The sequence below is a fragment of the Pinus tabuliformis genome, chromosome 5_1 (assembly GCF_031772625.1).
Source record: "Pinus tabuliformis cultivar Carrire ecotype Pingquan chromosome 5_1, CPIR1, whole genome shotgun sequence".
Classification (NCBI taxonomy): domain Eukaryota; kingdom Viridiplantae; phylum Streptophyta; class Pinopsida; order Pinales; family Pinaceae; genus Pinus; species Pinus tabuliformis.
Window position 1 is genome coordinate 599949515 of NC_142305.1, and position 72089 is coordinate 600021603.

Sequence of the window (72089 nt, forward strand, 5' to 3'; positions counted from 1 at the left end):
TATTCTCAATCGAATTAATAAAAATAAGGTATTTATATTACAGAAAAAACTCTTGGATGATTACAAATTGGGTAATTTTGAAATCAAAATACATTTAAAATATTTATGGTATTTTTAAGTTGGTTCTTGAAATTTCTATAATTATGGAAACATTTTTATAAAAACAAGTTTATTATTTGAGTTGAACCAATGGTAAGTCTTTTTTAACAGTAAAATTTCTTGTGTTTAGTTATTTATAATTTTTTATTTTTGGATTTAAGGAGATAGGTTAACTATTCAAGATCTAGAGGTATATGGAAGGAGTAAAATATTTCCTCTTACAGACCATCAACATGTAATTACAGGTGGCATGGTTTTCCTTGAATGACAATGATGAGTCAACTTGCATTTTCCACTAAGACCATGATGGTTATCCTCACTATTAATTTAACATGGTTTTTCTTGAATAAAAATGATGAGTCAACCTGCATTTGCCATTAACACAATGATGGTTATCCCCACTATTAATTTAACAACTAAGTTATAATAAGTTAATTATTAAGTTAACTATTATTAAAATATCATCAAAAGATAATTACTAATTTCTTAAACGTAGGCTTACCATCTCCATTTAATATTCACCTTTAGATGTGTACCTCAACATCTTCATCCAATATTCCCTTTTGAATTCGATGAATTGGACAAATGGTTTTTTTCTTGTTTCCAAATGTTGTGCTGCATGCTTGGTATTCTAATCTGAGATTGACAATATTCATTTGTGAATTTAATTTTTATCATTAAAGTTTATAATCCATTGAATTTTTAATATTAATTCAATGGGTTTAATAATCCCTTAGGTTTATAATATTGTTCAGAGGGTTTCTAATATGAATGATAGGGTTTATATTCCAAGGGTTTAATATGAAACCCATAGTTTATAACATTAATCTTAGAGTTTAATATTAATTCCCTTAATTTATAATCCCTTTGGTTTATAATATTAATCTCCTGGGCTTAGTAATCTTAGGTTTTATCTTCCTAGGATTTAATATCTATCCTAACGATTAATGTTATTCCCTTGGGTTTAAAATCCCTTGGGTTTTTAACATTAATCCCTTGGTTTTATTAATCATATAGGTTTATAATATTAATCTTAGGTTTTAATGTTTATTTTAGTGTTTACAATATTTACCTTAGGGTTTATATCCGTGGGGTTTATAATGTTGATTCCTTATGTTTAAGATTATTCCCATGGGTTTATAATCCCTTGGTTTCATTAGTCCCTTGCATTTATTATATAAATTCCTTGGGTTTATTAGTCTAAGGGTTGATATTCCTAGGGTATAATATTATTCATAAGGTTTATAATATTAATTCTAGGGTTTAATTTAAATCTCTTGGGTTTATAATACAAATTCTTTGGGTTTATTAATCCTTGGTTTAGAATATTAATATCTTGGGTTTAATATTAATATTAATCTCTTGGATTTACAATTTGTAATATTAGGACTTATAATATTAATCCTCAAGGTTTATAATACTAGTCCCTTGGATTTATCAATCCCTTTGGTTTATAATATTAATTTATTGGGTTTATTAATCCCTTTGGTTTATAATACTAATAATTAGTTGGGTTCATTAATCCCTCGAGTTTTTAATATCTTAGGTTTAGAATATTAATAATTAGTTGTGTTCATTAATCCTTTGGGTTTATAATATTAATCCCTTGGGTTTTTAATACGTAGGTTTTTTATTATTAGAGTTTATAATACTAATCTTAGGGTTTATAATATTAACCTTAGGGCTTATAATATTGGGTTTGATGATGTTAGGGTTTATAATATTTGGTTTAATATTAAAGTTTAATATCATGATGTATCACATTGTTCTTATTAATAATGTAACATTTTAATCATATGGTTTAGTGTTTTTGCATTTAACTTATTTTCCCTTGGGTTTATAATATTAATCCGTGGGGTTTATTTTTATTAATCTTCACATTTAATATTTTTCCATTAGGTTTATTTTCACTTGGGTTTATAATATTAATTCCTATGATTTATTTTCCCTTGGGTTTATTATTCTTATTAATCTTTGGGTTTAATATTTTTCCCTTGTGTTTATTTTCCCTTGGGTTATAATATTAAACCTTTGAGTTTATTTCCCTTGGATTTATTTTCCCTTGGATTTATAATATTAATCGTGCTATTTATAATATTAATCCTATTGTTTAAAATATATATAGCAAGGTTTATAATATTAATCTTAGGGATATAATATGAATCTTAGGGTTTATAATGTTGGATTTTATAAAATTAGGGCTTATAATAGTTGATTTAATATTAGAGTTTAATATTGTTATGTTGAAATGATCCATAAATCTATCATTATGTATAAAATATATTGATAGTTATATTAATATGTTAATAAATGTATATTAATCATTAAGATAAAAGTGAGATAAATAAATATTATTAGCAATAACTTTATACTATTAATATATTACGTTAAATTTGTTATTGTTAAATATATAAATGTTAATATATATAGAAAGAAAGAAGTAATTGTTATTATTTGTATAGTTATTAAGTTACACAGAATGGCACCTGCAAATTCTGCTTTGGGCAGGCTGATGTATTTCAAGTTTTTCAAAAGACCCATCTCTACAGGAATAGGTTGCCCAGTAAAATTATTGGAACTTATATCGAAACGCTCCAAAGCCGTCAGGTCAGTCAGCACTGCAGGACGGAAGGCACTAGTCAAACTGCAATTATGCAAATCTAACACAACGACATGGCCGGTGTGTTTGTCGCAAGAAACATGTTCCCACTGGCAACAGCTGAATGAAGCATTCCAAGAAGCCAAACGTCCCGCAGGGTCATCCAAATTGCTTTTAAAGGCTAACATAGATTTCATTTCTTTATCCAAACAACCTGTCCCGGAAGACACAAACATGAATGTACCACAAAATACTATGCAACATATGAATATCCGTATACCAAAACTCAATAAACTCTTTTGCATGGTATTACCAGTCACCAACACTTTGTTTCAAGGATTGCATTTCGCCTGTTTCGGTGATTGAAATCTTAGTCATATTATTAGGATGGATGCTCTGAGAGGGGACCAAAAGAATCATGTTGGATGGCAGAGGCGTTCGATCTGGGATTGAGTTTTATTATATTGTGATTGGTTCCGACTCAAACTCGAGCTCGAACGGTTCGCACAAATTTGTAGTAAAGGTAGTCAATCTGCCCTAAGGGTTAGCAATTTTCAAATAAGCACGATACTTGTGGGTTATTTAATTGTCAATATAGTCAAAATTACCAGTTACAGTCAATCTGCCCTAAGGGTTAGCAGTTTTCAAATCAGCACGATACTTGTGGGTTATTTAATCTTGAATATAGTCAAAATATTACTAGTTACAGTAAGTTCGCACATATTTGTGGTAAAGTTAGTCAATCTGTGAGTTCGCACAAATTTGTAGTAAAATTAATCAATCTGCCCTAACGGCTGAGCAGCTTCTAAATCAGCCCGATACTTGTGGGTTATTTAATTTTGAGTAGAGTAAAAATATTTCTCATAGAACAATTATATATATAAAATCACGAGTAAACAATCAATCGATAAACATCCTAGTATTTATTTTGTTAAAATTTAAAAAAATTATATTAAAGAATTAATATATTAAAAAAATATGAAATAATATTTTTAATTATGAAGATTTAATTCTATTTTATTATAGAGAATTTTATTTTCAAAATAGATTTTGTTATAATAACATGCATGAATATTATGGCTTATCAATACGTTATGTCTAAAAAATCATAACTTATTTCATATGGCATGATAAATTTTTTTAATTAGTCAATTTAATTAAAAAGACAAAAAAAACATAACTACTTTGAAAGAATTCTCAATCTTTAATTTATGTATACTATTATGAATATTCAAAATTATTCTATGAAGGTTAAATCCTTACCATCCATCTAATAATTATGAATATTTAAATTAGAGATTTTAGAAGCTTCATTCCAAAATAAACACAATGTACCAGTATATTTTGGAATAATTGTAATTTAGGATAACTTGTGTTGCAAAGTTTACTAACCTAAAACCACTAATTTAGAAATTGCATAAAATTGTTGATTTAAATAACAGGGTGGCATAAGTGCTTTATGTTTTAATTGTGTTTAGTAATTACTACTTAAATTTGTTAATGTAATGCAAAAATTGGATTTTATATTATTTAAATTCAAAATTGTGAAGGGAAACTAAAAAATCTTAAAACGTTTTAATAATATAATTTTGGTCTAAAATTTAAAATTATAAAATTTCCAACTAAATTAGGACAAAACTAGTTAAAAAACCCTAATTCCTATATTTTGTGTTATCCAAAGTATATTTTATCTATCTATATCTATATATTGATGCAATTATATAAATTTAATGATTTTTAAAAAATGATAGTCCCTTACCTCATAATATATTTTACAGTATTATGATTAACAAAAATATAAAATTTAACTAAATTATATTTTTATTTTAAATTATTATATTGTCAATTATATTAATAAGTATATCTATTTTAAATAGAATTTCTAAAATTTTAAAAATTATTTTAAAATAGGTTGTAAAAATTAAATTCTTACCTTCTAATTGATAATTAAATAATTTTAATTTAACTTGTTTCTCATTATTAATCTGCTATTCTCAATAAAATGCTCCATTTCTTATTCTCGATATCATCAATCGATTGGTCTATTTCTTATTTTCATTAATTTTAAAAGAGATTAAATTTTTTTTATGTAATATCTTAATTTTATTAGCCATGAATCTACAATGCGCGTATTATTAGGATTTTTTTCCTTTTTTAGAGCTTCCTTTTTTATTTGAGACTTTCAAAAGGAAGTTGGAGTACACACCAAACGAAGGATTGGGGATAATGCAAAATATTTTTTCGAAATTCATTAAATTTGTTTTTAAATTTTTACTTTATACTCAATAGTAACTTGAAATGCAGTGTTTTCTTAATATTTATCTCAAGTAATAATAGTTACTTTGAAGCTTGACTATTTTAATTTTTAGTTATTTGATAAATTAATAAATTGGAATATGATTTTTTTTTAAATAAATATTTAAACCATGTACTAAATATTAAGAAATTAATATGTAAATTAACATGTAAATCGCTCAAATTATGTAATAGATTTTGAAGGCTGTAAATATATATAAATTTATCAGTTATGTAATTAAGGGGAAAGAGTTCCTTCGATTTCTTGGATTAACTTCTCACTAAAATATCGTTTACTAAACCTATTTTACCATGTCTCATTTTGTTTAAAGGAAAATCAATTATCAAATACATATTTTATTAATGTATTGAACTTAAATTTCAATATATTAAGTTTTGGGTATTCAATGCAATTTAATGAACTTATTCTTTGGTATATAAAACTACAAATGGTCAAACACGTTTGTTTAACGTATTCAACCTGAATTTCAAGTAATATCCAAACGCTCCATAGCGGTTAGGTCAGACAGCGATGCAGGACGGAAGGCAGCACAAAAACTGCAATTACGCAAATCCAACGCAACGACATCACCGGTCCGTTTGTCACATGAGACATATTAACACCAGTAACAGTTGAATGAAACATTCCAAGCCAAACGTTCGGCAGTATCATGCAAACCGCTTTTCAAAGGTTAATAGAGATTTAATTTCTTCATCCAAACAACCCGTCTCAGAAGATACCGACGTGAATGTATCAGAAAAAACTATGGAACATACAAATATCCATATAGCAAAACACAATAAGCTCTTTTGCATTGTACTAAATATCAGCAATCCTTCTTGTTTCAAGGATTTCATTCCAGACCTAGGGTTGAGGAGTATTTATTGATATGAAATGCCCTACAGCCAGACCTAGGGTTGAGGAGTATTTATTGATATGAAATGCCCTACACCTAAGGCTCCTAATGGAATAGGGTTTTCTAAGCAAGCACTGTGAAATTGCGGGACTACAAAGAAACCCTAGTGTACCCACATGAGGTCAAGGGTTTGAGGTGAAACTTCAAACAAGAGATCTTGACCAAGTGAGGGAGAAGAAAAAGGGTCACAAAGATAATATTTGACTTGAATTTTTAATGCAATGATCCTTGATGAAGCTCCTAACCAAAGGAAACCTAGGGAGAAATGGCCTTCAATCTAGGGCTTGCCAAAATTTGAGATTCAAATGTCATGATGGCTTCAAACTTGGAGGACCTCTCAAGGACACACTAGCGCAATTGTACACCAATTTTCATAATTTTTTTATGGCTACAATTAATTTCATGTCATGCCCTATGAGACCCGAGGGTAGGGTTTAGAAAAGAGAGAAAGTCCAGTGAAAAATATTTTCATTTTGGTGATCACCAAGGACTAGACCAGTGTCGAGCCTATTGAGAGAAATGGTGTCACGAATGAGATTGATTTAGGGTTTTTTTCTCTATCAAGGATCCTAATTGCGTCTTCACATGCCCTAGTGAAGCAGCTACCCAGGTACAACAAGGATTTATACTTTGATTTGACAAATTAATGGAGTTTCAAGGTTGAACCTTGAATGATTACCCCTAGGAACATTTTCTTTTCATGCCCAATGAATAACACATGTAATAGTTCGATACTACTAGGTGATTTAATATTTTGCATAAATTTGGAGCACAAGCAGCGTCATGATGCAGTATTCCATTCATTAAACATACATTGAAAATTTTGCATGAAAGAGAAACTTTCATGGCAAAAAAAGTATATCTATCCATTATAATTGCAAGAGAGAAGCTCAAGAATAGAATAACATCAATTCAAACATCAAAATGCATCCAAGAATCTCCAATTCATCCTAAATAGCTAATGCAAAATTCTCAAGAAGAGATACCAATCCAAATCCAAGTGATGATCAAATGAAATAATCATCACATCAATATATATCCTTTCTAAGGGGTTCAATTTGCCTAATAAGGCCTAATAATTCCCCAACTAATAAAATAATGTGTCAAAATAACATACCTTGATGACAAGTCCACCAAGATAGCTCCATAATATAAAAATAATCCTTTCAAGAGGGGAAAATAATAGATACAATAGGTCAAAGGGGCATTGAGGAGGCCTAGTGGAGTCCATTGTGTGTCAAGGTGAATGAATGAGCTTCAAACATGGTGATAAATGGGTTGGCCCCTTGATATCCAAGAAAATGACGTGTGGTGCCCTCAAGTAGCTATGCGGGCACAAAACATCCTCATGGGTCTCCTGATGGATCGAATGTAGGAATTTACAGGAATTTACAATGTATATCCATCTTCTTCCATTTATTATGCTTCTTCATGGTTGCTTCCAAGGCTTCCATCTCCTTAAATAATTTGGATTCTAAGTGGCCGTCACGATTACAAAAGTTACAATGTCTATTAAACCAGATTTAAGTCACTTTGGTGTTTTCGGAAATGAAGCATGGATCCATATTCCAGATGAGAAACATAAATCCTTAGAACCTAAGAGTAAAAAATGTATTTTTGTTGGATATTGCGAAGACGTCAAAGGATATAGACTTCTTCAACTTAAATCCAAAAATGTTATCATTAGAAGAGATATAAAGTTTGTTGAAAATATATTGGCCTACGAGCCTGGCTCGACAGATGTGCCACCTCTCTCTATCCCTTCTAATTATGAAAATATCCCTTCTTCAGGTGATGACAGCGAGGATAAAAAACCTCCCCATCCTTCCCGGAATCCTCCTTCAGCTCCTCAGCTTCCGAAATGGGTCTGCGCTACTCGGGATGCAGCAAGTGTTCTTATAGGCGATCCTATAGATCAACATCATACACGTTCTCAATTCGATAGAGCCTCTTCTTTACTAGCTCAAGATTCAGCGAATTATGATCTTGACACCTTTGTAGAAGCTTCAGGCCATCCAGATTGCGACGTAGCTATGAATGAAGAATATTGTTCATTATTGGAAAATGATACATGGGACCTTGTTCCTCTTCAAAAGGGATGAAAGCTTGTTAGATGCAAATGGGCTTACGAAACCAAGTTTGGACCAGATGGAGAAGTTGATAAACATAAATCTTATCTTGTTATTAAGGGTTTTTCACAAGTTGAAGCCATTGACTATACTAAAACCTTCTCCCTTATTTCCAAATTTAACTCTATGTGCCTTCTTCTTCCCCTTGCTACCTATTTTAAATGGGAAGTCCATGAGATCGATGTTAAATCCTCCTTCTTACATGGGGACTTGCATGAAGAAATCCATATGGAACAACCTCCTAGCTTTATACAAACAGACTCCAACCTTGTATGTTAGCTTAAGAAATCCCTTTATGGTCTCAAGTAAGCCCCTCGGGATTGGTATGCCAAAATGGATAGCTTTCTTTTAGGTACTGGCTTTTCTAGGTGTCATTCTAACAATTTTCTACACCAAGAAAGTGGGTAAGTCTCTTATCATTCTTGTTCTTGATGTTGATGATCTTATCCTTACTGGTAGTGATCCCAACCTTATAAACCATGTGAAGTATAGCATTAAGAAATAGTTTGAAATGACAAACTTAGGACACTTGCATTATTTTCTCGGTATTCAAGTCTTGCAATCCAAAGAAGGTATTTCCCTTTCCGAGTTGAAGTATGCATGTGACCTTCTACACCACTTTCACATTGAAGATTGTAAGCCAGCCCATTCTCCCTTTCAGTCTGGAGTCGAACTTTCAGTCACTTGTACTTCCCCTGAAGTTGATGCTACCTTATACCGTCAGCTTGTTGGAAGACTTTTGTATCTGACCCATACCCGTCTTAACCTTTCCTTTTACTGGCCTTGTTTCTAAGTTTATGCAAAAACCACATGAAAGTCATCAGAAATCAACTAAAATAATACTTCATTATGATCGAGGTACAATTCAGTTTGGGATTCATTATAGTGCAGAAGCATCTCCTTTATTGGTTAGTTTCAGTAATTCTAATTGGGTTGGTGACCCTGATGATCGGAACTCTACTGCAGGTTATGTCTTCACTCTTGGTTATTGACCTATTACATGGGCTTGCAAGAAACAAAGTGCCATTTCTCTTTCTTCACTAGAAGCAAAGTATTGTGGTGTTGTTGAAGGTTGTAAGGAATCCCTTTGGCTTTGTCATATCCTATCAGAGTTTGGTTTTCAGCAGCAACATCCGACTACACTTTGGTATGATAATCAAAGTACCATTCAACTATGAAAATATCCAATCCAACATCAACGTAACAAACACATTGAAATAACCATGCACTTCATCAGAAAGCTCATACATGACCATGTTCTTGAAGTACAATATTGTTCAACCGATGATCGAGTTGCAGACATCTTTACAAAGGATCTCATAAAGGTGAAGTTTACTAAAATTTGATTTATGGTTGGAGTTCAGGAAGTTGTCACTAAGGGGGGATAGGCTCTAGTTCCTCCTTCCTTCTCCTATTGTGTCATCTTTGTACATCCTTCAATCCTATCCCAATTTGTTCTTAAGGGGGGATGTTAGGATATTCTGGCACATAGGAAATAATTAAGTATAACTAAGTTTGTCTAGTGTATAGTTAGGTAAAGTGTGTTTCTCTAGTATTTACTTTTTGTAACTTACACTCTGACACTCATGATATGTTCTAGACATTAAGTGATCCAATGGTTCATTCTCTCATCGATATTACTGATTAGTGGATTAACACTCGATTGGTCCATGATCTCTATTTAAAGAGCATGGAGGGTCATTTGTTAGGTGACAATTCATGAGAAGCTTATGTAAATTTTCTTTCTTTTACATTAATAAAATTCCTAAAGTGGTTGTGTTGGCTCAGGCCATGGACTATTTCCCTCTTTGAGGGTTTTAACCATGTCAAGAATATTGGTGTACTAATCTATGATCTGTTTGTGAGTGGTGTCATTCGGTGTTCTATCTAAGGAACTTACCCTATAAATTCCTACATCAAATAAGTCTGTATATCACATATAAGGGCTGAAAGAATGATGCAAGCCCTCTGATTTTCTCTCATGGTGGGACACATCCTCATTTAGGTCCTGGATCAACTACCAAGTGTGTGATGCAAGAGTGGAGTTAGGTGAGAAAGGTGGTCCAGGTTCACCATCATCGTTTAATAGGTGGAACACGAGCTAAGAATACGTGGAACTGAAATATCCCATGAAGTGGCAATATTCTCTATACTATGGTGGAGACCTATGGCTCTCAATTATCATCCTACAAATGCTGATATGACCATCTTGACAGCTTGGACCCCATATAGGGAGACCAAACCCCATATGAAGACCCACTTGTAATCTTGTATAAGATCCAATGTGTCCTCTCACCTTCTAGTATAACCAAATATTAGTGTAATTGAGTAAATGAGTTTACAAATCATGGAACCAAGTGGAGACTTCATAGTGGCATGCCCTTCCATAATTGGATTTAGAACGTACAAGTGTCTCCAATTTCAAGAAGATAGTTAACCAAGGACCCTATTTGGTTGTTTCAGCCTCCAAGGGAGTGACATGTCCATGGTAGATCCATCAAATGGTAGGTGGTATGTGAAATAAAGATGGAATGGAGTGGAGCATTAGGGGAAGGATCCAAGCCACATGCCCTAGTACAAGGGTAGCTATGATAGGGGAATCCCACATTTGGGTGTATGAATGAAGGAGGGAGCAATTGTGGTACATGAGTTACCCTGGCCTTTATTTTCCACCATTCTTCATATGCCTTTTTACGTTTATTGTTTTTCCTTTCATAACTGCTTAGGGCTCCAGGAGATGAGAGCATGATGTGTGATCTGAATGTGGAATATTAGTTTTCTATGCTAAGATCCTCATCAGAATACAAAAATTTTCTTGAGGTTTGTACTCTGACATAGTAAGTAAAAACATGAGTTTTTATGTGTGTTTTCTTAAGTTAATTTCATGAAAAACTTTAAACATGAAATCAAAACACAGAATCGAAGCATGCATCAATCAGTAATACACCAAGCATTGTTAAATGAGTTCACCCCTCGTGGGCTACATCTCCTTGATCAGCTCTAATGGCATGGACCCTTCCCATTATGCTTAATGTTTAGAAAAATAAGAGTACATAAAGTGCTGAAAAATGGAATGGTTAGTTTCTCCTTCAAAGAAACAACTTCTGTAAGAGTTATCACTCCATATACATGTAAACCTATAGTCAAACATGTAAAATTTCAGCAAACAAAGGCATCTTACATCAAGACTGCATACTCCAACTTCGTCGAGCATCAAGAGTACTACAATCCACTTGAAGTACATAAACAAGTGTCTTCTCCAAAACACATAGAGAAAAGAGGAATAAAATCTACAAAACTGACGTAATAGTTGTTGCGGAAATAACATGGAGGTTGAATAACCCCCGCAAGGTCATCTCCATCTTCAAACTCCTCCATAAACTGATTCAACACTCTGGTTGACCATGGCACCCATAGAATTCAACCAAAAAAAATCCTATCTATAAGTGCTCCTTTGGTTTTGAAACCTTCTCGAATGAGTCCATAATGTGCAAAAATGGCTATCTAGCCTCTTTCTGCACCCAATTTGGTCAAAAAATGGAGACGTTATTGTTGGGTGTGGAGCCTAATTATCTTTTGTATTCAAAGGTTTCAGCCAGATGTATACCTCAGGAAGATTGTACACCCCTCCACGCGGCGGGGGTGCTGGGGGGACTTCCCCCCCCCCTGCGAGGGTCTGGGGAGGGCTAATCACCCCCGACTGGGGGGTCCAGGGACCAGCGGTCCCCCGGCGGGGGTTCGAGGACAACGCCCCCGAAGCTAAAAAAAGATGTAAAATTGCCTTGTAAAAGTCTAGTAATTTCTACTAAATATGGGCCGCTCATTAGGCAGATGATCTGACGATAGAAGTTATGTTTAATTTAGAGGTTTTGCCCTAGAAGGAAACCCCTCACTATATATGAGGGAATTGTATTGCGTCTATGGATGTCTGTATTCTGAGTGAGGAAGAGAGAGGAGATTGAGAGTGAAGAGGGAGTTACAGCAGAGATGTTGTAGGTTGTATCTCTTTAGTTTGTTGGATAATATAAAAGGAAGGACTAGTTGTTTCTCCGTGAACATTGCCCAAACTAGGTGAACCATGTATATCTGTGTCTCTCTTGTTTTATGTGTTTTCTGTGTTTATACTTCTGCAATATTTTATGTGTTCCATTGCTCTGTAATATATAATTTTATAACAATAGGTATTAGATCCGAGGGTCTATTTGGCTGATAAACTCGCAAGAGAGAAGGGTTCATGGTTCGAGTGGGAGAAATGGCAAAAGATGGTAGGTTTAGAGTCGAAAAATTCAATGGCCAAAACTACCAAGTGTGGAAGATACAGATGGAAGATTATCTGTATCAGAAAGATCCGTACCTACCATTGAGTGGAAAGACAAAGAAGCTGACAAGTATGACAGACACAGAATGGAATATTCTCGACAGAAAGGCACTTGGAACAATACGACTATGCCTAGTGGCATCGGTAGTATTTAATATTTCAAAGGAAATGACAACAGAGGGTTTAATGTCAACATTGGCCAAACTATATGAAAAACCCTCAGCCTCAAACAAGGTATTTCTTATGAAGCATTTATCTAATATGAAGATGTCAGAAGGTGGATCTGTTGCAGATCATTTAAATGATTTTAATACAGTTACAAGTCAGTTAAGTTCTGTAGGGGTGACTTTTGATGATGCAGTTAGGGATCTGTTATTTCTGTGCTCATTACTAGAAAGTTGGAATGGTTTAGTTATGGTCATTAGTAACTCTGTATTTGGATCTAGTACTTTAAAGTTTGATGATGTTGTCGGTGCAATCCTTAGCGAGGAAATGCGATGGAAAAGCTCTAGTGATACATCAGGTAATGCTTTGACTACAGAGACTAGGGGAAGAAAAATGGAAAAAGGAAAGAGCCCAGGATATCACAGTAAGTCAAGAAAAGCCAAATCCAACTCTAGATCGGGGATAGTGTGCTGGAAATGCGGGAAGAAATGACACCTGAAGAAAGGCTGCAAGTCTCAGAAGGGAAAAGAAGCAGACGCGCAGTAAGAAACTAATCATGAAGCGAATGTAATAGGTGATGTGTTGCAAGATGCTTTGATTCTTTCATTAGAAAATATTATTGATGCCTGGGTGGTAGATTCAGGGGCCTCATTCCATGCCACACTTGATAGGAAACATTTTCATGATTATGTTCGAGGAGATTTTGGACAGGTTTGATTGGGTGATGATAAACCCTGTAAAATCATTGGAATGGGTACAGTTTTCATAAAATAGAAAAATGGAAATCAGTGGCTATTGAAGGAGGTAAGGCATGTTCTAGATCTAAAGAAAAATCTGATTTCAATAAGGCAATTGGGAGGTGAAGGTTTCGGAAATAATTTCACAGATAAAACCTGGAAGGTCACTAAAGGATCCCTGGTAATAGCGAAAGGAGGAAAGGTTGGTACATTATATTTATGCAATGTATTTCTAATTTTTTTAATGCTTTAACCTCTACATGAGAAGATACAACATTGTGGCATCATAGGCTCGGGCACATGAGTGAGAAGGGGATGCAGATTCTTCACTCAAGAAATTTGTTGCCAGGTTTGAAGCATGTTGATTTAAAATACTGTGAGAATTGTGTTTATGGAAAACAAAAGAGAGTCAGATTCCTTAGAGTTGGGAAAGAGAAAAAGAGCGAAAAATTAGAGCTTGTGCATACAGATGTATCGGGACCTGCTTAGGTATCATCTCTTGGTGACTCTCATTATTATGTTACTTTTATTAATGATGCAACTAGAAAAACCTGGATTTATTGTATTTGAAATAAATCTGATGTATTTGATACTTTCAAGAAATGGAAAGCTTTGGCTGAAAATGAGACAGGAAAAAGGTTGAATTGTCTCAGATCAGATAATGGAGGTGAATATTGCAGCAAATAGTTTGATAGGTACTGTTCAGATAATGGAATTCGTAGAGAGAAGACAATTCCAGGAACACCACAAGAAAATGGTGTGTCAGAAAGGATGAATAGGACAATCATGGAGTGTGCAAGGTGCATGAGATGCATGCGGGATTGCCTTTACAATCTTGGGCAGATGCTATACATACTACTGTTTATCTAATAAACAGAGGGCCTTCAAGTTCCTTGGATGGTGGTATTACAGAGGAGGCATGGACAGGTAAAAAGGTAAACTACTCTTTTTAAAGACTTTTGGTTGTGAAGCCTTTGTCCACATTAACAAAGAAAATAGAACAAAGCTTGAGGCAAAATCAAAGAAATGTACCTCTATTGCATATGGTGTTAATGATTTTGGTTATCGTTTTTATGATTATGGAAAACATAAAATCATTAGGAGCAGAGATGTTATATTCAATGAAAAGGTTTTGTATAAGGATTCACTGCAGGAAAAGAAACAGGAGAAAGAAAACAGAGAATACATAGTGCTTAATGAGATCACAGAAAAAGTGATGGTGCCTGAAAATCATAATGATCAACATCCATAACAGCAACCACAACAACAACAAGCACTTCAAACACCTGAAAGTAGTGTTAGAAGATCTACTAGGATGAGTAGATCCCCTGAACGATATTCTCCTTCATTATATTATGTATTGTTGACTGATTCTGGTGAACCAGAATGTTATGAAGAAGCAGTGTAGGTAGAAACCAGGAAGAAGTGGGAGCAAGCCATGAAAGGAGAGATGAACTCCTTAGCACATAACCAGACTTGGGACTTAGTCAGGTTGCTTGCAGGTAAAATAGAATTGTAGATTTACAAGTTGAAGGAGGAAGATGGAGGTAGAAAAAGGTATAAAGCTAGAATTGTGGTGAAAGCGTCTGCACAGAAAAAGGGTATAGACTTTGATGAGATATTTTCTCTTATTGTGAAAATTACTTCAATCAGAACTATTCTAAGTCTAGTAGCAGCTGAAGATTTGCATCTTTAGCAGTTAGATGTAAAGACAACCTTTCTCCATGGGGATTTGGAGAAAGAGATATATATGCAATAGCCACAAGGATATGAGGTAAAAGGGAAGGAGAAACTAGTGTGCAAGTTGAAGAAGAGATTGTATGACTTAAAACATGCTCCAAGGTAGTTGTATCTAAAATTTGACAGGTTTATGTTTGAAGAAGGTTATACTAGGTGTCACTCTGATCATTGTGTTTATATCAAAAGGCAGAATGATGGCAACTATATTATATTGTTATTGTATGTAGATGACATGCTTGTTGCAGGTTCTAACATGTAGGAAATAAATGTGCTCAAAAGTAAATTGGCAAACTCATTTGCAATGAAGGATTTCGGTGGTGAAAAACAAATCCTTGGTATGAGAATAACTAGAGACAGGAAGAATCACAAATTAACATTGTCTCAAAGTGAGTACATAGAAAAGATGTTGAAGAGGTTTAATATGAAAAATGCAAAACTAGTTAGTATACCTTTGGCTAGCCATTTCAAATTAAGTAGGGAGGCGTGTCCCAAGACTCAAGAAGAAATGGATCATATGTCTAAAGTTCCATATGCATCAGCATTTGGAAGCTTAATGTATGCAGTGGTCTACACAAGGCTTGATATTGCACTTGCAATGGGAGTTGTAAGTAGGTACATGAACAGTCTAGGAAAATAACATTGGATGGCGGTGAAGTGAATTCTCAGGTATTTGAGAGGTACCACAAATCAAGCATTATGCTTTGGTGGTTCAAACATTGCTCTACAAGGATATGTTGATGCAGATATGGCAGGTGACAAAGATAACAGGAGGAGCACTATAGGATATGTATTTATTGTAAGTGGAATAGCTGTCAGTTGTGTTTCAAAAATCCAAAGTGTTGTTGCAATTTCAACAATTGAAGCGGAGTATGTTGCTGCTATAGAAGCTAGTAAAAAATGATTTGGTTATAAAGGTTTCTGGTTGAATTGGGTAAGAAGCAGGAGTTGGGAAGGTTATACAGTGATAGACAAAGTGCCATACATCTTGTAAAGAACTCTACATTTCATTCCAAGACTAAACATATACAGCTCAAGTACCATTTCATAAGCTCAGGATTGGAAGATGGACAGTTGAAGCTAGAAAAGATACACACTAGTCAGAATCCTGCAAATATGCTAACAAAAGTTGTAACGAGGGAGAAACTGAGAATATACTCAGTTTCAATTGGTCTTCAAGTATGACGATGAAGATCAGAAACAACTAGGTCCAAAGTGGAGTCATTGTCTAGCAAACGAAGCAGTGCTGGAGTTGCTATAATCAGTCTCCAAGTGGGAGATTGTTGGGTGTGGAGCCTGATTATCTTCTGTATTCAAAGATTTCAGTTGGATGTATACCCCAGGAAGATTGTACACCCCTGCACGCGAGGGGGACAGAGCGGGGGGTGTAGGGGGGTCTGGGGGCCAGTGGTCCCCCGAGGGGGGTTTGGGGGCAACACCCGCAAAGCTAAAAACAGATGTAAAATTGCCTTGTAAAAGTCTAGTAATTTCTACTGAATCTGGGTCGTTCATTAGGCAGACGATCTGACGGGAGAAATTATGTTTAATTTAGGGTTTTTTTGCCCTAGAAGGCAACCCCTCACTAATTATGAGGGAATTTTATTGCATCTATGGATGTCTGTATTCTGAGTGAGGAAGAGAGAAGAGATTGAGAGCGAATAGGAAGTTATAGCGGAGATTCTATACGTTGTATCTCTTCAGTTTGCTAGATAATATAAAAATAAGGACTAGTTGTTCCTCCGTTGACATAGCCCAAACTGGGTGAACCATGTATATATGTGTCTCTCTTGTTTTATGCTTTTTCTGTGTTTATATTTCTACAATATTCTATGTGTTCCATTGCTCTGTAATATATAATTTTCTAACATTTATGACCTCTCCTAGTTTCTCCAATATTCACTCCACAAATTTCACAAAATCCAGCATCATCCTACAATTTTGCCCCATTTTCCATTAACGGAGGGACAAATTCCCCAATTTTCAGGCAGATTGGTAGGACCGGTAACTGACCCACTAAAACCCACCTACAATTAAATTAAATGTTAACATTGTGGTCACATGTGGGCGGTTACTGTTAGGTCCCTGTAATACTAGTGATTACCCCATTACTATGGTAGTTATATCCCTTATTAATATTGTTGTGCCCCTATTATCCCCATATTGTTATTACTGTGCCCCATAGAATCACTCTATTGTTATTTTTGTGCCTTTATATTATTATTGTTAGGTCGGCTAGGTTATATTGTGACTCCTTAGACTCCTATATATAGAAAGGAGGTTTTGTCATTTGAATCATCCAAGAATTGTTCATTTACGTAATGTAAAGGAGGTTGCCCCTTAAAGAGGCTGAAGTCTAAGGTGTTGATCTATCTTTTCTATCTTTTTGTGAGCTGGTTTCATAACATTTGGTATCAGAGCTTTGGATTCTAGGGTTTCACTGCTCCAAATAGGTCATCATATCATTTTCGCTATAACTTTTTTTCTACGATGTTTCAAAAGAAAAAAAAAGCCCCATTTGAGACGAAATTGTACTAAACCTTGAGTCTAAATATCAGAGCTTTTCATGCTATATTTGTAGAGATATGATCTGAGGAAGTTGGTCTTTTTGCAAACTCCTAAATTACATTCCAAACAAGTGACCTGGGGAAAATCGTCATAACTTTCTCTCTGAGCATCGGATTGAAGTTTTGTAACAAGGTACAGAAAGAGCACATGCTTTAGTTTCTTGTATATATTTTTCAGAGCCAAAGGTCGAAACAGGGACACATGGCATGTCATACAAGTTCGCTCTCCTGAACTAGTCTATAATCAGGTCACTATGGGAGATTTGGCATAACTCTTCCTTGGAGAATCCAATTTGGATCAGACTGGTGGCATCAGAAAGAGGACACAGAGGGCTACTGTAGGTAGAAATTTTAGAACTCGATGATTCAAAGTTATAGATATACATCAGAGGAAATATCAAACTCCTACAAAGTGAAAAAAGGCGTGTAGATTTTTTAAATTTTTGCCTAAGCTTGGTTTGAAAAATTATTTTGAAGGAATTCAAAGGGCATAGTAGAGAATTATTATTGGTAACTAATGCCCTGAGGAAAGAAAATTCAAACACCTAGTAAGCAACCTGAAAGCTCTAGCATGATTCATGAAGAAGAGAAAGAAATGCTACATGATATATATCAAAATTACAAGACCAAGTGCAACAAATGTCACTCTCACAAAAGCTAATAGAAGCTAAGATAAATGGCATGGAATCTAAGATAAAGGGTGTGGAAGCTAAGATGGATGATTTGAAGATAGATTTGAAGATATATTTGAAGAGAGACATGGCAGATTTGAAGACAGATTTGAAGATAGACATGGCAGATTTGAAGACAGATTTGACAAATTTTCTGGAAGAAATACTTACAAATGGTGAAAGGGTAGTAAAAGGAAACTCATGATGCAAACAAAAGAAATGTTAATCATGATTTCATAGACTTTAACATTGGATCGAAGACCCACCATATTCCAAAAATTGATATGAGGAAGTTTGATGGCAAGGATCCCGCAACATGGATATTACAGATGGAGCAATTTTTCAATCTTAATAATGTGCAAAACACACAAAAGGTACGTATTGCAACTTTATATTTGGAACCAAATCAGTTTGTATGGAATCAATGGCTTTTCTCTCGTAAACAAATTATCACTTGGACAATTTTTATGGAAGAATTGACAGCACATTATGAGGATACAAAAAGAAACACTTTTTTTAGCCAATTGATAAGTCTCAAACAAAAGGGTTCAATAATGGAGCACATTGAAGAGTTCCAAAAATTGAACATAAGGGTAAAAAATGTTCTAGAGGAGCATAGGATTGATGTGTTCATAGGGACTTTAAAGGATAATATCCAACATGATGTTCGCCTTTTGGAACTTGATTCATTAGAGAAGGCATTCATGTTAGCAGGAAAAATGGAAAGAAAAATTATGGCAACCAAGAAGCATACCACTCACAACTATAAAGATGGAAGTGTTGGTGCCCCTAGTCTCCCACAACCTATAAGGTTGACACCATAAGAATTGCAAGAAAAAAGAGAAAAAGGGCTTTGTTACAGTTGTGATAGCAAATACACTAAAGGTCATAAGTGTGTTGAGAAGAAATTATTCTACATAGACTGTGAAGAGGAAGAAGAAAAGGAGCAAGAAAGGTCAAAAGAAGAGGATATACTCTAGGAACAAAGCCTAGATAAAGAAGAAATGAATCCAACCATATCTTGTAATGCATTGGCGGGAATTACCACTCCTCAAACCATCAAGATAGAAGGACAAATCAAGAAGAAAAAGGTAATAGTGTTGATTGATTCAGGAAGCACCCACAATTTTATTCATTGTAAAGTAGCAAAAGAATTGACTTGCTTCCTATATCTAGCACCAGAGTGTCAAGTAATGGCTGCAAATGGAGGAACAATAAATTGTTCTGGAAAGTGCCATAATATCAAGCTATCCATGGGAGAATATGTATTGACTAGCCCAATGCTTTCCATTCCAATGGGAGGTGCTGATGTTGTACTAGGAGTCCAATGGCTACAATTCTTGGGTACAATAGCTTTTAATTTTCAAGAAATTTCATTAAAGTTTATGCAGAAGGAAAGGAAGTTGAATTAAGGGGTATTGCAGGGAAACTGGGAAAGATAATTAGCTCTAATGGTATGACAAAGCTTCTAAAAAATGAACAAAGAGGTGTAATTGCACAATTATGTTCATTAGATGTTTCTACATCGAAATCATCTGTTTCTACAGATCTCCAAAAAGTGTTGGACAATCATTCCAAGGTATTTGAGACTCCCAAAGGTCTCCCACCTATTCGTGATCATGATCATGCTATTCATCTAATTCCAGGAAGTGTTCCTCCAAACATCAAGCCATACAGATATCCATATGCCCAAAAGAGTGAAATTGAACGTATGGTTGCAGAAATGTTAGAGGCTGGTATAATTCAACCTAGTCAAAGTTCTTTCTCTGCTCCAGTAGTATTGGTGCACAAGAAGGATGGATCATGGCACATGTGTCCAGATTATAGGGAGCTCAACAAGCTCACTATTAAAGATAAGTTTCCCATTCGTGTCATTGATGAATTATTGGATGAATTGCATGGATCAATTTACTTCACCAAGTTGGATCTTTATTCAGGATATCATCAAATCAGAATGAAGACTGAAGACATTCCGAAAACAGCATTTAGAACTCATGAGGGTCATTATGAAATTTTGGTCATGCCTTTTTGCCTTACCAATGCACCTTCTACATTTCAAGGTTTGATGAATTCCATTTTCAAACCCTTCCTTAGAAAATTTGTGTTAGTATTTTTTGATGATATACTAATCTACAGCAAGTCTTGGAAGGATCATGTTGAACATGTTGATAGTGTGCTATAACTATTAGAGGAGAAATAATTATATGAAAAAAGATCCAAATGTTTCTTTGGAGTACAAGAGGTGGAATATCTAGGTCATATTGTATCTCATGAAGGAGTTAAGGTAGACCCTAGAAAAATTAAAGCCATTAAGGAATGGAAAATCCCCACATCCATAAAGCATCTGCGAGGATTTCTCGGGTTGACAGGGTATTATCGCAAGTTTGTTAAAAATTATGGGAGAATAGCTGCACCTCTAACAACATTATTGAAGAAAGATGCATTTTCATGGACTCCAGAAGTAACAAAGGCCTTTGAACATCTTAAAAAGGCAATGTGCCAAGCAACGGTGTTAGCTACACCAGACTTCACAAAAACCTTTATTGTGGAATGTGATGCTTCAGGAAATGGAATTGGTGCTGTTTTAATGCAAGATGAAAGACCCATTGCTTTTGAAAGTCATCCAATCAAGGGAAAGTTTTTACACAAAGTGATTTATGAGAAGGAAATGTTGGCAATAATACATGCACTTAAGAAATGGTGACCCTACCTAATGTGAAGACACTTCAAGGTAAAAACGGATCATGATAGCCTTAAATACTTTTTAGAACAAAGATTATCCTCTAAAGAGCAACAAAAGTGGGTCACAAAGATGTTGGGTTATGACTTTGAAATCATCTACAAAAAAGAGAAGCAAAATGTGGTGGCAAATGCACTCTCAAGAAAGGATGAGGATGTGGAAGCATTGTTGTGCGCCATTTCTATTATCCAACCAGATTGGATAAATGAAGCAAGGAAGGAATGGAAGAATGATGAAGAAGTGTGGGCACTTATTCAAAATTTACAACAAGATTCTAGTACATCTGATACATTTAGCTGGCAAAATGATTCGTTATGGTACAAAGATTCGCTTATACCTTTGTAAGAATTCCCAACTCAAACAAAAGATTCTTATGGAATTGCACACTTCTCCCTTAGGAGGGCACTCAGGATTTTTAAAAACTTACCACAGGGTTAAGAAGGAATTTTTTTGGGATGGCCTTAAATCAGATATTCAAAAGCTTGTGGCAGAATGTTTGGTTTGCCAACAAAATAAAGTTGAAACAATTAAGACCCCAGGTCTATTACAACCTTTATCCATTCCAAGCCAACCTTGGGAGGAGGTTTCAATGGATTTTATCACAGGTTTACCCAAGTCTGAGGGAAAGAGTGTCATCATGGTGGTAGTTGATAGACTTACCAAGTATGCACACTTTTGTGCATTATCACATCCATTTAAAGCCAGTACAGTTTCTACTGCATTTATGGAAACAATTCAAAAGCTACATGGAAACCCAAAGATTATTGTAAGTGACAGAGATCCCATTTTCACTCGAAATTTTTGGACATAATCATTTTCTTGTCTCGGTACTCAGTTAGCTCATAGCTCATCTTATCATCCTCAATCTGATGGGAAAACTGAGATAGTAAACAAATGTTTGGAAGGATATCTTCGTTGCTTTGTATCTGATAAACACACACAATGGGTCAAATGGTTGCCCCTGGTTGAATGGTGGTATAACACTTCCTTCCATACAACAACAAAAATGACCCCATTTATGGCACTTTATGGATATCAGCCACCATCCATCACATCATATTTAAGAGAAAATTCTAAGGTTCAAGCAGTGGAACATTACATAGAGCATCAACAACAAGTCCTCCAACTCTTAAAGGATAACCTCGTGTTGGCACAGAATAAATGAAAAAACAGGCAGATCAACATTGCAGCGAAAGAAGTTTTGATGTAGGTGATTGGGTATTCCTATGGCTACAACCATATAAACAAATGTCCTTCAAGAAAGCTAAGAAGGATAATAAATTATCACCAAAGTATTACGATCCGTACAAGGTGTTGCAAAATATTGGTTCTATGGCATACAAATTGGAGCTTCTGGCAGCTTCTCGAGTGCACCCAATTTTCCATGTTTCATGTTTAAAGAAGGTTATAGGCGACAAGCTCCCAGTTCAAACAATATTGCCAAAACTTGATGAGGAAGAAAAAATTATATTGGAACTGGAAGCAATCATAGAAACAAGAACTCGATAACTACAAAATCGATCAATTTCAGAGTATCTCATCAAGTGGAACAACTTATTTGCTGAAGACTCCACATGGGAGGATGAGAATTTTATACAAAAGCATCTGAAACTACTCAAGCATTGAGGACAACACTTTTTTGAAGGAGAGGGGCATGTTAGGTCCCTATAATACTAGTGATTACCCCATTACTATGGTAGTTATATCCCTTATTAATATTGTTGTGCCCCTATTGTCCCATATTGTTATTACTGTGCCCCATAGAATCTCTCTATTGTTATTTTTGTGCCTTTATATTATTATTGTTAGGTCGGCTGGGTTATATTGTGACTCCTTAGACTCCTATATATAGAAAGGAGGTTTTGTCATTTGAATCATCCAAGAATTGTTCATTTATGTAATGTAGAGGAGGTTTCCCCCTCGAAGAGGCTGAATTCTAAGGCATTGATCTATCCTTTCTATCTTTTTGTGAGTTGGTTTCATAGCAGTTACCCTGGCGGTTAGGTAGTGGTGATTATAGTAAATGTTGGAAGTTAGGCATAATGTTGTTCACATGGTGTGATTACACGGTGGTTAGTGCTAGCATGATTCAAGTGGATATTGGTGGCCACTTTCCAAGTCCACTTGGACCCCCACCATTGTTTCTTTCAGCTTTTCAGTTTCCTTAATTGTAGCATAGTTTACTATCTTTTCAGTTTTTCGGTCTTAAACTTCTGGAGCTGTTTTGAGGCCCTAAACGACGTTTTCTGGGAAAAATGTGAGTAACATGTGTCCATGGATTGATGTTGCTCTTCCCAAAGTTGTATTTCTCATATATATCTTCCTAACGAGATATTTTGCGCATCAAACGGAGATCATATGCCAAAGTTATGACCCCGGGAAGTTGATGTACTAATTTACCCAAACGGGGCCCACAGTTTGGTGTTTCATCTTCTATGGTTAGGTTTTTGGATGTTTATGGTTTTCCATTGTTTCTCAACAATAAATAGGCCTTAGAGCCTCATTGCAACACAGTTCAGAGGCATGTAACTGCCACATCTCTTCTTAGAGATAAGCTACCATCGCCCTAGCTGGTTTATTTCCATTGTTATTTGTAAGCATATTTCTGTATTTTACATTAATGAAATGAAGTATTATTTCCGCTGCATCTCTATGTTTATGGTTATCTCTGTGATTTGTAGCATTCCTATTTAAATCAGGATCAGTGGTATCAGAGCGATCTGCTTTTTCTCTGTTTTTCTTTGCATGTCCCCAACGAGGTCGGGAAATAAGGAGTTAGGGCTTGAACTAGCCAAACCTTTGCAAACTAGCCTCACAAATCCCGACAGCCTCCCATGGCAGATGAAAAGAAATACAAGGGGGCAGTAGATCCTATCAAAATCTTGCTCGAATAAGCCCTCAATCGATAAAGGAACACGATGATGAACAACTTTTCCCATATCCTTTAGCGGCTACCCAGGGGTGACACATCAACTTCCAAAAGCTACTCTGGAAACGCCACACTGTTTAAGGTACAAGTTAATTTTGAAATCCCCATATTCAAGGGTCAAATAGACGTAGATGTTGTCGATAAATGGTTAAATCTACTAGAGTGTTATTTTTTCGTTCATGATTTTTCAAGTCTAGAAAAGATTATTTTAGCTCTTCTCAAAGCAGCCCGCTACGTTAAAGACTGGTGGGAAACCTACTGGGAGGAGAAGGATGAAATTATAGGCTCACTATTTTCAGTTGCACCCACTTGGGATTCATTCCGAGGTTCCATCAAGGAGCAGTACTAACCTGTCGGAAGCTATGAGGATCAATACATAAAGTGGACCACGTTGCGGCAGGGGAGGGACCAACCGGAGTTTACCAATATTTTCTATACCCTTCACACAAAGTTGGGTATCAAGGATTCAGAGCAGCATTTGGTACTCAAATATCGTGGCTGCGTGCACAAGTACATCGACGAAGAAATAGAATTCTTGAACATCCCCTTGCTCAACACAACATACTGATATGCGATCAAGGTTGAGCAAAAGTTTAAATAGAAGAAGCGAGATTTTGGATCTGCAAATTCGAAGTAAGGGAAAGGTGCCCCCAAACTGCAGAATAATAGAAAAAGCCAAGGCGGGGTGGCCCAAGACAGCCCGCCAAAGTTGCAAGCAAAGAACAACGTCGTGAAGCCGAAAAAGGACACGGGCAAGTGGTGTGAGTTCCATAAGAGCTCCACCCACAACACAAGTGAGTGTCGGGCCAAGCAATCACTAGTGGCCAAGCTAAAGGTTTCAGAATCAGATGCATGTTCCGACTCTGAGTCAGAACCCAACAAGGGGAAAGACAAAGGGAAGAAAATTATCGATGCGGAGCCCAATGCCACCGTTGCCACCACGAAGATATAGAAGGAGGAACCCGAAGATCCAAAGGAGGAGAAGCGTCTCTTCCATTCCTAGATGTGGGTAAAGGGCTCCCTGCTACAGTTCATTGTCGACAGCGGGAGCCAAAAGAACCTCATTTGAGAAAAGGTCATGAAGTGGCTAGTCTTACTGACCACAACACATCCACATCCAGACACCATCTGGTGGCTTCACTAAGGACAGGATCTTTGTGTGAGCCAGTAGTGTCGCCTTCCATAGAACATCAAGCCCTTCACTGATGAGGTATTGTGTGACATTGCTCCCCTTGAAGTTTGTGATGTATTATTAGGACAACCATACTTGTGGAAGCGACATGTTGTGTATGAATCAAGGCCTTGTGTTGTTATTGTTACTTTGGGAAATAAGTTTTATAGCATACCAGAGGTAGCACCGCCTACCGCCATCTGTTTGGTTACTGGAAAACAATGCAGTAAGCTCATTTCCAAAGCTGAGAAATTTGTTTTCCTGATGATATGCCCTCAATGAAAGAAGAAGACAATGCCCACGACCTCTAGATAGGGCCCCTTCACATGACAACTACAGATGGACAAGGTCCTGGAGGAGTATGAGGACTTCTTCACCTCCCCCGCATGGGTTCCTTTGCATTGTCAGGTCAAGCACTCCATCGATCTGACCCCAAGTGCACTGCTACCCAATGGACCAATCTATTGGTGCTCAGTTCTAGAGAACAATGAAATCAAGAGGCAGATTCAGGAGCTGCTACAGAAAGGTCACATCCAGTCGAGTTCATCACCCTGTGGGAGCTTGATCGTGTTGGTACAGAAGAAGGATGGGACTTGGAGACTCTATATTAACTATCGGGCGTTGAACAAGATCACTGTCCATAATAGGTACCCAATCCCATGGATTGATGACCTTCTGGACCAAATAAAAGGGGAAAAATATTTTAGCAAGATCGATTTGAAGTCAGTATATCACCAAGTACCAATCGAACCTTTGATGTGTGGAAGACTGCCTTCAAAGCCAAGGAGGGCCTTTTCGAATGGTTGGTTATGCCTTTTGGATTGACGAATGCTCCTGCAACCTTGATGAGACTAATGGATGACATCTTACAGCCATTCACCAACTCATTTTTGGTGGTATACTTGGACGACATCCTGATCTTTAGCCAGAGTTGGGAAGAGCACCTCCACCACATTTGGCAGGTTCTCCAAACACTACAGCAACAAAAGTTATGTGCCAATTTGGAGAAATGCACTTTTGGAATGACCCAGGTTTAGTATATAGGATACGTTATTGATGAACATGGGGTGCATGTGGATCCAGCCAAGATACAAGTCATTCAAGATTGGCCACCTCCAACCACTATGACAAAGCTCCGCAGCTTTCTAGTTCTTGCCAACTTCTACCGCAAGTTTGTGTTGGGATTTTCTCATATCACTTGGCCCTTGAGTCAAGTCACCAAGGGAGGAGTGAAAGCAAAATTATTTTGGTCTGAATCTCAATAGAAGGCATTCAAAAAGTTGAAATATCATCTCTGCACAACACCAGTGCTCGCATTACCAGACTTGCAACAATCATTTGAGGTCGAGACAAATGCCTCTGACTATGCTATTAGGGCAATCCTTACTCAACACAGGCATCCAATGGCATATCACAGTGAGACACTTTCAGACACAGTCCGTATGTATCCCACTTATGACAAAGAGATGTATTCCATTGTGCAGGCCTATCGACAATGGAAGAATTACATTTCGGGGAAGGAAACGGTCATCCACACAAACCACCAATCCTTGTAGTTCATATGACCCAAGGGAAATTACAGAATGATCGCCATCAGAAGTGGTCCACATACCTACAACAGTTCCATTTGAATATCAAGTATAACAAGGGCAGCACCAATAATGTTGCAGATTGCCTTAGTCGACCACCAATCATGGTGTTAGCCACCGTGCTCAACTCTCGTGCGCACGAGACTTCTGATTGGCCACTTCTCTACAAAAGAGACCCAGAATTTAGCCACACATACCAGACACTCTTGGAGGGTCAGCATGTTCTAGATTTCCACCTCTAGGATACCCTATTATGCCACTTGGGTCACCTTTGTGTTCCTTTAAGCGAGCGTGCCAAGATGATTTGGGAAGCACACTACAGTCGGGTTGCTGGGCATTTTGGGGTCGAGAAAATGGTGGCAGTACTGTAGAAGTATTTCTATTGGCTGAATCTTTGATAGGATGTCGAGAAGTACATCAGATCATGCACTACCTGTGCCATTGCCAAACCAACCATAAAGAAGCAAAGCCTCCATACCCCGCTACCTACCCCTAGTCAAACTTGGGAATCCATCTCCATGGATTACATGTCAGGCCTTCCTTCCACTAAGCATGGAAACTACTGTGTTTTTGTGGTCATCGACAGGTTCTCAAATATGGCCATTATGGCGCCGTGTAAGAAGAATATCACAACAAAAGCCATTGCTAAACTCTTCCTTGAATGATTGTGGGTACACTTTGGGATCCCACAATCTATCTTCTTAGATCAGCATAGCAGGTTCCTCAGTACATTTTGGTCCAATCTCTGGTCGATGTTGGACACCAAACTCACTAAGTCCACAACCTTCCATCCTCAAACTGATGGCCAGACAGAGGTTGTCAACAGGATGCTCATACACATTCTGCGCATGTACAACTCAAAGCATCCACGCACATGGGACGAGAGCCTCCCCTTTGTTTAGTACAGCTACAGTCAGGCTCTTCATAGATCGACTGGCCACAACCCTTTTCAGGTGGGCTTGGGATTCTAGCCACTATGTCCCATTGATGTTGCCATGCCATTTGCAACTACTCATGTAGATACGGCTCATATCCAGTCCAGAAAAGATAAGGCAACCAGCTTCATTGAGCACATCTAACATATTCGCCAGTAGGTCCATGAAATTTTGGAGAAATCAAATGCCAAGTACAAGCAGTGACATGATCAACATCGGGTGCCACACAACTTTCAGGTGGGCGAAAAAGTCTGGTTGCATTTGCAAAAGGAACACCTTATCGGAGCCTATCGAAAATTCAGACCACTCCGATATGGTCCTTACACCATTACCAAGGTTGTGGGAGATAATGCATTTGAGCTCAGCATTCCCCCATTCCTTGGCCTGCACCCAGTGTTCAATGTGGACCACCTTCAGCCATACTTTCCACCATTACTAGACACAACCGACATTGCAGAACAGCTCACACCCACAAAGTTAAATCCAGATTGCATGGAACAAGCTGCAATTGATTGGATCATGGACACACAGATAAAGCACACTTGCCAACAGAATATCCAACTATATCGAGTTTTCAAAGTAGGCCAACTCCTTCACCAGGGCAAGTGGTTCACCAGGGACCAAGTTCAGCAGAAGTTTTCTCATCTCATGGAGGAACTCAACGGTATGAGGACCACTTCTTCCTAAGGGGGGAGGAATGATCCAGGTGGATATTGGTGGCCACCTACCAAGTCCACTTAGACCCCCACCATTGTTTCTTTTAGATTTTCAGTTTCCTTAATTGTAGCACAGTTTACTATTTTTAGCAGTTTTTCGAGTCCTGAACTTCTGGAGCCATTTTTAGGTCCTAAACAACGTTTTTTTGGGAAAACTGGGAGCAAAATCGGTGCATGGACCCATGTTTCTCTTTCCAAAGCTGTAGTTCTTGGATGGATCTTTCTAACGAGATATTGTGCACGTTAAATGGAGATCATATGCCAAAGTTACGACCCCAAGAAGTTGATGTACCAATTTATCCAAACGAGGCCCACAGTTTGGTGTTTCATCTTCTAGGGTTAGACTTTTGGATGTTTATGGTTTTCCATTGTTTCTGAACAATAAATAGGCCTTTAAGCCTCATTGTAACATAGTTCAGAGGCATGTAGCTGCCACACCTCTCCTCAGAGATAAGTTACCATCGCCCTAGCTGGTTTATTTCCATTGTTGTTTGTAAGCATATTTCAGTATTTTACATTAATGAAATGAAGTATTATTTCCATTGCATCTCTGTATTTATGGTTATCTTTGTGATTTGTTTCATTCTTGATTAAATCTAGATCATAGTGGTTAGGTTACGACAATTAGCGGTGGTGGTAAGGCTGGCGGTCGGCGCAGTGTGGTCACATGGGGGTGGTTAAGTCTGCCCAACCCCGAATCTGAGTAGCGTTAACCCTTAAGTAGTAGGCCAACCATAATAGGTTAAGAACCTTGATATGGTGTATTGGTAATGCCATTGAATGGTGTATAAAAGGTCGCAGATTCAAGCCCGACCTCTGCCCTATCCTCCATAACAAATTTTTCCATGACACGAGGAGGACACGTGGCGGCCTTAGGCTTAGCCATGTGTCACTTCCTCATTGGCCCGAAACAAAAACACGTGACCAGTAGAATGATTCCACCAAGCCTGAGAATATTCCAAAGAATATGCTGAAGTAATATACCAAGAATATTCCTTTTGATGACTTGGTTGTATGGATGCCCAGTCAACATCCCTGTCAGCACATGTAAAAATTTTGCATGTTTGAGAAAACGACCAGCACGTGATATCTTGAGCATATGATATCAGTGTTCCGCTAAGCAAGTTTCATCAGAATCAGGACGATGAGTTCTACGTGGTCGTTCAAGTTCCAAACCATTTTGACAATTTTGATTTTTTGGCAAATTTTGAGCTCCTAATCACTTTTCCCCATTGAAAACTTTTGGTCACCAAAATTTCACTTTCAATTGTTCAGCATTTAAAGGTACAATTCCTTCACTTTTCCAAACTAGATCCAATCTATGATTGTAGTGCCTTGACTTGTACTTGTCTTGGCTCTTTTTTAGGCTGAGCTTGAAATATAACTCGACCAAAGAATTCAAGTGCAATGTTCTTCTCGGCTTGTCCATGTCGTTATGGCCATCCACAACAACATCCTTCCCAAGAAGAATTCCCATGGTGCTCTTTTGCAAAATCCTTATCAACGATAAGATCCAGAAAATACTTTGACAAATGAACTAAACAAGTTTCACATAGTAAATACTTGTATAACCGAGTGCTTCACACATTTGTAATATATTAAATGTGTTGAAACTACTCATACAACAATTTTAAAATACTCTCTTAAACTACAAATAGAAATGCATTTTACAAGATGGAATAAACTTGACTGCCAAATTTTCCATTCAAATTGACTATCAACAAGCCAAACTAAAATAGCAATGCCAATGAAAACACTGTTGCATATAAGTGATTTATTTATGAACATCACTTTTACAAATTTCCCAAATATGGGGATATGAAACTAGTGCAAAACAAATATTTACAAACTTTAGTTGGACAAATAGTCCACCCATTTCTTACCCAACCAGGTAAATGAATCCTCTATTTGAACTTTTTCTTCTTCTAGAGGTGCTTCAGGGATGGTCGCATCTTGCACCATTTTTTATTTTGTTGCTTCCTCTTCTAGTGCTTTCATGATTTGCTTGATCTTTCTAAGATGAAGTTGTAGAAACAATTTCCAACACTTCTCGAGCTAATGCCCACTGATATTGTAGTGAGTACAAAAGATGCTTTGAGCTTCTCTTGGCTCACATGTCTTTAACCTTCGATGAGATTTTCTCTTTTTGGTCTCAATTCCATTACACATATACATCTACTTAAAGATTTCTTTCCTTTTATAGAACTTATCTACACCATGGTCAGATGGAAGGAAAAATCTGCATGGAAACACATTTCTCAACAAGTTATTCAAATCAGCATGTTTTTTTCTATTATGAAAAGGATTTGAATTAACAGGACGATTATACCTCTTTTTTTTGTCCTTTGTCATATGCTTCTTACGTGAGGAACTTGCATGGCAAGAAGAACTTAGATTCATTTCATATTCAACTTGTTCATCTCTCTTTGGAGATGTTTTTTATTCTAAGTTCTCCTTATACTTGAGGAACCATGAGGGTACCAATTCTAAATTCAAATCCCAACATCTTGCCTCTTCATGTCCTCTCCTATGGCAAAAGGAACACGATACCCATGAGATGTCGCTAGAAGGCCATTTTTATTTTGCAACATAGCCTAGCCTTCATATTCAGGCCTCTCCTTTGCCTCAATTGTATTTTTAATGCCTTAATGGTTCACTCCATGGTCTCCTCCCTTGTAACCCATCCTGGTCAAGAGCTTGGATCTAGTGCCTTTGCTAGGTTTTTTAAAGGCTGCAAATGAATTTACATCAAAAATTTCATGTAAAGAAGCATTATGTAAATGCTTACCATTTGCCTCATCTTTTGATTTTGTTAGGTCCCTATAATACTAGTGATTCCCCCATTACTATTGTCATTGTATCCCTTATTGTTATTTTTGTGCCCCTATTGTCCCCATATTGATATTATCGTGCCCCATAGAATCCCACTATTGTTATTTTTGTGCGTTTATATTATTATTGTTAGTTCGGCTTGGTTATATTATGTCCCCTTAGACTCCTATATATAGAAAGGAGGTTTTTTCATTTGAATCATCCAAGAATTGTTCATTTGTGTAATGTAAAGGAGGTCTCCCCCTTAAAGAGGCTGAATTCTAAGGCGTTGATCTATCTTTTTATGTTTTTGTGAGTTGGTTTCCTAACATTTGGTATCAGAGCTTTGGATTCTAGGGTTTCGCTGCTCCAAATAGGTTATCGTGGCATTTTCACTATAACTTTTTCTATGACATTTCCGAATTGAAAAGCAAAAACCATTTGAGACGAAAGCACACTGAACCTTGGATCCAAATTAGACATTGACTTGCTATATTTTCAGAGATATGATCTGAGGAAGTTAGGGTTTTTGCAAGCTCCATAATTTAAGCTAAAATAGGTCATAGTGGGATTTTCACTATAATTATTTCACTACAAAGTTTCAGAAGCTAAAACAAAACCTCATTTGAGAAGAAATCAGTCTGAACCTCGGTTCCAAATTTCAGATCTTGTCTCACTATATTTTCAGAGATATAGTCTAAGGAAGTCAGGGTTTTTGCAGACCCCCGAATTACATTCCAAACAGATCACCGTGGGAAAATTGTCATAAATGTTTCTCTGAGTATCAAATTGAAATTTTGTAAGAAGTTACAGAAAGAGGATGGAACACAGTTTCTTGTTTGTACTTTTCAGATCCAGAGGTCAAAACAGTGACACGTGGCACTTTATACAAGTTCGCACTTCTGAAAAGGTACATAATCAAGTCATCTTGGGAGATTGTGCATAAATATTTCTTAGAGAATCCAATTTCGATCAGATTGGTGGCATTGGAAAGAGGGCATAGAGGGCTACTACAGGTCGTGATTTCAGAACTGGACAAGATGAAATTAAATAAATACATCAGATTCAATATCAGGCTCCTACAAAGTGAAAAACAAGGTGTGTAGTTTTCTTTTCAATTTTTGCATAAGCTTAGTTTGAAAATTTAGTTTGAAGGAATTCAAAGGGCATAGTGAAGCATTATTATTGGTAATTGATGACCCGAAGAAAAAAAATGGAAACACCTAGTAAGCAACCTAAAAGCTCTAGCATGACTCATGAAGAAGAGGAATAAATGCAACATGATATATCAAAATTACAAGACCAAGTACAACAAATGTCACTCGCACAAATAGTAACAGAAGATAAGATGGATGATTTAAATAAAGACATAGAAGCTAAGATGGATGGTTTAAAGAAAGGCATGGAAGCTAAGATGGATGGTTTAAAGAAAGGCGTAGAAGCTAATATGAATGGTGTGGAAGCTAAGATGGATGGTTTAAAGAAAGACGTAGAAGCTAAGATGAATGGCATGGAAGCTAAGATGGATGGCATGGAAGCTAATATGGATGGCATGGAAACTAAGATGGACAATTTGAAGACAGATTTGAAGACATGCATGGAAGATTTGAAGATGGATTTGACAAAGTTTCTACAAGAAATGCTTACTAATGGCAAAAGGGTAGTAAAGGAAACTCATGATGAGAACAAAATAAATGTTAATCATGACTTCATAGACTCTAATGTTGGATCGAAGAACCATTATGTTCCAAAGATCGATATGATGAAGTTTGATGGCAAGGATCCTAAAACATGGATACTACAGATGGAGTAATTTTTCAATCTCCATAATGTGCAAAACACACAAAAGGTACACATTGCAACTTTATATTTGGAACCAAATCAGTTTGTATGGTATCGATGGCTTTGCTCTCGTAAACAAATTGTCACTTGGGCTATTTTTATGGATGAAATGATAGCACATTATGAGGATACAAAAAGCAACACCTTTTTTAGCCAATTGATAAATCTCAAACAAAAGGGTTCAATGATGGAGCACATTGAGGACTTCCAAAAATTGAATATAAGGGTAAAAGATATTCCAGAGGAGCATAGGATTGATGTGTTCATAGGGACTTTAAAAGATAACATCCAACATGAGGTTCACCTTTGGGAACCAGATTCATTGGAGAAGGCATTCAGGTTGGCAAGAAAAATGGAAAGAAAAATTATGGCAACAAGGAAGCCTACAACTCACAATCATAAATATGGAAGTGCTACTGCCCGTAGCCATCCACAACCTACAAGGTTGACACCACAACAATTGAAGAAAAAAAGAGAAAAATGGCTTTGTTATAGTTGTGATAGAAAATACACTAAAGGTCATAAGTGTGACGAGAAGAAATTATTTTACATAGATTGTGAAGAGGAGGAAGAAAAGGAACAAGAAATGTCAAAAGAAGAGGATATACACCAGGAACAAACCCTAGAAAAAGAAGAAATGAATCTAACCATATCTTGTAATGCATTGGCTGGAATTACCACTCCTCAAACTATCAAGATAGAAGGGCATATCAAGAATAAAATTAAATAGTGTTGATTGATTCAGGAAGTACCCATAATTTTATTCATTATAAGATAGCCAAAGGATTGAATTTCTTCCTATATCCAGCACCAGAGTGTCAAGTGATGGTTGCAAGTGGAGGAACCATAAATTTCTCATGAAAGTGACATAATATCAAGCTATCCATGGGAGAATATATATTGAATAGTCCAATGCTTTCCATTCCAATGGGTGGTGCTGATGTTGTACTAAAAGTCCAATGGCTACAATCCTTGGGTACAATAGCTTTTAATTTTCAAGAACTTTTCATGAAATTCTCTTCAGAAGGAAAGGAAGTTGAATTAAGGGGTATCGCAGGGAAACCAAGAAAGATAATCAGATCTAATGGAATGACAAAGCTTCTAAAGAAAGAGCAACGAGGCATAAATGCACAATTATGTTCACTAGAGGTTCCCACATCGAAATCATCCATTTCTCCAGATTTACAAAAAGTCTTGGACAATCATTCCAAGTTATTTGAGACTCCCAAAGGCCTCCCACCTATTCATGATCATGATCATGCTATCAATTTGATTCCAGGAAGTGTTCCTCCAAACATCAGGGCTTACAGATATCCCTATGTCCAAAAGAGTGAAATTGAACATATGGTTGCAGAAATGCTAGAGGCTGGTATAATTCAACCTAGTCAAAGTTCTTTCTCTACTCCAGTAGTATTGGTTCATAAGAAGGATGGATCATGATGCATGTGTCCAGATTATAGGGAGCTCAACAAGCTCACTATTAAAGATAAATTTCCCATTCCTGTCATTGATGAATTATTGGATAAATTGCAAGGATCAATTTACTTCAACAAGTTGGATCTTCGTTCAGGATATCATCAAATCAGAATGAATACTAAAGACATTCCAAAAACAACATTTATAACTCATGAGGTTCATTATGAATTTTTCGTCATGCCTTTTGGCCTTACTAATCCACCTTCTACATTTCAAGGTTTGATGAATTCCATTTTCAAACCCACCCTTAAAAAATTTGTGTTAGTATTTTTTGATGATATACTAATCTACAACAACCCTTGGAAGGATCATGTCCAACATGTTGACATGGTGCTCAAACTATTGGAGGAGAAACAATTATATGCAAAAATGTCCAAATGTTTCTTTGGAGTACAAGAGGTGGAATATCTGGGTCATATTGTATCTCATGAAGGTGTTAAGGTAGACCCTAGGAAAATTAAAACCATTAAGGAATGGAAAATCCCCACATCCATAAAGCATCTACGAGCATTTCTCGAGTTGACAGGGTATTATTGCAAGTTTGTTAAGAATTAGGGGAGAATAACAGCACCTCTAACAACATTATTGAAGAAAGATGCATTCTCATGGACTTCAAAAGCAATGAAGGCCTTTGAACATCTTTAAGAGGTAATGTGCCAAGCACCAGTGTTAGCTACACTAGACTTCACAAAAACCTTTATTGTGGAATGTGATGCCTCAGGAAATGGAATTGATGTTGTTTTAAAGCAAGAACAAAGACCCATTTCTTTTGAAAGTCATCCAATCAAAGGAAAGTATTTACACAAAGCTATTTATGAGAAGGAAATGTTGGCAATACTACATGCACTTAAGAAATGGCGATCCTACCTAATGGAAAGACACTTCAAGGTAAAAACATATCATGATAGTGTTAAATACTTTTCGGAACAAAGATTATCTTCAGAGGAGCAACAAAAATGGGTCACAAAGATGTTGGGCTATGACTTTGAAATCATCTACAAAAAGGGAAGCAAAATGTTGTGGCAGATGCACTCTAAAGAAAGGATGAGGATGTGGAAGCATTTCTTTGTGCCAGTTCTATTATCCAACCAGATTGGATAAATGAAGCAAGGGATGAATGGAAGAATGGGGAGGAAGTGTGGGCACTCATTCAAAAGATACAACAAGATCCCAGTACATTTGATACATTTAGCTGGAAAAATGATTCGTTATGGTACAAGGATTGGTTATACCTATGTAAGAATTCCCAACTCAAACAAAATATTCTTAAGGAATTGTACACCTCTCCCTTAGGAGGGCACTCAGGATTTCTAAAACCTACCACAGCGTTAAGAAGGATTTTTTTTGGGATGGCCTTAAATCGGATATTCAAAATTTTGTGGCGAAATGTTTGGTTTTCCAACAAAATAAAGTTGAAACAATTAAGACCCAAGGACTATTACAACCCTTATCTATTCCAAGCCAATGTTGTGAGGAGGTTTCAATGGATTTTATCACAAGTTTACCCAAGTCCGAAGGAAGAGTGCTATCACAATGCTAGTTGACAGACTTACCAAGTATGCACACTTTTGTGCATTATCTCATCCATTTAAAGCAATGACAGTTTCTACTGCATTTATGGAAACAATTCAAAAGCTACATGGAAACCCAAAGATTATTGTAAGTGACAGAGATCCCATTTTCACTGGAAATTTTTGGACATAATTATTTTCTTGTCTTGGGACTCAGTTAGCTCATAGCTCATCTTATCATCCTCAATCTGATGGGCAAAGTGAGATAGTAAACAAATGTTTGGAAGGATATCTTCGTTGCTTTGTATCTGATAAACAGACACAATGGGTCAAATGGTTGCCTCTGGCTGAATGGTGGTATAACACTTCCTTCCATACTCCAACAAAAATGACCCCATTTATGGCACTTCTATGGATATCATCCACCATCCATCACATCATATTTAAGAGAAAATTCTAAGGTTCAATCAGTGGAAGATCACATCGAGCATCAACAAAATGTTCTCCAACTCTTAAATGATAACCTTACCTTGGCACAAAATAGAATGAAACAATAGGCATATCAACATTGCAGCGAAAGAAGTTTTGATGTAGGTGATTGGGTGTTCCTAGGGCTACAACCATATAAACAAATGCCCCTCAAGCAAGCTAATAAGGATAATAAATTATCACTAAAGTATTATGGTCTGTACAAGGTGTTGCAAAAGATAGGTACTGTGGCATACAAATTGGAACTTCCTGCAACTTCCTGAGTGCACCCAGTTTTCCATGTTTCATGCTTAAAGAAGGTTATAGGTGACAAGATTCCAGTTCAAACAATATTGCCATAACTTGATGAGGAAGGAAAAATCATATGGGAGCCTGAAGCAGTCAAAGAAACAAGAACTTGACAGCTATGAAATCGATCAATTTTGGAGTATCTCATCAATTGGAAGAACTTACCCGTTGAACATTCCACATGGGAGGATGAGAATTTTATACAGAAGCACCCAGAACTACTCAAGAATTGAAGAGAACACTTTTTTGAAGGAGAGGGGCATGTTAGGTCCCTATAATACTAGTGATTCCCCCATTACTATTGTCATTATATCCCTTATTGTTATTGTTGTGCCCCTATTGTCCCCATATTGTTATTATTGTGCCCCACAGAATCCCACTATTGTTATTTTTGTGCCTTTATATTATTATTGTTAGGTTGGATTGGTTATATTGTGTCCCCTTAGACTCCTATATATAGAAAGGAGTTTTTTCCATTTGAATTATCCAAGGATTGTTCATTTTTGTAATGTAAAGGAGGTTGCCCCCTCAAAGAGGCTGAATTCTAAGGCATTGATCTATCTTTTTACCTTTTTGTGAGCTGGTTCCTAATATATTTCCATAAAAAGATGTTTTAAAAGTCTCTTTTGATTATGGATGTGTCCTCTTGGACCCTTTGGCTCTTTTCTTTCAGCTCTTTGAATTTGGGTGTTGATAGAACCTCATCCTCCACATCATGTGAACAAAAGGTACAAACTTGTCCATATACCTTCTTTGAGGGAATTTTTACACTAGCATCTTACATAAGAGTTGTAGAAAAACATGAACATTATGGAGAATATGGTGGTTTATCACCATTCTTGATACCTATCTTCCCTTAGAGAACATTCTCCTCTTGGAGGTCTAGAGCTTTCACCTTGCAATTTGGTATTCCTCTCTTCATAGATGATTTTCACCATATCTGCCATGTCTAAGAAATCCTTCACATCCTCTGACATTCTTGTAGGCACTCCTCCTTAGGACATTCTTTGCTTGAAGCTTCTACAGCAACTTGAGGTAGAACTGGTGGTAGATTGTATCAATCTTTCTCTCTTTTCCAAAACCTTCTCCTCACTTGAACTTTGAAACACATTCTCTTGCAAACAATAGTAAATTCCTCCTTGCACAAAGAAAACCTAGTTCTTTGAACCAAGTTGATCTAAATGTGGAATATTAGTTTTCTATGCTAAGATCCTCATCAAAATACAAAAATGTGCTTGAGGTTTGTATTCCAAAATAGCAAGTAAAAACATGAGTTTTTATGTGTGTTTTCTTAAGTTAATTTCATGAAAAACCTTAAACATGAAAAAAAACATTGAATGGAAGCATGCATCAATCAGTAATACACCAGCCATTTTTAAAGGAGTTCACCCCTCCTGGGCTACATCTCCTTGGATCAACTCTAATGGCATGACCCCTTCTCATTATGCTCAATGTTTAGAAAAAAAGAGTACATAAAGTGTTGTAAAATGGAATGGTTAGGTTCTCCTTCAAAGAAACAACTTCTGTAAGAGTTATCACTCCTTATACATGTAAACCAACAGTCAAACATGTAAACTTTTAGCAAACAAAGACATCTTACACCAAGACCCCATACTCCAACTTCATAGAGCATCAACAGTACTACAATCCACTTGAAATACATAAACAAGTGTCTTCTCCAAAACACATAGAGAAAAGAGGAATAAAAGCTACAAAATTGATGTAATAGTTATTGTAGAAAGCACATGGAGGCTGAATAAGCCCTACAAGGTCATCTCCATATTCAAACTCCTCTATAAACTAATGCAACACTTTGGTTGACCATGGCACCCATAGACTTCAACTTGCAAAAAGGCTATATAGAAGTTCTCCTCTGATTCTGAAACCTACTCCAATGAGTTTATAATGTCCAAAAGTTTCTATCTAGCCTCTTTTTGCACCCAATTGATGAGCCTTGGTATTGAAACAATAATGCTACAACTCCCAAGGCTATCAACTTTAATTATCAACCCGGAGTTCGTACAAACTTAAGAGGTGCCAGCACTATATGTGTGTCATATAGTGTGTCCTTCCTTTGCTATGATGATGTAATGGAGTGCATGTATTGAAGTCAAATCCTAAACTAATTGCAGAAAATGAAATGTTCGAAATGGAACCTTAACCTATTGCAAGAAAGAAAGTACAAGGAAAGAGAATGAAATCAATTGCTAAAACACACCATTTTCTAACTAAATTCTAAGAGGATTTGCTTCAAAATAATTCTAAGTTAACATGTATGCAATCCTACTAACATAAGGATGCAGTTTCAAAGCATCAAACCTTTTACTGTTGTGCATGTAAATGAACAAAATAAATTTGTTTTTCTTTTTGTCTTTTTTCCATGTGAGAGCATGAAATCTAATCTCTTTTGGTGATGTGGAAGGTGGCTTGTAGATGATGGTGAATGGTCAGAAGGTTTGGGAAACAAGTAGGGAACATTTTCTAGCTTCCTAGAAGCTTTTTCCTCAATTCAGTCTCAAAACAAGCTTTCCTACAAGATGCTACAGTGATTTCCTACAGGATCCCTTGATTTTCCTACAAGATGTATATATTTACTATAATTCATCGAATGACCAAGAAAATCGAATCCAAATTGGATGGGAAAAATTTTGGTATTAACTAAGGTGTCTTAGGTCCCCATTCCAAGTGGAATCACTCAAAAATACATCTGTTAACCCATGCAAAAAAAAACTAAAAAAAAATACTAGTCGAAAATCTAGAAATTCGAGAACTAGTGAGCTAGTAAATCTACATAATGTCTAAACAAATCAAGTGAAAATGAAATGGGGTGATTTCTATGAACTAGAATGATTTTTTCATCTAATGCAAGTGGAATAAATTTTATTGAAGCTCGTTAACATGCTCTAAAAAATAACATAAATTTATTGTTCTTTGCTAAAAAGGAGGTCCAACAATCTAGATTTGGGAATAAGAAGACTAATCCAAGCAACTCAATGATTATTATGAACATCCAAAGCTTTTCCAAGGGTTATATAATGCTTTTGATCCTACAAAAAAACTGACATCAACCATTTAACTCAATCCTACAACAAGAAATAATTAATACTAAGTGTAGAAATAGAACAAAATAGAAACTAGAGATGCATGTGAATAAGAAATGAAAAGAAGGAAAGAAAATGATACAAAAGGGCTATGAGGTTCCTAGGATGGCCAAGCCCAATGCAACTCAGAGACCTATGGAGGAGAACAAGATCTATAAGCTAAACATGACACGAATCTTCATTATTTTCATCAATAGAATTACATCCCTGGAAGAAAATACAATGGAGCTGCAAAAATACAAGCTCTCTCCACAATAACACTAATGAAAATCTCCCCCTAGAGGAAAATCTGACTTGGTACCTATACAAAATGATTAGGAATCATTCCCCATGGATGGAGGAAGCTTTCCCCACCAAAATCCCTTGATTAGTGGAATTAGTCCCCAATACTAGGAATTTGCATTAAATGACAAGGAACACATTCCTAGATTTTCTCAATCATTCCCTAGAGGAAAATTCGACTTGGTATTTATAAAAAATGATTAATAATCATTCCCCATAAATGGAGGAAGCTTTCCCCGCTAAAATCGCTTGATTAGTGGATCTTTTCCCTTGATTAGTAGATCTCCTCCCTTGATTAGTGGAACACATTCCTAGATTTTCTCAATCATTGGAGTTCCCCAACTTGTGCCATAATTCCATAATATCTTGTTGACTTATTATTTATTATTCATCCTCTAGTAATAGGGAAAATGTCCCTAAATTATCTCCTCCTCCAACTCTTGATAATCTGCCCAATATTCTCATAATATTCCACAAAAAATAAATAATATTAGGCACAAATATTCAATTATTCATAAACCTTCCTAAAAAATATATTAAAGTTAAAAATAAATTATCTAATGCAAAAATAGAGGTTTAATGTGTTGAAGGATGGTCATAGGCCTTAATTTATGTTTTAAATTAGAGGCATGGGCCTTAATGTATGTCTAATTTAGATGCCCATCATACCCCCTTGCTGAAAGTGTTACTCATACTCTAAGAAAATTAGTGAGCTCATTGTGCATCATCCATGGCCCTTGTGGCCTCTCTCTTATGCATTAAGAATATTGGCTATAAGCTATACAAGGATAAGCCAAAAAACATATTTGTGCAAAGAAAAATCCTTGTTTCTTGTTTGCCTTCTTCCCCATATTCAAGATGGTTCTTGATTGTTTTTTCAGTTTGGGAAGGTCTTCCACACCCTTATCAACATTTTGCTACCTTGGTCCACCATTTATTTGGCCTTAGGACTACCTCCTATAGGATTTCTAGGTCACTGTAATTCCTACAGGATCATCATGTAGAAAACACAATCCCTTTGTAAACCGAAGTAAAGGAGTGGAAAAAATGACAGAAATGGTGGAGGAATGAATGGTAATGAGTGGTAAAATAAAAATGTGAGTGACAGGGGTCTCTTTGTGATCGTCCTTTGCTCTTTGACCATCCTTCTTGCTGACCTGTAAATGGGAATTTCATGAAAATGGAGAGGATGCTCTCCTTGTTTTTCTTTTCAAGAATGAAATGGGATGGACGAATGATGAATAGATAGTGAATATGAAGTGGATGGAGCATTCAGCAAAGTAGGAGAAAGTCAAAATTTGACTTCTTTTGACTAGGCTTGACCATTTTTTCTTTCTTTGGTAGCAACTTGTTTTTGTTCCTTGTAGATGTTGGAGAGCACCTACATTCATCAAATAGATACATGGAGCAGATTTTATTTTATTTTTCTCTTTTTTTTCTTCTAGACCTACTAGCCACCTCAATGAGGTTTTCAATTAGTAGGTCTGCCTAGGCGCCTCAAAGAAGGTTTTCACCTAGGATCTTTTCTTTTTTCTCCTTTTTTCTTTTTTTTCAACCCATTGACTACCTCATTGAGGTTTTAAATCAATGAGCCAATCTGAGGTGCCTCCAAGGAGGATTTCACCTGAGATTTTTATTTTTTCTCTTATTTTTCAATTTTATTTTTTTTATACGCTACCCTACTTGAAAAACAAAATCACTTTCAAGTATAATAATACTTCAAATGGAGCCATGTGCACATCAACATGACAGAAAACTGATGTGTATGCTTGAAATGTATGTTTTGACAGGTACTTGAATTTGAGTGATTAAATGCTTTGACTTTGATGAATGCAAGCACAATTGAAGAAGAGAGTATTGTTGCAACTTAGTGACTGTTTGGAACCATATTTCAATATAGTTGTGATGTACCTGGTCCTTTTGCTGATTTGGATCATTCATGTCTTCTTCCACCATGACCTTCAAATCTTCCTCATTCTGTTGATTATTATCTTGAATACATGGAGGATTTGATGGTAACCATGAGGGAGTTCTCTCAATCTCTGATTTTGATGTCTACTCTTCATCAATCGCAGCCCATGGTTCTGTGGTCCTCTTTTTTGAATCTTCTTCTTCTATATGTAGCCTTCAATGATATTAAGAGAATCTCTTTTTCGCAATACTCTTCCTGAGCTATGGCAAATACTATTGATCTCAAGAGGAGATGTTTGGAATTGTTGTACCTTAGCATTGTAAGTGGGCTGAGCTACTTCAATGTGTGGGTTTGGAAATGGTGGTACAGGTAGTTGAGTGGGAGTGTATATTTGAGATGGATGTGGATGCAGGTTGTGGTTGTGGTGGAGGTGAATGGTACGGATAACATGGAGTTTGGTATGGAGGATATTGTGGATGGCTCCCATAAGTTCCTTACCAACCTTGTTGCCAAGATTGGTTTTGGGGTTGAGATGGCCAATGTTGCCAAGGAAAAGGTGTGTTCCAATTACTTTGAGGTGGATTTTTCATTCTTAACATTTATACTTGTTTGGTTAGATTGCTAAGAATTTCTATTTTAAACTCATCAAACAAATTTCCAAGTTTAGATTGGCCTACTGATCTTGATGTTGATTTACCTACTCTTGCTTTTCCTCTTGATATGTGTTTGCATGTTTCACAAATTTCATCAAATGATAATTGGTTTACATCACCTCTACTTACAATATTAAGGAGATTAATCCATTCATCCCTAATTGTTCTAAGTAAGAGGGTTTTTAGTGTGTCGGATCCTAGATGATGTAGTTTTCCCCTATTAACATTATACATGAACCTCTCTGTTAGATCCTCTAGACTCTTATTTTCTCTTTGATTCATTCTAAAGATTTATTCTTTAATATCATGATCTTTATATTTTTGTATAAATATCTTTTGCATATCATTCCATGATCTTATTGAATTAGTCCCTAAACTCATGAACCATTTAAAAGCTCTATCCTTCAAAGTTGCCAGAAATAATCTTAGTTTTTGATCTTTTAATAAGTAACCATAAGATCTACAAACAATCTCAAATTCAAAGAGAAAGGTTTCTAGATCCTCTCACCTTAGACCATGAAAGTTTTGAAGAAAAGAGGGAGGGATGCTCTTCATGCACACACTACCATCAAGGTCGTGAATGGGAAATTCGAGAGGATCTTCCTCATTGTCATCATCTCCCTCTATTTCTTCTACATTCTTTGTCATATTCTTCTTCTACCTGCAAAAGTGAATGCTGATGTGGCTCTTTCTACACCATGTGATGAATTGAGGGGGTGGGTTGGTGTTAGAGAATTTTGTTTTTGTTTTTATGATTGAACGAAAACTATAATGTAATGCAATTTTCTACTTTTGAAAGTAAATATGCCTAATGAAAATATTTTTTTTTGTTTTTGCAAAAATTAAAAAGAAATGAATTAACTAGGGAGGAAAACAATTCATACTCTGACACCTCCCTAGCAACGGCACCAAAAAGTGATGAGCCTCGATATTGCAACAAAAATGTTGCAACTCCCAAGGCTACCGACTTTAATTATGAACCCGAGGTTCATACAAACTTAAGAGGTGTCGACACTATGTGTGCGGCATACAATGTGTCCTACCTTTGTTGTTATGATGTAATGGAATGCATGTACTGAAGTCAAATCCTAAACTAATTGCAGAAAATGAAATGTTCGAAATGAAACCTTAACCTATTGCAAGAAAGAAACTACAAGGAAAGAGAATGAAATCAAATGCTAAAACACACCATTTTCTAACTAAATGCTAAGAGGCTTTGCTCCAAAATAATTCTAAGATAACATGTGTGCAATCCTACTGACCTAAAGATGCAGTTTCAAACCATCAAACCTTTTACTACTGTGCATGTAAATGAATAAAATAAATTTGTTTTTATTTTTGCCTTTTTTCCATGTGAGAGTGTGAATGCTAATCTCTTTTGGTGATGTGGAAAGTGGCTTGGAGATGATGGTGAATGGTAAAAAGGTTTGGAAGACAATTAAAGACCCTTTTCTAGCTTCCTAGAGGCTTTTCCCTCAATTCAACCTCAAAATAGGCTTTCCTACAAGATGCTACAATGATTTCCTACAGGATCCCTTGATTTTCCTACAAGATGTACAGATATACTATAATTCATCGAATGACCAAGAAAATCAAATCAAAATTGGATGGGAAAAATTTTGGTATTAACTAGTATGTCTTAGGTCCCCATTCCAAGTGGAATCACCCAAAAATACCTCTGTTAACCCATGCAAAAAATTAAAAAACATTACTAGTCAAAAATGTAGAAATTCGAGAACTAGTGAGCTAGTAAATCTAAAAAATGCCTAACCAAATCAAGTGCAAATTCAATGGGGTGACTTTTTTTATTAACTAGAATGTTTTTTTTATTTAATTCAAGTGGAATCAATTCGATTGAAGCTCGTTAGCATGATCTAAAAATTAGCAGAAATTTATTGTTCTTTGCTAAAAAGGAGATCCAACAATCTAGAATTGGGAATAAGAAGACTAATCCAAGCAACTCAATGATTATTATGAACTTAAAAAGCTTTTCCAATGATGAAATAATGCGTGTGATCCTTCAAAAGAACTTACATCAACCATTTAACTCAATCCTACAACAAGAAATCATTAATACTAAGTGTAGAATGTAACAGTCCAAAAAAAAAAATATCTAATTTAACATTAATTTAAATGAGAGTGGCGCTTACCTAGCTCAATAAACATGTAATTAATTAACTAAATTCAAATTGAATGAATAGAGCTTCCCTGTTTACCTGTGGTCGAAGTAGGCTTACCGCAACAAGGTTTTGGGGATGACTCTCCACCCAACCGTAGGCTCAATTGTGCAACGTCTTGCTACAACTGGCCACCCCGAGCCCTCAATCCATGTACTACTGCCAATGACTCCTAGGTCGTAGTATACCATTCTCCCAAGAGAATAAAAGACAGAATCTCGGAAAGATGGAATGCAGGAATGCCTCTCATCTTCCTTGCCATCTATTAAATAGAACAAACATTGGAAGAGGAACCACATGCACACACTCCATGTGTCTCATGCAACTTTCTTTTGATTTCTTTCTTTTTCATAGTTTCCTTTTCTTGTTTTATTTCCTTCTTTTTGATAGTTTACTTTTCTTGTTTTATTTCCTTCTTTTTGATAGTTTCCTTATTCTTATCTAGAGCTTTAGTATGGTTATTACTATTTTTATCTTTATTATTTTTATTTATTTTCTTGTATTTTAAATATCATTTATTATTTAACATTTATGATTTATTATTTGTATTATTTATTATTTTTATTTTTTATTTATTATTAAGGGGAGGGATATTACATACTCTCCCACTTTAAGGAACTTCGTCCCGAAGTTAAGTTGAATTATTTATTATTTATTATTTTTATTATTTATTATTTATTATTTAATTTACTTCATGTTGCCAACACCCTCTGCTGAACTAGTATAACCAGCAGGCATCGAAAGTCCTTAACACACTGGGAAATCTCAAGGAATCTCTATCCTTTTTCCCACTTTCGGCACCAGGCTAAGCTTGACCCAGTCTGTATCCTAGTCCAAGGCTAGCCTCAAGGCTCACGTCTGACTCAGACCTCATCTGCCCCAAGGCAGGCATCCGATCTGGTACTCAATGACCTCAGGCATCTCGCAAGGCTGGCCCACTCCCTCCACAACTACTAAGGCTCACAGCCCCAGGCATCGAAGTCCTTTACATCCCTTCCAGACTTCGGCATCCAAATCCAATACTAGGCACCTAGCCTAGAACATCAGGCACTTGGCCTCCTCAAGATGGTCCCATAGCTCTTCTAGAGCTATCCATCAAGAGCTATACACGAGACAAAGGAACCACTGGCATATGTAGTGTTGATTGAGTTTGTCTCCAACCCATATGGTGTTACTTATTCTCCCTCGTGTGTATGGGCTCACACGAGATCATCAAATAAACCGGTCCTCTCGGCCCATTTGTTGAGATGTGTTGCAAGGAGTCACTGTCAATCATCACACCTCAACATGCAACCAATGCATTAGCTATACCATCATAGTATCATAGAAAATAATCCACATGCCAAGTCTTGCATGTCATCATGAGAACATTCATCATTATGAATAATAACGAACTGCATGCTTATGCAGGTCATAAATTTGTATGAAACTATCACATGCTTCACCTCATGAAATACCATCATAAGTTATGACATCAACATATTTATATCAAAGACATATCATGACTTCACATAATAAATGAACCACATGTCACTAAACCTCATATTATAGCATCATAATTCCTATGCCACATTATGCATATCATATCCATCATGAGTATTCAACATTAAATACTTATCATCACGTAGTAAATGAATATGTCAATATACCTAGACATAACATCATAATGCCTATGCATATCATCATCATCATAAGTATACATCATCACTATTGTAACAACTATATAAATATGAATCACATGAGCATGATCACCCTCATACCATCATATCATGAAACATCGTTAATCTGAGAAACATTTCAATACTTATCAAATATAGAATAATATTCTATAAGCATTCTTATCATGATTCATCAATTTCATTTACTTGTACAAACATTGAATACCAAGTATGAACTAACATTATTCTTAATCTCTCATCACTTATTCTTCCTTCCCCAATGAAATTCATTGCTAATATGTTACCATTTGTATAACCATTTAAATCATCAATATCAAGTTAAAATTCCATGATCACTAAACATATTTTTCTTATCCAAATAGCACACATACAAGAGGTCATGCTTATTTAAGTCTTATTTTATGCTTAATCTACCTACATGAGGGCTTGTTGCCCCCTCATGATTTATTCATTAGTTGCATAATTTTCATTGTTCATCCTAAAAAGATTTGCTTTTCTCATCAAGTTTCCACTTGATCTCTATTATCGTAGATTCACCCATGTTCAAGTTGGAATAGGGATTCTTCCACTTTAATTTTCACTCATTAAATATTCAGTTTAGACTTTGAAATGATTGGAACCACTACCATCATTATCATCTATGAATGATTTGGTATGCCCATTGTATTTTGGCAATAACTTCTTTCAATACTAATGACGCGCACTAGTAAGTTGTTTTGTATGAGGTAACAATATATGATCAATCCACTCGTGAGTGAAATTTATTCAATTGCACCCTTTATTAGTTGAATCTCACTTCTTTTGCCAATTTATATGTAATCCTTATCAAAGTCTCATTATATAATTTCCAACTATATTTCCAACAATATTTCTTCCTACACTTCATGCTCAATGTTTTCTCATTAGTCTACATCATGTATTTCTTTTTCAAAAAGTTAAACAATTATTATCCTTGGAACATTTTCCTAGTTTATCATTTGTCATTTCTCACCGATTACAAGTGCTTAGAACTTCCTATAATGACACTTATATAGGCCATCACTTTGACCTTACCAATCATGTTGACCAATCCACTTCGTGTCTACTAGCTTCAAAGATAGAAATATTATTAAATTGGCCTTGTTTTCTCACCTTTAGTCATACTAGTTTATTTTCCTCCTCTCTCTGAAATGTATAAAATTGTTACACTAGGAAATATTGTTACTATTTCTCCAATCACATAACTTATCTTCTCAAATTGATGAATTTTATTATGGATTCACTTCTTTAATTCAATGTTATCATACCCTTCAGGCCCTTGACAATGACCTTTTTTATTATTCAACTGCGTTAGTTGATCATTAATGTTGCTTCCACTTCTTAAGGTTGTTGTCTATATATTTTTCCATCACCTTATTCTAATAATAGGTTTGTTGTTCTCCCAAGGCTAGTATCTTGTTATCTTAGGTTTATATTTATTAGTTCCCTGAAATTACACCACTATTTTCTCACACCTTCGCCAAATAGCTAGTGTCTCTTTAATTTACATATTAACTAAACTAGTTTTGCATGTATGCCACTTCATATTTAATGGTCTCTTTTACAAGTTCATTCCAAGCTTTTAATTTTACATTATCAAGTAGGTAAGATTCATATTGATTTCTTTGTGGACTCATCAATACCACCATAATTTTATTATCATCTTTGTGAAAATAGGTGTGTTGCAAGGAGCATATAAAGAGGTGTCATCCTCATATGAAATTTCTTAATGTTATGAATTGCTTGTTATATCTTCTTTACCTAACCACAAAATTTCCTTTAGGCTATAGTTTATGAGATATAAAAAGGATATCAAAAGAATTGATTCCACTTTTGATTAATGCATGGAAAAGAAGATGCAACCATAACTATAAACATGCACAAAATTGGACAAGAAAAATAATCTTCACTAAGTGAAGATTCACATTAATTTCAAAGGCCACCTAATAGCCAACATAATTCTATGTTAAAACATGACTACAAGGAAAAAGGGGAAAAACATTCTAATAGAAATAAAATAAAAATAGGGTCAATATTTCAAAAATAATTATACCATGAATATTTTCTTACAATTAATCACCAAAATAAAAGAAGAAAAGAGTAGACAGGTTATTACCCATTACTATTTCATGTTCTATAATTTTCCATTTTCATATCTAAATTCCCTTTTAATATAATGAAATGTCGCTTATATAAATTCATTAACAACTTCTATTACTTTAATAGATTATACAATTTACATACAAATACTAAACATACAACTGTAACATTTCACCAATTTCATTTTTCCTAATCCATAATCATCCTTCATGATTGATTTTGAAAATATCCATGTAAAGTCTATCTCCATATAAAATTTATTTTGACTTCTATGATATTGACTATTTGTATATTGTATATTTTAATTTCCTATTTATTTAACAGCTACAAAATAAAAAAAATTATTCATATCTCAAATTTATCTATTATATATCCGACTTGACTTTCATCACATTAGCACTGTTCTGACTTTAAAACCTACATATAAAATCTGTTTTTAGATTTGAATTCATATCGTAAATTTATCGATTTATAATCTGACTTGACTTCCATCACATTAGAACTGTTCTGACTTTAAACCCTATATATAAAAATCAGTTTTTAGATTTTGAAGTCAATACATTTAAAGTCAAATTTTCTCTAAATCATCCCTTAAGAAGTGCTCCTTTTGTGGTATTTCATAATAATGGGTAGGGCAGTTTTATTATTATGCATTCTAATTTTAAACTATATATTTCTTAGATGCACAACAAACTTGAAGCAAAAAATATGTCAAACTGAATTTTGGGTGTCCTTGCATAATGTTGGGTACCCATACTCTCTTTATTTGGCCAAACAGATTTGTTTTTGGTTGGCTTGGTGATTTACCTTGTGCCAGGGACCTTACTCTACTGTGAGATGGCATAATTCTGAGTTCCCACACTTAGGCTGTTTTAGTTGATCTTCCTGATATTTTTGATCAGCTTGTAGAATTTTAAGAATCTATATTATTTTGGATGGCATTTTGGCCCAAGTGTCTTCATAGGTTGTAGATATTAATTACCAAAACTGTTGTTTTAGATAGTTGTTACACTGAAATATGTGGAATTTAAGAAAAACCAATGTTACTGTCATTGTAAATCATTATAAAAATGGGTATTTTCAAAAATGATATTTTGAATTTTAGTTATACTTCAAACTTTTTAATACAAACCTTTATACTATACATATACATATAACGTATAAGGATAATTCTTAATATTTCTCCATTTTCACTTCAGAATGCTAAATGCAAATTTCATTTTCCAATTTATTTATTTCTCTTAAATTGTTTTAAGTTTCATAATCGTTAGCTATTATAATTTAGTTGAGATTACAGATTTTCATTATAAAGGTAGAAAAGTTTTGCAATCCTGATGAGGAAAATATTTTTCCAGATTTTGAAGAACAGGCCAACTATGATCATGTTGCTGAAAATTCTACTTTAGTCTAGAAGAACTTTTTGGTACCCTATTTTTGAAGACAAAATACTATGGTTTGATGTTTCTTTTAGGATGGATGGGAATAGAAAAGATGACATAGTTTTGAGCTCCTGTAATGAAGAAAAATAAAATCATTTCCAGCTCAGATTTAAACGATTAGTTGCCAGTTTTAGATTCAAGCTTTGAAGAGTATCCTTTGTAGGCCTGGGTTTCAAGAGGAAACCAGAGGAGAGAATTTCCAGCCTTAGTCATGGAAATAACAACACATAATTAAAGAATTACACTTTTGGGTAATTCAGTCCAAACAAAACCGAATGGGAGGATAGCAGAAAACGGAGGCTGGCAGGTTGATTTGACAAAGAACTCAGTCAGCTAGCCAGTCTGCCAACATAATCTTGACTTTTCTGAGAAATGTTTTCCTAATCCATTCTGTTTTGCTATTGATGAACCAGTTAAAAGTGTTTGCATTCCAAGAGATGACGTCAACAATGTGTTCAAAGTCTCATTCAAAATCAATGGATTGCTGTTTTAGAGGCACATTTTAATACCTTCTATGACTGGAATCAACTCAGCCTGGCTATTTACTTTCATGCCATTATTTTATAGAAACACTACCTTCATTAGGCCATTCTAACTGCTGATATGAAACAAAAGCTCTGTTATAAGGAACAATATTTGCATCTATTGAAAGTAATTTTAAATTTAAAAACACTGGCTGGAAATTATGTAATATGTTAAAAAAAACTACCACTGACAAAACAAAAATTTCATACGGTCCTCTCAGAACATTTTTGACAATATTGAAAAAATTCTGGAATTGTTTCTCCTTGGCAATTGCTTTACTCATGATAGATTCACTGAATTTCATCGTCTTGTCCCATAATTGGTTCACAAAAAGAAACCTCATACACAGTGAAATATATATATATAGAGAGAGAGAGCTCAAACTTAATGTATTAGCCCTTGGCTATGATATAATTTTATTTCCCATAACCTCAAGGTAAATAAACTAGTTTTAATGATAAAATAGAAAATTAAAAGAATTTTTTTTTTGTTTATGTATAAAGTGCACTAGTTATGGTCACTATTTCCCAATCTGGTCCCCTAAAAGTGGGTAATTCTCAACGCTTGGTGTGCCTTAGTACTTCTTAAATTGGAATATTCATAAATTGGTCACGGTGCAGGTGCGCAATCTCGATGTCATCTCCGAAAAGCAAATTCACGGCCATGGTGATTCTTTGTAGACCGCTAAAATTCCAAAGCCCTAAGAAGAATTTGAGAGCTGAACAGTGCGACAGAGTGGCCAAAAAAACAATTAAGCATTTTTCAAATTGCACAACGTAGGTTTGTAGTGCCAAAGATAGGTGCATGTTTATATTGCTGGTTACCAAAACTAGAAACTTTATCTCTGCACTTCGACTCATTTCCCATGAGTCATGACTCACAAATATGAAGCTCAAATGCCACTCTCTTCTGGCATGTTGCCCAATCAGTCTCTATAATAACATTCACAGTCATCTCTGTACAAATTATAGCACTTCCAGAATGTCTACTGCTATTCTCCAAGGAATCCCAAGGACACAAAACCCAGAAGAGGAAGAGGAACAGGTAGACAAGAGTGATTATTGGACTTTTATCGATAATATCAACAGATTGTGTAAGGAGGGACAAATGAAGCAAGCGGTGGTTCAATTACATGCTATGTGCGCAAGGAGTATTTGGATGGTTTCTACCGATCTCTATGCTCAACTGTTACAGGCTTGTGCTGATGACCATTCTCTGATAGAAGGCAAACGAGTCCATGCGCTCATGAATAAAATGGGATATTACAAGGCAGACACATTTATAGGGAACCATATTCTCAATATGTACTCGAAATGTGGTAGCATGTCCGATGCCCGTCATTTGTTTGATGGAATGCGTGCGCGGAATGTCTGCTCATTTAATATGATGATAGCAGGCTATGCCAAATGCGGAAGAATACAGGATGCACGCAAACTGTTTGATGAAATGACTGAACGGGATGTCGTATCATGGACTGCAAGGTTGGCGTGCAACATCTCTTTTGAATTTTGTATAGCTAAAGTCAAACCTTGAATGTAAATACCCCCGCAATACCGTCTAAATTTCTACATGTTTTACATTGTAATAGACAGAGTTACAGGCAGCATGCAGGATCATGAAACAATGTCTATTTCTAATTTTCACTGAGAAAACTATTTTTTTTTTTTAATAAATACGCTAAAATTATTCCAAACAAAAGTAAACTCTTTTGACTACATTGAGCAATCACAACTTACAGAAAGTGCCCAGAAAAGCACCGATGCTCCCCTTCCCAAGGGGGCTTCTTTCGAAGATTCTTCCAGCTTAAAAAAATGTTTTGTAAATGGAGCAAGACATGAAGCTGCCTTTCTAGAAAAAAAAATTCCAACAATTTTGGAACCAAAATCTCAAAATTTGTAAATTTTGTCGAGTTGTAATGTGCATCGCTAATATAGGGCGATCATACCGATCTCTACTGCATGTCATAGCAAAAACTTTCAGGGTAAACTACGACCTTCTTGCTCGGATTCTAGCCTAAGGTCTGAACCTACTCGGTAACAAAGGTGAAATCCTATTTGATAACTTTTGGCGGAATTGAGGATAAAGCCAAAGCTAAAGAGGAATAATGAGAAAATTTGTAGCCGCAACTTGCAGAGCCACATTATGTAAAAAGAAAAAAAAGAGGAGAGTTCTCAAGGATCTACTAGGACAGGATATATGCTCCCGCCTTAAACAGAACTAAGGTCACTTGCACACGGACGTAAATTAAAATATATGCAATCTGCGGTTTTTTAAAGATGCCCATAGGCCTTAAGAGTTGAACCCAAGCTCTGATACCATATGTAACAGTCCAAAAAAATAAATATCTAATTTAACATTAATTTAAATGAGAGTGGCACTTACCTAGCTCAATAAACATGTAATTAATTAACTAAATTCAAATTGAATGAATAGAGCTTCCCTGTTTACCTGTGGTCGAAGTAGGCTTACCGCAACAAGGTTTTGGGGACGACTCTCCAGCCAACCGTAGGCTCAATTATGCAATGTCTTGCTACAACTGGCCACCCCCGAGCCCTCAATCCACGTACTACTGCCAGTGACTCCTAGGTCTTAATATACCATTCTCCCAAGATAATAAAAGAAAGAATCTCGGAAAGATGGAATGCAAGAATGCCTCTCATCTTCCTCACCATCTATTAAATAGAACAAACATTGGAAGAGGAACCACATGCACACACTCCATGTGTCTCATGCAACTTTCTTTTGATTTCTTTCTTTTTGATAGTTTCCTTTTCTTGTTTTATTTCCTTCTTTTTGATAGTTTCCTTTTCTTGTTTTATTTCATTCTTTTTGATAGTTTCCTTTTCTTGTTTTATTTCCTTCTTTTTGATAGTTTCCTTATTCTTATCTAGAGCTTTAGTATGGTTATTACTATTTTTATCTTTATTATTTTTATTTATTTTCTTGTATTTTAAATATCATTTATTATTTAACATTTATGATTTATTATTTTTATTATTTATTATTTATTATTAAGTGGTTTATTATTTTTTATTATTATTTATTTTGTATTATTTTTTATTTTTTATTTTTTATTAAGGGGAGGGATATTACATAGAAATATAAAGAAATAAAAACTAGAGATGCATGTGAATAAGCAATGAAAAGAAGGAAAGAAAATTATACAAAAGGGCTCTGAGGTTCCTGCGATGGCCAAGCCCAAGGAAAATCTGAGACCTATGGAGGATAACAAGATTTAGAAGCTGAATATGACACCAATATTCATTATTTTCATCAATAGAATTACATCCCTGCAAGAAAATACAATGGAGCTGCAAAAATACAAGCTCTCTCCACAATAACACTAATGAAAATATCAATATAAAGGAAAATTTGACTTGGTACTCATATAAAATGATTAGGAATCATTCCCCATGAATGTAGGAAGCATTCCCCACGAAAATCCCTTGATTAGTGGATCTAGTCCCCAATACTAGGAATTTGCAATAAATGGTAGGGAACACATTCCTAGATTTTTTTCAATCATTCCCTAGAAGAAAATTCGACTTGGTACTTATAAAAAATGATTAATAATCATTCCCCATGAATGGAGAAATCTTTCCCCACTAAAAGTGGATCTGTTACCTTGATTAGTGGATCTCCTCCCTTGATTAGTGGAAAACATTCCTAGATTGTCTCAAGCATTGGAGTTCCACAACTTATGCCATAATTCCATAATATTGTATTAACTTATTATTTATTATTTATCCTCCACTAGTAGGGAACAAGGCCCTAAATTATCTCCTCCTCCAACTCTTCATAATCTTCCCAATATTCTCATAATATTCCACAAAAAATTAATATTATTAGGCACAAATATTCAATTATTCATAAACCTTCCTAATGAATATATTAAAGTTAAAAATAAATGATCTAATGCAAAAAGAGAGGTTTAATGTGTTGAAAGATGGTCATAGGCCTTAGTTTATGTTTTAAATTAGAGGCATGGGCCTTAATTTATGTCTAATTTAGAGGCCCATAACCAATTTGGTCAAAAACTGGAAAAGTTATGACCTCTCCTAGTTTCTCCACTATTCGTTCCACAAATTGCACAAAATTTAGCATCATCCTACAATTTCACCCCATTTTCCACTAATGGAGTGACTAATTCCATAATTTTTAGGTCGATTTATAGGACCAGTAACTGGCCCACTAAAACCCAACAATGGTTAAATTAAATGTTGACATTGAGGTCACATGTGGTCGGTTACCCTAGAGGTTAGGCAACGACGGTTACAGTAAATGTTGGCAATTAGGCATAATGTTGTTCACATAGCGTAGTTTCCTGGAGGTTAGTACTAGCTGTTAGGTTACAACAATGTGTGGTGCAGGTTAGGCTAGCAGTCAATGTGGTGTGGTCACATGGGGGTGGTTAAGTTTGCCCAACACCCAATCCGAGTGACGTTAACCCTTAAGTAGTGGGTGCAACCATAATAGGTTAAGAACCGTGATATAGTGTATTGGTAATGTCGTTGAATGGTGTATGGGAGATTTCAGGGTTGAACCCGACCTCCGCCCTATCCACCATAACAAATTTTTCCATGGCACGAGGAGGACACGTGGCGGCCTCAGGCTTAGCCACATGTCACCTTCTCATTGGATCGAAAGAAAAGCACATGACCAATAGAATGATGCTACCGAGCCTAAGAATATTCCAAAGAATAGGTCAAAGGAATATACCAATAATATTCCTTTTGCTAATTGGGCTGTATGGATACCCACTTAGCATCGTTGTCAACACCTGCAAAAATTTTGCATGTTTGAGCAAACGATCAGCACGTGATATCTCGATTATATGATATCGGTTTTCCACAAAACGAGTTGCACCAGAATTAGGACAATGAGGTCTACGTAGTCATATAGGTTCCAAACCATTCTGAAAACTTTGAATTTTTGGCAAATTTCGAGCTCCTGATCAATGTGTACGTTATAGCAATGAATACCCCCTTAAGGTGGGGCAGCTCTGTTATGCTCTTAACCTGCAAGACGATACCAGAATACCAAATATGCGAAGAAATATACCCATAACATAGAATAATGAGCAATAACAACAATTATTTTATTATTCAGAAAGCAATGTTCACTTGCCTCTTCGAGGGGAAAACCTCCAATAGAGTTGAGCTCGATTACAAAATAAGACACGATGGTCCTCGAAGGGAGTCTCTATCCTTTATATAGGATTCATACATGCAATACCATGGGGAAATACCATGGTTCTTATTAATACCATCTATCTAATACCATGGCCCATTTGCAACTAATTGTGGTCCCATCATTAAATGTGGGTGAACCACTTACAATTATTAATATGGTCTTTATTGACTCTTTACTTAACTATAACTATGACTCGATCCTATTACATAAATAAGGGGGTTAGGGTGGGACCCTAACATGCCCTCCCCCATAAGAATAGCCTTGTCCTCAAGGCTGAAGCTGCGGAAATTGCTGAAGAATAGTGGCTGGTTCCCAGGTTGCATCTTCCGGAGAGGTGTCTTTCCACTTGATGAGGAATTCCTTGATCATGCGGCCATGCAGCTTCCGTTCTCGTGTGTTTAGGACCTATTCAGGTTGGAGCCAGATTGACCCTTCTTCATCCAGTTCAGGTAGACTGGTTTGAATTCTGCAATTGTTCCCAATCACTTTCTTGAGGCATGAGACATGGAAAACTGGATGGATTTTTGTAGTGGGTGGAAAATCTAGCTTGTAGGCAACTTCTCTAATGCGCTGAAGTACTTGATACGGTCCGTAGAATTTTGGAGATAGTTTCTGACAACCCTTGTCTTTGAGTGATGTTTGCTTATATGGTTGCAGCCTCAAAAATACTTGATCCCCTTCTTGAAATTGGTGTTCTGAGCGATGTTGATCTACCTGTTGCTTCATGCGGTTTTGAGCTTGATGAAGATTCTCTCGAAGATGGGCCAGCATGGTTGTGTGGTTCTGTAGGAGTTGGTCCACTGCTTGTACCTTCGATCACCCCTTGATATAAGAAGTAGGGGAAGGAGGGAGTTGACCATAAACTGCTTCATATGGAGTTATTTTGGTGGTGGCATGATAGTTGGTGTTATACCACCATTTAGCTAGAGGTATCCATTGTACCTAGAGATGTTGCTTTTCTGAAGTGAAACACCTAAGGTAGCTTTCCAGACATTTGTTGACTGCTTCAGTTTGACCATCAGTTTGTGGATTATAGGAAGTACTGAGTTGTAGTTGGGTACCTTGTAGCCGGAAGAGTTACTGGTGAAGACCGGGTCACGATCAAACACAATGGAAGTGAGCATGCCATGCAATTTGAAGATCTGATCCATGAAAGATTGAGCGACCAAAGTCAGTGTAAAAGGGTGGGGTAAAGTGCAAAAATGAGCATACTTAGAAAGTCTGTCCACAACCACCATGATGACTAACTTGTTTCCTGACTTTGGAAGACCCGTAATGAAATCCATAGAAACCTCTGTCCATATTGATGTCGGGATGGGCAATGGCTATAATGTGCCTGGTGCTTTGATTGTTTCTCCTTTGTGGCACTGACAGACGTCCAGCTAGAAAAGTAAGAATGTCCTTTTTCATGCATGTCTAAAAAAATGATCTGCAAGTGTGAGCATACGTCTTCTGAAAGCTTGAATGTCCTACAGTGGGAGATGAGTGCAACTCCGCCAAAATGAAGCTTTTGAGGGTGGATATTGGTGATATTACGACTTTGTCCTTGTAGCAAAGAATCTCATCCTACCATGAGTAGCTCTCTGTGGAATTTGGATCAGCCTGCAATTGAGTAATGAGTTGTGAGAGCCAGGGATGTGAAAACCATTCCTTGCGAGCCTCTTTAATCCATTCTATAATGGGAAGGGAAATTATGAGCAGGGTACTTTCCTCCTCAAATTGGCGGGATGATGCATCTGCTACATTATTTTCGCGCCCTTTCTTTTAAAGTATCTCATAATCATATCCCAGCATTTTGGTGAGACATTTATTTTGTTGTGGTGAGGATAGGCGTTGCTCCAAAAAATATTTAAGGCTTTGATGGTCTGTGTGGATTTCGAAATGTCGCCCCAATAAGTATGGTCACCAGGTATCTACTACATGTAAGATGGCCATCATCTCTTTCTCATAGGTAGATTGTCCTAGATTCTTTCCACTTAGTTGTTTTCTTGTGAAGGCCAAGGGTTGACCTTCCTACATTAAGACCACCCCAATACCCATACCCGAAGCATCACATTCAATGATAAAAGATTTGGTGAAGTCGGGTAGTCCTAAGACTAGGGTGGAACACATGGCATTTTTGAGAGCTATAAAGGCTTTTTATGCTTCATCATTCCAGAGGAATGAATTTTTATTGAGGAGTTGAGTGAGGGGCCTCGCAATGCGACCATAATTGCAGAAAAATTTGTGATAGTAGCCTGTGAGACCCAAAAATCCTCTCAAGCTCTTCAAGGTCTTAGGTTGAGGCCAATCCTGCATTACCTGGATCTTTTTGGGGTCCACCCTGACACCTTCACACCCCACAATGTGGCCCAAACACTCAACTTCTTCAATGCCAAAAGAACACTTGGACATCTTGACAAATAATTTATGCTCATGGAGTAGTTGCAAGAGCAGATCTACATGCTGAAGATGTGATGCCCAAGTGCAACTGTAGATGAGGATGTCATCAAAGAAAACAAGGACAAATTTTCTGAGATATGGTTTGAGCAGGTGGTTCATAAGGCTCTACAAAGTGGATGGGGCATTAAAAACACCGAATGGCATGACCAAGAACTCATAATGGCCTTCATGAGTTTGGAAAGTGGTCTTTGGATTGTCGACTTCTTTCATGTGAATTTGGTGGTAGCCTGAGCGAAGATCAAGCTTAGTGAAGAATTGAGCCCCATTTAGTTCATCTAGCAAATCATCAACAACTGGGATGGGAAATTTATCTTTGACTGTCAACTTATTAAGGGCCCTGAAGTCTGGACACATACACCATTCCCCATCTTTCTTGAGCACCATGACCACCGGTGATGAATAAGGACTAATGCTGGGACGAATGACGCCTGCTTCCAAAAGTTCCTTGATTATTTTTTCTATTTCATTCTTTTGGGTGAACGGATATCTATATGGGCGCACATTTGGTGGTTAGGCCCTTGCGACCAAAGTGGTGCTATGATCATGTTCCCCTCTCGAGGGTGGAAGCTCATGAGGCTTGTCAAAGACTGGCAGATGGTTATGTAAGATCTATTTCATCTCAGGATGAATCTGAAGAGAATTGGGTTCGAAGGCCTGGATGGCATTAAATTGAGCTATAACTCCATGGTGGCCCTTTTTTAACAATTTTTCCATCCGATGTGAGTTGATGATAGAGGGAGCTCCTGCCTGGAGTCCGCGGAGGGTATGTGTGGTTGTTCTGCTTAAAGCTCATATATAACTCCTAGAAATCCATTATGATTGGGCCAAGTGTTCGAAGCCATTTAGCACCTACGACAATGTCATACCCTCCCATGTGTATGGAAAACATGTGGGTCTTTAACTGATAATCCCCCATTTGAAGTTTAACATTTTCACAGCGGCCTTCACATTTCATTGTTCCCCCATCAGTAATTTGGACCTGGAAGTGAGAAACTGCTCGTACAGAACAATGCACTACTTCCGCGATGCTTTGATGGATAAAATTATGTGTACTTCCACTATCAATCAAGACTACTACTCGGTGATTCTTAATAAAACCTCTGATTTTGAGAGTTTTGAGGTGAAGAAATCCCTACCAAAGCATGCAACGAGATAATTGGTTCTTCAGGTACATTGTCCTACCGGTTGTCCTCTTCGTCCTCCTCTGGTTCCTCAAGTGATGGGGGTTCCTCCTATGAACTGTGATTAGTAGCATACATTTGAAAGAATTTGCGCTCCTTGCATTTATGCCCGGGGGAGTATTTTTCATCACAGTAGTAACATAATCCTTGCTTTCTTCTTTCCGCCATTTCTGCAGGTGACACCTTTTGAACCTTGAGTGTTTGGGTAGTGCTTTGAGCCTGTGGGGGGCAAAACTTGGCCGCTAACACACGTTCTACTTCACGAGCTATCATGCAAGCCTACAGCCATGAGGTAGGGTGGTGCAGTTAGACATGGGCTTGTATGGCTTCTTTAAGACCACTGACAAAACATTGCATGTAGAACTCATCTTGTAGACCTCCAGTGCGGAAAGCTAAGGCTTCAAAGGGTGTAATATATTCATCCACTATTCTTGTCTGTTGGAGCTTAGTGAGACAACCCAAAAAGGCAGATTCATGGTCAAAGCGATCCATAAGAGCTTTTTTGAATGTCTCCCAAGTCAAGGGCCTTCCATAGCAACATTGATGCCATTGCCACCATTTCCCTCGGCCCGGCCAGGCAGGTTGGGTGGTTTATGGGTGGTTGAAAGGATTGCCACAGGATTGCCCAGGTTGCTTGGGTGCTTGCCAAGATTCCCTTTCATTGTCCAAGTACATGATACCCACACTAAGTTGAGTGGCATTATCTAGGATGTAATTCAGATTGAAATATTGCTCCATTTGTGCTATCCATACTGCAGGGTGAGAGCCATCAAATTTATACATGACTAGCTTGGGTGGTCACGGATGGGATTGTTGGTGGGTGCCAAAGAGGTGAAGAGACTGGCTAGACTCACCCTCACTATTTTCAGTGCCAATATATGCCTCCTCGCGTGCCTCCATCTTTCCCTTAGAGAGTGTTTCATTTAATTCCTTCAGCTGCGACACTATGTCTTTCAAGGTTGATTCAAGGTTGTCCATCCTCTCATTCGCCATTGCTTGAGCTCTAGTTTGTACCATGCACCAAGGTGATGTACATGAAATTTTGGACTGCACGAATTTTTTGGCACCAAAAATTGAATGGTACCACCTTGCTCATCTCGTCATCCTGATTCTTATGGGCTAAGTCACCAATAAGTGTCCCGAGGGGTCTCATACTTTTTTTTTTTTACTCTGAACGGAGTTTTACTCCTTGCTTAGGAATACTACAGTAGCCTAATCCCAGAAATGTCCATGCTGCCAAAAGTCCTTTGATACTCCGAACAGAGTTTTACTCCTTTCTTAGGAATACTACAGTAGCCTAATCCCAGAAATGTCCATGCTGCCAAAAGTCCTGTGATACTTCGAATGGAGTTTTACTCCTTGCTTAGGAATACTATAGTAGCCGAATCCCAGAAATGTCTATGCTGCCAAAAGTCCTGCGAAAATCACGCCCGGGTATAGGAACCCACACAACTACTCAGATCTGGATGGTGGATCTAAGAGATCTGAACGGTGGAACTAATTGCTACTGCGGATCTGATGGATCTGAGAGATCTGAATGGCTGATCTGATAGATCTGAATGGCGGAACTGATTGTTGTTGTGGTGAAAAAAACCCCACTTACGAGATCTGATCTGGCAAAGATTATGCGTGATCCAGAGATAGATTAGGGAACTATGGTCTCTAGGAGTGTCAAGTGCTACAGATCACAATATACATAAGGGTCTGCCTGTAGTACTCGGCCCAATTTTTCAGGGCACTAACCAGGGACGATCAACCATACCCTTATCCGTACAACCCGACTACCATATCGTACGTGCGAGTAATCTCTCCGAGTGTTGTTCTCGGTGTACTGTAGCAGCAAGACGGCGACGGTTTATCTATGGCGAGGTTACCAAGGGAGCTAGGGGGCTTCCGATATACCCAAAGGGTACTTGGAAGACAGTCTGTGGTGGTTCTCTCTAATGCGCTACTACTCGAAGGGGTACCCACAGGGGTTACAAGGGAGTCCAACAAGCATGACCACCTCTTGTATTTCCTGCATGCATGCCTCCCCAAATCTACAGGTTTATGCACTCAACGACAGATCCCATGGTTTAAAGACGCTGAAACACGTCTCTAGCCAAAAAAAAATTTGCTAAAAATTGGAGATCCCACCAGCCTTGGAAAGCACTCTGATACCACTTGTTATACTCTTAACCTGCAAGACGATACCAGAATACCAAATATGCGAAGAAATATACCCAGAACATAGAACAATGAGCAATAACAGCAAGTATTTTATTATTCAAAATGCTCCATTTATGAAAGGGGTGGGAGTACCTTAGTAATCCTTATTCGCGGTGAAAAGATGCTAACTCCAAAACCTCTGGGACGGGGGGCCACCCAATAATAATCACCCCCAAAAGCAAAAGCTAACGTAGGAAAGTCAAAGGGAAAAGTCAATTATTATTAGCAAGGTGAAGGGGCTAAATAAGCAATTGAAAAAGTCAATCAGTGTTGTTGACGCCTCTTGTAAGATTTCACTTGCCTCTTCGAGGGGGCAACCTCCAATTGAGCTAAGCTCGATTACAAAATAAGACACGATGCTCCTCAAAGGGAGTCTCTATCCTTTATATAGGATTCATACATGCAATACCATGGGGCAATACCATGGTTCTTATTAATATCATGGCCCATTTGCAACTAACTGTGGTCCCGTCATTAAATGCTGGTTAACGACTTACAATTATTAATATGGGCTTTATTGTCTCTTTACTTAACTATAACTATGACTCGATCCTATTACATAAATAAGGAGGTTAGGGTGGGACCCTAACAAGTTCATTTCCCACCATATGTTGGTACAATTATGGGTTCCTTAATGATGTAGGGGCCGATGTGAGGGGCCCTAGGAACCAGGGTGATGGCCATAATGATAGGGGTAGAGCTCATGTTTGGATTTTTCCCACATGCTAAATTTGTATTAATAGACCATATTTTGCATCTTATGGTATATTTCTTGTTGAGAGTGGTCAAATGATTCTTTTTATGTTTTTTTTTCAGCTTTATCAACCTCTGGGGCATCATTCTAGGCCCAACCCAAAGTGTGGACAAGGGGAGGGGGAGGCTTACTCCTTGTGGACCCAATGGACAAGCCCCTTATGGAAAATATGTAGAAAGGGGCTATAATGAGTGGAGGTGAGTGATTTATATTGTTTCAAGAAGTGGGACCACGCAACCAAAATCGAGGTTTCCCATGTAGTTCCACCCCTAAATGTAGTATCCAATAAAGAAGATCCCCTAGGACTAGGATACAAACTTAACCATAAAATTGGACAGAGGAGAGAAGAGTATAGAACAAATCCACTCTTTCCTTTGAATCACCCCACTAATCCATTCCCAAAAATATCCATGATAAGTAAATAAAAATACCCAATTACATAATGAAAATCCATACCTTCAAGGTTTGAAGAACCACCTTCAAACATACGATCATAAAAAATGGACGAGGGAGCATATGGTCAGCTAAGGTGCTAAATATATTGTCACATCGAACTATTTGGTGACTACAATGGGTTTTTGGCTTCTTGCTAAGGATCATCTAGGAGAAAAAAATTCACCTATAGGTATCACCCACAAGTAGCGGGTAACATTTGGCTCGATCTAGGACATGATCTCTTATAAGAGTGCACAAGTGTACTCGAACAAGGAGGTCATGAGCACACCACCAATATCTTGGGATTGCAAACATATTATGTGCACATATCAAAGACCAAACGCATGGGGAAACATGTTTTTGCAGTGTCTTATGATCGCCCATGCTTATGTTAGGCCATATAAATCAAAAAGAAATAAAATTTATTCTAAATGCAATTCTAATCTAAATGCCCCTACTTTATCATGATAAAAGAATATGATGTTATTTCTAATAATGTGAAAATTAGCATGAAATGCATCCTACTCTAACATGCATATTATATCTTACAAGTACTAAGTGTAATCATAGAGCCAATTCAACAAGGACATCCCTAGATCAATATAAAAATAGTTTTCCCAGTGATTACTTATGCAGCAAACCATAGAGAAAGGATAGGAACAATCATATGGAGGGTCACCAGGGAAGGAAGTGGGTGGTGGGCTCCAGTATTGCAGCAATGATGCTGCAACTCCTGGGACCCCCTTCTTTACTTTTATCAACCCGGTAGTTCGTAAAAAACTTGGAAGCGGCGATGCTATATGCACAAGTACTAGCTCTTTCCATAGGCTGTCACTTGATCAGTTGGCACAAGTTCGCTAGGAGCTTAAGCCAACTTCTATGAGCTCCTAGAAGAAGATTTTAACTATGATGGATAAAAGCTAACTCGAAGGAGGCTAATCTACTTGCAAAAAGAAGCTGGAAGTTGAAACGAAATGCAAACCCTAGCAAACCCTAGTTTTACCGACTAACCCTACTGGTGCAAGAAAAGAGATGAAAGCTGTTGAAATGGATTCCATTGACTCTTGGAAAGGTAAAATTCATGTGACTAAGCTACTTCTGAAGTAAAATCTAAAAAAGGAAAACATCTTTTCGTATTTTTGAGTAATCTTGCAGAATTATTATGCATGTGCTTTAACTATTTGTGATTGTGAAGAGGTTGATTGGCGAAAGGAAATGGAGTAGGTGCTTGTAGGAAGTTGGGAAGGTGAGAATAGGGCCTAAGGGGCCCCTAGCATCCTTCCAAAGAGTTTCACAGTGATCAGATCTTGAAAAACTGCTCACATGAACTTCTACAGGAAGTCTGCAGGGGTTCTACAGGATGTTCTACAGGAACGACCGAAAGAGGATTTTAGAGGATTGATGGAGAAAAAATGGCGGGGAAGTGGAAATGAAAGATGGATAAGGTTGTTAAAAGGTGTGGGACTTGGTAAATGAAGCTAAGGAGTGATGAAGGTGGTTGGATTTGTTCAAGGATGGAGGGAGCAATGTTGCACAAGAATGTAGAAAGTAGGGCAAATTGGAAAAGTGTGGAAAATTAAGGGAATGGATCTTGGATTAGGAGTTGGAGCAGGTTGTATGATTGAGTAAGGATAGGTAGGGATGTATTACAGGTGCTCTACTCACTATTTTCCAAAACTGATCAAACAAAGACTAGAAAAACCAGAGATCTATCTATTTTGACCTAATCTGACCTAAAAACCAAAAACATGATGACCAGAAGTTTATAGACAGGGAATCATGCAAGATAACTATGGAAACTAAGCAAGAACAGATCTAAACATGCAATTACAACTGGTATCAACTTTTCCAACTAAAAATCTAACACTAGCAATTGCATGGAAAGGAAAAAATAGTTTTTTTGTGGCAGCAAGTATGCCTTGGTCTCAGCTCATGGTCCCAAGGAGGGAGAGATGAGATCAAGAACTGCTTGATGGCATTTTTGTAGATCTTTTCCGTTTCCAAACTGTCAAATCAATCTGAAGCATGAAAAACTATCTTAATCATCAAAAACAACCTAAGTAACAAAGCAAGATTTAAACCTAAATAATAGAAATTATTCTATGAATGCAGCAAAGACACATAAAAGTACACAAAGGAGGTACTGGAACTTGGGCTAGGCCCAACCCCAAGAGATATAGCCTCCTAAGAAGGATCAGAGCTGTTGCAAAGCTAGATTCATCTTTATTGATAAAAAATAATAGTTACATCCCAAAAACTGTCTACAAGAAAAACTCGAAAATGTGTTGATACAAAGCTGCACTAAAGTGCGAAAATAGACTAACAAAATGACTAACCTACTGACTAAAACATAACTAACATTTGACTAACCAAAATGAGGCCCTAAGCCTTCTTATTTATACAAATTGAGGACCCCAACAATCCTCCTAGACTTTAGGAACTCAGCTGCCAAAACTTGCAGTTAACAGCGACTTTACTAGCCCTGCTTGGCTGCCCTTGTGATCATCGATGTGGTGGCCCTTGAAATCCGAGCTGCTGGTGGAGAATTCAAGGTAAGGGATCATAAATGAAGGGGACACCCTCCTACAAATCCTCTCCCTTGTTCTTCGACGAATTTGGCTGCCAAGTGCTCATTAAACCTTTGATTTTGTCTCAAAATTGACCAAAAATCTGCATAAAGCACACATTAGACTTTTTGGGCATAATGGCTAACCCAATTCACTCTATTAACATAAATATAATCAAGAACATGCAACAAGCTAATGAGAATGGTGGATTAAGTCAAATTAGGAGGCTAAATGAGCCCATATAATTACCCATTTCTGGGGCTCATCAGTGGGAAAAGAGAATTCCCACATATGTAGCATCACGAGAGAAGAGGGAACAAAGAGATGCAATCTAATCCATGAGATCCTTTCTTATAACCAAAATATAGAGATGTCAACAATAAATCTCATAAACCTTTGATAGATGGAAACCTCGGGAATATCATCTCCATAATGTCCCTTATCATTTATGTCATATTTTATGGCCACCATAAAGTCATGATTAGAAGGAAAGGGAGACAAATGACATGGAGAGATACAACAAGTAGGTTTCCCACAATGATCACACTTAGGAGAGATGGGGGATTCCTCATTGATAGTGTAAGAAGGGTTGAGGAAGGTGTCATTCATATCAATGGTTGAAGAGGTTAGGGGATCATGTTCTCCAAGGTCTGTAAAGGGTGGATCATTAGAAATATTATCCTCGAAAAGGGTAGAGCTAACCTCAACTTCATTGTCTACAGAATCACCCTCCCTATCACATGTGCTCTCAAAATTATCTTCGCCCCTATTTTCATAATGTGGACCGAGAGAATACCCTCCTTCCTTCTCATGTTCTATATTCCCTAGGTCATCATCATACTTAATGGAGCCTTTATCTCGAATGATTGGTGTAGGGCACACTTGAAAATGTGTAAGAAATCCATCAAATAATTCATCAATACATGAGATGATCATGCATTCCTCATTAAGAAATCATGAATTATGACCATGGAGGGATCTCATGAACAATGGTATAAGGACATCCTAGTTGACAAATTTCATCTTTGAAGTATGCACATTAAATATTTCTACATGATTAGTTGTAAAGAGTGGATTGCCATTAAAAAAGGGAACCCCAGATATTATCCTCCCTATGACATGATTAGGGTGCCAAAGGATGCTAGTAATTTCCAAAGTGGGAAAATCATCAAAGAAATACATCCTATTGAGATATACATGTAAATTATGTAGGAGTTGCTAGGGTGAAATTAGATATTCTAGAGAAATGATTGCTCCACCCTACAAGCATTGACTTTAAAGTTCAATGAATAACTAGGGCTTCGTTCTTCCAATGGAGTTGCCAAGAGTGATATGTCAATGTTTTCATATGGGAAACAAGACACACGTCTCATGTCCTCGACAACAATACCAAAAATGTTACCGCTCAATCTAGTAGGGATCCTAGGAGGGGCTCTAAGGATGCAACTACTAAACCAAGTGGCAATAATGGGGAAAAGGCCAACTGTCACCTCAAATAATGTCCCCTTCTCATTACAGGAATTCACTGATGGGAGGAGTCCCGATAATGTGGAAATCACTATGAATGGAATATCAATGATCTAAAAGCAGTGATTTCAAGGGCCTATTCAAAGGAGAGACTCAAATGAAAGAGGTTACTTGCTCAAGAAGCAAGCTTAATGGCTATGTAATAAGGGCTAGAGGGAGACCTATACCTAGGATTGTATAGTATTTATTGATATGAAATTCCCTATACCTAAGGATCCTAATGGAATAATGTTTTCAAAGAAATCCTTATGAAATTGTGGGAGCACAAAGAAACCCTACTGGACCCAAATGAGGTCAAGGTTTTGGGGTGAAACTTCAAACAAAAGACCTTGACCAAGTGAGGGAGAAGAAAAAGGATCAAGGAGATAAGATTTGACTTGAATTTTTAATGCAATGATCCTTGATGAAGCCACTAACCAAAGGAAACCTAGGGAGAAATGGTATTCGAGTTAGGCCTTGGCAAAACTTGAGATTCATGCATCAGAATGGCTTCAAAATTGGAGGACCTCTCAAGGACACACCATCACATTTTTAGACCAATTTCCATCATTTTTTGATGGCTACAATTAATTTCATGTGGTTCCCTAGGAGACCTGAGAGTTAGGGCTTAGGAAAAGGAGAAAGGGAGGTGAAAAAGATTTTCGTTTTGGTGATCACCGAGGACTAGACAAGTGCCCATCCTATTGGGAGAAATAGTGTCAAGGATGAGATTGACTTAGGGTGCTTTTATCTATCATGGAGCCTAATTGTAGCTTCCCATGCTCTAGTGAAGAAACTACCTAGCTACAACAAGGATTTATACTTCAATTTGACAAATTAACCCTAGGAAAAATTGCTTTTCATGCCCAATGAATAAAACATGCGATAGATAAATAATAGTAGGTGATTCAAAATTTTCGCATAAATTTAGAACAGAAGAAACATCATGATGCAATATTCCATAATTAAACGTAAATTGAAAATTTTGCATGAAAGAGAAACTTACATGGCACAAAGAGTATATCCATCCATTATATTTGCAAGAGAGAAGCTCCAAAACAGAATAACATGAATCCAAACATCAAAATGCATCTAAGAATCTCCAATTCTTCCTTAATAGCTAATGCAAAAGATTCACAAGAAGAGATACCAAACCATGTCCAAGTGATGATCAAATGTAATGATCATCACATCAATATATCCTCCCTAAGGGCTTTGATTTTCCTAATAAGGCCTAATAATGCCCCAACTAATAAAATAATGTGCAAAGATAAAATTCCTTGGCGACAAGCCTATTAAGATAGCTCCATAATACAAAAATAAACCTCCCAGGAAGGAAAAACAATAGATACAATAGGTCAAAGGGCCATTGAGGAGGCCTAGTGGAGTTTAATGTGTGCCAAGGTGAATGAATGTGCTCGAGACATATTGAGAAAGGGGTTAGCCTCTTGATATCCATGAAAATCACCAGTGGTTCCCTTACGTGCCTATGAGGGCACAAAAAATCCTCATGGGTCTACAAATGGATGAAAAAATTATGTATACCACCTATAAGGGCTAGACGAACAATGCAATCCCTCCCATTGTCTATCATGGTGAGGCACATCCTCATTTGGGTCCTAGATCAGTTTCCAAGTGTGTGATGCAAGAGTGGATCTGGGTGGGGAAGGTGGTCAAGGTGCATCATCATCGTCTAATAGCTGGAACACGAGAAATGAATAAATGTAATTGAAATATCGCATGAACTAAAAATCTTCTCTCTGCTATGGTGGAGATTCGTGGCTCTCAATAGCCACCCTGCAAATGGCAATATGACCCTCTTGAGGGCTTGGACCTAGTATAGGGAGACCAAACCCTAGACAAAGACCCACCTGCAATCTTGTATAAGATCCAATGCATCCTCTCACCTTCTATTACAACAAAAAATTAATGCAATTGATTAAATGAGCTACAAATCATGGAAACAAGTGGACACTTCATAGTGGCATTCCCTTCCATAATGGGGTTAAGAATGTACAAGTCTCTCCAAGTTTAAGGAGAAGTTTAACCAAGGACCCTATTAGGTGGTTTCACCCACTAAGTGGGTGACATGTCCATGGTAGATCTATCAAATGGCAGGTGGTATATGAAATAATGATGGAATGGAGTGGGGAATTATGGGAAGGCTCCAAGCCACATGCCATAGTACAATGGTAGCTATGATAAGGGAATCCCACATTTAGGTGTATGAATGAATGAGCGAGAAACCTTGGTAGATGAGTTACCACGACCTTTGTTTTTCTACCCTTATTCATATTCCTTTTTCCTTTTATTGATTTTCCTTTTATAATTGCTCAGGGTTGCAGGGGATGAGAGCATGATGTGTAAGTAATAACAGTGAATACCCCTGTAAGGTGGAGTTGTTTATCACCCACTAGGGGTTAGGATGATCATGTCTTCCTTAATGATGTAAGGGCCCGATATGAGGGGCTCTATGAACTAGGGTGAAGGGAATAATGATAGGGGTAGAGCTCATGTTTGACTTTTTCCGACAAGCTAAATTTGTATGTCCCAACCATCTTGTTAACACTAGAAAATCGTACACCTACTAGTACAATCTAGAACACATTAAAAGTGTCCAACAAAATGTAGAGGTAAACAATTTTCCAACCGAATATATTACAAAGATTCAAAAAATTCAAAGGTTCTCCTAAGGTCCAAAGTTTATAAAGGAAATAAATTAAGGGCGCGCGTATATTTCTTCGATAAACGCCCACACGCGGCATATCATCAAAAAAGTTGTGTGGTTGTAGTAAAGGTGACTCAGTAGTCTGGGACCACTCCACACACTTGGAGTTGATTTCTTGATACGAGGTTGACCTAGTACAATTGAATTCAAGTCGCGTTAGAGAATTCTAACCCTCAATGGAATCCTCTTATCCTACTCATGTGTCTTTATCATGAATGTACCAAGAGAGGGAAGAGGGATTAAAAAAAAATCTATATAAATAGGACATGGGAGAGCGAAAAAGAAGAGACATTGTTATGTTGGCCAAACTGCTTGTAAGCAAACCACCATTTCATTGTTGAACCAAGGAAGTGAAGAGCTTTAGCATGTTGGCCAAATTTCTTCTAAGCAACCCAACATCTTAGTGAGTTAATAACAATCCACCCTTTGGAGAGACTTCACACTTCTTTGAGAGAGAGGAGAAACTTGCAAAGAGATTGAAGAAAAGAAGCATCCTTGGTGAGGATTTTTGAGCTCCCATGCAAATTTTGTGATTCTTCTACTGAGGACCCCAAATTCAGGGAGTGCATAGAAGATGAAGTATTACATGATTTAATAGCATGGACTACGTATTTTGTAAGGGTGGAAGAATTAATCATGCCATGGACAATACAATGCGAATTAAAACTGTGCAAGCAATCCATCGACAAAGCCTAGCTACACTAGTATGGTGGTGAAATTCCACAATATAACAGATATGGAAGATATGGAATTGCTAGTTCCCAACTTGTTGTCTCTAGTTCAATTGTCGTTATAAGCACTGATAGAATCTAAAATCTCTCGAGTGGTTGAGATGTTGGGCTGTCATGGGCACCAAACATGCAGATCCACCGAAAATCCACCCCCATCACAGAGATCTGGATTGGTGCTACCGTCGCAAAAATAGTACCAAGTTGTAAAACAATGCCAATTATCAAGGTAGTATCTACGATATATAACCCCTAGGGTTTACCACCAATGCGCCGAAAACCCCAAATCTATCTCTTGGAGATCAATCCAATTCCAGGTACACAATTATACCATGGCGACCAAACCTTCTCAATGAGAGCTAAAATTTCAATGAGAAAATACAAGTAGAGGAAGAACTAAAAAATAAAGCAAGAAAATTGAATTACAAAAAATATAAAAACAAGGAGAGTGAAAAATACCTTTGAATCCCAACAATTTGAAGTGTAGAAACAGAGGATTTGGGCAGGCATGGGAAGATGGTCGAAGGATGGCTGAAAAAATTATGTAAATGGGAGATGCTTATTGATCTCACATGCATGTGTGCAATCAAGCCAACCTGAAGCCTTCATTTGTTTCATATGAGCCCCATGTTCATTGCTTTCGATCAAAATGTTGCTTTTTACCCATAGCATCCAACCTGTTATGACAATTTAGTGAAATATTTATTTATACTCCTCTCACTTGCAAAGGAGTTTTATTTGATCTGACTTCGGCACATCCAGAGCCTAAATAGTTTACCATTGTTAGGCCTAGTGGATTATAATAAATTATTTTCATAACATTTCACACACTAAACTTTATTTTTATTAACAGTTTTCACATTAAACTTTATTCTACGGAGTTTCCTCAAATTAGATATTAAAATTGATTTTCAAATAAAATAAAATGGCTATATTTTTTAATATTAAAATTTAGCTTTTATTTTCCCCATGGTGTAGATCAATTGATGATAATATCAGTTACTAAGGAATTTCTTATGATGTTATTGGTTTAAACTTTGATTAGCTCAGTGTGCCATGTGTCAGAGAATGTGGGTACACTTGGACGTGATTGTGGTAATGGATAGAATCGATCCCATGTCACGTAAGTACAAGCTCACTATAGTTGTCGATTCTACCATATAAAAATAATAATAATAGTAATGATAATCTTATTTTTTTAATTTTATTGAATTAATTATTTATCAATAACTTTATTGAATTAATTATTTATCAATAATTTTATTGAATTAATTATTTATGATAATCTTTTTTTTAATTAATTATATTATTTTATTGGAAGTAGTTTAGGTGATGGCAATAAGGGAAACTAATTTTCTTGTAAGCATTTTCTAAATTGTGTCTCCACTCAAACACTCTCATAGAAAAAAAAAAGTATTGACCCCACCCAGAATGCCTAAAAGGAAACTCTCAAGAAAGCCACCTAATGTCACCTTGGTGGCCTTCTCTCGCACTTTAGAATACAAGAAGGATATCCTTGTCCAGGGGAAAATCCTTAAACATCGAGCTAAGTTAGGTCATTAAGTAATGAAGTGAAGTTCCTTAATGAAGACTAGTGATTTCACACTACTCACTCTCAATGTAAAAGGCCAGGGATAAGTGTGTGAATAGTCAGAAAAACCATTAATTATTAACAAATTTTGAATGATTCTAATTAGACGACTATTCTTATTCATGGAACAGAATTATACTTA